This window comes from Camellia sinensis, chromosome 1 (assembly GCF_055761805.1).
Source record: "Camellia sinensis isolate YWXY chromosome 1, ASM5576180v1, whole genome shotgun sequence".
Taxonomy (NCBI): domain Eukaryota; kingdom Viridiplantae; phylum Streptophyta; class Magnoliopsida; order Ericales; family Theaceae; genus Camellia; species Camellia sinensis.
This window is the reverse complement of record NC_138961.1, coordinates 25,620,924-25,693,012: the sequence shown is the minus strand read 5'-3', so window position 1 is coordinate 25,693,012 and position 72,089 is coordinate 25,620,924. Positions and strand designations below refer to the sequence as shown.

Below are 72,089 nucleotides of genomic sequence, written 5' to 3'. Positions count from 1 at the left end.
ACAACTTTTGGTTTGAGCCTTCTTTCCATTTAGAGGACTTAAACTCATCATTGGACTTAATTGGTTAAACGATGGATGGTAATTTAAAATGGGGTAATTAAAATTTGAAACTAAAATAAGCAAGATAATAATTTGGTGTGTTCAATCGGACGTTAATTGAACACCTGAAACTTAGGCCATTACATATTTGGTAGTTAAGAAAATGACTCAAGTCTCCAAGGTCATCACTTCCCTTGATCATTAATGATAGGGAGGTGGTTTTGAGAGTCTCATTTTCATTGCATTTATTGAACTTGCACACTTGGTTTCATAAGCCATCATACAATGAAATTGCATCCATTGATGGTTTGTGAACCGAACTTGCTACTCCTTTAATTTGCTCATGAGAAGGAAGAGTGAGTTGTGCAAACAAACCCTTGAAATGCCCTGTATATACTCTATTTGTCCTCTGTTGCAGCAAGGAGAATTGGGCAGTAATGGCCGGTAGGTGGCCGGTAGACCACCTTTGATGGCTGGCCCGTCATCACTAGTGGCTGGCAACCTTCATCACTGGCCGGCCAGTCACTGATTCAAATTTCAGCAGCATGTTCCTTTGGCAAAGCAGAGTTATTCTGGAAATGGGCAGAAATGTAAGTGTTCTTTTCGCAACAGAGGCTCTTTGGAAGCAAAACGGTGGTCTTTTTCGAGTGAAAACCGAGCATGCGCATGAACATCCCATGCATCCCGAGGCGGAGTAGTTAGTTTAATATTCAGATTGTTTAGCTTACTTAATTCTTTTAATTGCACCCGTGTTATAATTATTTAATTAGTCAGTTAAACTAGTTATTCAATTTTGTTGTTAGTTAACTAATTAGTTGATTAGTTTGTTGTAATAATTAGTTAAGCTTAACTTAGTTAGTTAGTTTAGTTTATTCTTACTCTCCTTCATGAGAGCGCAACGTAATAACATGTATGTCTTTCAACTCCATGTTTTTCTCCCTTTTATTTACTATCTTATGATGGTTAGTTTAGGAACATCATGTTTCAATTAGCATATTCCATATTTGCATCCATTTGTCTTGCATGTACTGAGGCTCAGTTCATCGTTTTCTTTGAATACATGCTTAGACCGCATATTATTTACTTGATTCATATGCCATATTAATAGGCGAGCCTAGTAATTGCATATCGCATACGTTGCATTAGTTATATTGCATAATTAAGATCATGCATTTTTTTCTAACTCATCTTTCTTTCTTTGCTTGGAGTACTAGGTGAGCTTTTACTCACTTTAGCATATCTCATGCATGTGGTTATTGTCATGTCTAGCATACTTGCCATGAGGCTAAGTGCTAAATTGATAAACTGCTTGAATGCCTGTGGATGAAAGCTAATTGCTTGAATTGGAATAATTTAAGCAATGTTCATATGCGATCACTTTTTCAAGTGGTACATATTCGAAATAATTTTCAAAACAAACATGAATCAAGTATTCCAATTCTTGCAATTTTAGTCTATACTTGTGTGTGTGCGCATCACATAGTAATGCTAGCCTAATAAACTAGAATAAGAACATATAAGATTCATATCATGATTAGTAAAGGCCGATCTTTGATCGGACGAGCGGAGATGCTCAAATGCGTTCATGACCTTCCCCTCTCGTACCTAAGTTCCCGACCCTAGACAATCTTGGTGATGACGGACACATGGCCTTTGGCACGAGTCTTGCGTTTCTTAAATTTTTTCAAAATAAAATATTTAGGTAGCGACTTTGTATCTGACAAAGCAATATATTTTTGACAATTTGATTCAAAATTGATTTTTCAAAAGATTTGCCTGATTTGGACTCTTTGGTCATTCTTTATTTCACATTGCACTTGTGGAATTAGATTCAGAACCGCAAGAGTCCGAACTGTAGGGCTTATTTTAAATTTCCGAAAGGAAACGCGAAAAAGTCGAGCTACATAAGCTTATAATCTTTTTTAATAATCATAGATTGAGGTTTGGCTACATAATTAACTTTGTTCCCATTCTCTTGGTTCTTCCTTTATCTGAAAAAATAGAGTAGCCTTGCTAAAGACAATTCCTTACCCGAAACTGGGAACATAGTAATAAAGAACAAAAATTTGTCAAAAACAATGTTAGAGATCATCATCGGCAAGAATGGTGTCTCTCCTGCAGCAAAGCAGAGTTTGGCAACGATATTATTTGAATTTTTGAACAAGTACAATGATAATGCCACGGATAACAGTAAATTTAAAACTTAAAACGTGGTTAAAAATCTTTTATCTCTAAATGTTTCAACTTCACCATTTCACGATATCTATCACGATTGTATGAGAATCTCAAGATATAGATGTGCCTAATGATTATGTAGGCATATGGTTGGTGTTGGAGAGTGATAAGTTTCTTGTATTATTATTATTTAATTTTTTAAGTAATTTTATGAGAGTTAAGTTTGTTGAATAAGTGAGTGAGATGGGTGGAAAACTGTTGAGGTTGTTGAAGAAAATCAGGGGCGGTGGTTATTTAATTTTTTGATTTGATTTAATTTTTTCTTCCTTGAATTTGAAAACATATGTGTACGGGGAGGAAATAATTCTCCTCGTATAATCCTGTTGACCAAGTCCACGCTCCTCCGTACGACGTCGCTTTGTCACCTGAAAACACAAACGTGAGCTAGCCGGCGGGTGTGTGCCGGAAACCTCTCCGATGCCTAAGTCAGAAAACTTGACAAGTAGACAAAGCTCTAAGTTCTCAGAAAGATTGTGTTCAATTACCTCCTCCAAGGTGATGCTTGTGAGCTTTTATAAGTTTCCCGTGGCACAATCCTAGTAGGACTTGTATTTCTCCATGCAGAGTCCTCCTAGGATTCATTCTCCTAAGGATAATGCTTATCCTTTCACACCCTCCCCCACTGCTTAAACCAAGTGGGATGGTTCTCTTTATGGCCGAACTTCTATTTGACCGAAGTAAAAATGGCTATGCCGAGCCACCAAGTAGGCCGTACTAACAGTTGTTCGGTTCTTCTTCATGCTATCATATCTCGGTTCTCTCATACCTGAACCGTGGTATGTTCGGACCGAACCACTGACTCGACCGGCATAACTCTCAAACCGGTATGCCTCTAAGGCCGGTCTAACTCCAAGTTGCTCCCCAAACCGAAGTACTTTACAATCCTCTAGCCGAAGTAACTCTATTACTTCGTAAGCCGAAGTAATTCCACCTCCTTTGGGCCGGAGTAACTCTGTCTCTCCTAGGCCGGAGTAACCATTACGGCCTTTTTTACTTAGTCCTTCGCTTTTCTGGGCCTTAAAGCCCAACTCGCAGCTCGGCCCAGTTTTTCCCAAAAATTACCCTCTCAATTGCCCCTTAATTCCATCTGTGCAACATGATTGGGATTACCAGCCTTCTGGCCGAGCTAAAGTTTGTTACGCTTTTTCAGCCGAGCTAAAAAACCCTTTAGCCTTTCCAGCCGAGCTAAAAACCCTTTAGCCTTTCCAGCCGAGCTAAGTTTACCTCGGGTATCACTATGTCCGGTCAAAACGTCTCTTCAATCACAGCGACTGTAACGCTTCCAATTCCAGTGACACGTGGCAAGCTCTGATAAGCTGTGGCCAACTGTCACGCCGTCCTTCAGAATTTTTGTACTGTTCCCGCTTCTTTTTGCCGCCTTTTTCTCTCTCCCTTTTACACAAAACAGCCCTTTCGATTCTGGAATCATTTACTCTATTGTTTTCATCTTCTTTCTGTATCTCTACTTCTTCCACACTCGAGCTTGTGTTGAGCTTGTGTTCTTTTCTTGCTGCCACCGTTTCCGACTCCAGTCTTCTTTCTCTCTTCTCTGGTAAGAAAATCTAACCATCTTGCGATTTTTTGTTTGTTTTACCATTCGTTTCTGTTTTGTATGCTTTTTGCAAACATTTTTCTCCATTTGTCTGTTTTGCTTTCGTACTTTTACAGTCGCACCAGTAGAACTCCATGTAGGTATAAACTATTATGTAGAAAATCAGTCTTAGATCCAAAATCACATAGTAACCGAACTAGGATCCTGTTTGCCCCCACAGGTAGATCTCTGTAGGCAAGCACCGAACTAGAACTTAAATGCTTCAGTGGGTTACCAGAGCCTGACTCACTCTAGCCGAAATAAGACCACCAAATTTTGAATATAGGAAACTAGGAACTTCGGCTATCAACCGAACTAAGCTTTTGGGGCCAAGCCGGTCTTCTTGGTTCCTAAACCGAACTCAGAAAGCCGCCCCTAGAAGCTTAACCGAAGTAACTTTATTCATTCCACAACTGATTTAGGCCTTGGGGCTAGACCAGCTTTCTTTAGTTCTTTAGGCCGAACTCAGAAAGCTGCCCCTAGACGATAAACCGGTCTAGTCTGCTCAAGACCGAGCTAACAAACCTTTTGATAAACCGAGGTAGAACCAGCCCACTAAGCCGAAGTAGGATTTGCATATCTTGCTTATAATTTGTAGCGCGGTCCAACGATCTGTGCTTAACCCCTTTGTTTTCTACCTTGCAGACTTAGGTTGCCCAGGCATTCCTGCGTGTGCTCAACCGAGCTACTGAGACTAACTTTTGTACCGAAATAATTTATTCATAAATTACACAACAAATGGGTAAGTATAGATATTTAGTCGAAACCCCTGGTGGCATGGCCGAATTTAGGCAAGATTACCAGATTCCTGATGATGTCCAACTGGTGTTAGCCAAGAAAGATGCTACTCCCTGGGACAATGAAGGCTTCGTCCCATTTACCCTTCAGTCCATAATAGAAACCGGACTGCGGTTTCCCGTCCAACCACTGATTTGTGAGTTCCTTAGGCAGACTAGGTTATGCCCCACCCAGCTGTCCACCAATACATACTGTATTATCATGGGCATAGCCGCCCTAAACCACCAAACCGGTTTAAACCTTGGCCTTGCCGAAATATTCCATCAGTATTCCATCGGCTCGAAGAATGCTGGGTGGGTCTACTACCTTAGGATTCGCCGCCGCCGAGAGAAGATAATTAAGCACACACCGGATAAAGACCTTAATGATGATGACTTCTTCTGGGTCTCTGGGAATTTTGAGGATTTTCAAGCTCAAATTCCTGGCCGACCTATAAATTGGAAAATGGGAGAGCCTGGTAATTTTACTTCGGTCTTCTGTTTTGTGTGTTATCTCGGTTGTTTAGTATATTAGCCGAACTAACACTTCTTTTTTTTTTGCAGATTTCGCCCATCTCCATTCCTTGTATAGCTATCCCAACCTCGGAGTTTTGCGAGCCGCATTTCGGGTCAAAGAAAGAGGTTGGGCCAAGCTTCTAAATTTTGAGCCGACCTACCGGTATAGCGGTCGCCGCAAAGCAAAGGTAACCGATTTTCTTCTCGAGGAAGCACCGGAGCCGGACCCAACCTTGCCCGAGATAAGACTTGTCCCTCTAACAGCAGAAGAAGAGATGGCGAAAAGGAGCAGAGTTAGGGCCCTTTTCACCGAAACGACTAGGCCCGAAGTAACGCCTCCCAGTCAATCGCAGCCCGCCGTTGTCGCCCTCCCTTCCCAACAGCCATCCTCTTCCCGCCGAACCAAACGTGCCCGCACTGCCGAACCCGAACGAGTTTTGGTTGATGAAGAACCTGTCATTCAGCCGAGCTTACCATCAAGCCCTCGACCGGAGTCTTCCGACCGGACCATCAGTTGCTGGGCACCGAAGCTATCTTTCAACGACCGAGACATTCTGGAAACAGACTCGGTTGTTGCTGAGAAAGACCACCTGTTGGCCATCAACCTGGCCAAGAGTGTGTGTCTGCCTAAAGATATGGAGCATCACCACAAACAGTTAACCATCGAGCTGAAGTCTATTCGGTCAGCCACTAAATCAATGATTCTGGTAAGTAACTTCGGTCGCATTTCTGTTTTTCTACTCAACTTTTTCTTCGGCTAAATTGAGGTTGTTGCTTTGTCAGGCCATCCAGAAAAATCAAATCACCCATAGGAAGGTGCTGGAGCTGAGGAAAGTGACTAGGCAAGCAGCGGCAGAGGCAGAGGCGAAATCGGCCGAACTAGAGGAGGCCAGAAAGGAAATGGCCGAACTCCGAGGTGAGGTCGGTCGTTTGACCGGAATGGTTAGTTCGGCCGAGGCCGAAAAACAAAAGACTGCCATTGTGCTGAAGGACAAGTACTTGCGCGAGTTGTTAAAACTTGAAAGAAAGAAGGATGCCGAAATAAAGGAGAAGGTAAAAGAGGCTGACAAGCAGGGCTTCAAGAGGGCAGAGGATGCTTACGCCCAACAATGTAATGCTGCCAAGGATCTTTTCTTTAAGTGCGGCTGGAGGGGAGCCGTTGAGAAGCTCGGTCATGATCCTCAGACCGAGGTTTTCAACCCTCCAGCCTACTTCATACCTAACTCCTTGATGGAATATGCCACGGCCATGCAACAGCAGTTCCTTGAGGGCTCAGATGATGAAGATTCTGATGAAGACTCTGCCCCTGGGGATACTTCGGTTGTGAATGTGGATCAGATAGATCGGCCCGAGTCCAGAGTGGAAGATCTGACTATTGAACAGCCAAATGAAACTGTGGCTCCGGTCGATACCACTGTTGTGACTGAAGGAGTCCTGCCGCCAGAGACCGGTCTTCCAGCTGACACTGATGCTGCCTTTGATGCCGAGATAGATGAACTTTTCTCTTAAATTTGTACTCTTTTCTCTGTAACCGAACTAAGCCCCCTTGTAATGACTTCTTTTTGAATGAAAATTTTACTGCAACTCTTATTCTGGTTGTGATATGTATACTTGTAGTTTATAATGCCTTCACTTACTTTTATTTCGGTTTTAGGTGGTTTAAACTATACTTGCCAGCCCACCACTCCTTAGCCGAAATAATTACTTCGACTGAGGAGTACACAGTGTTGGTTCATTTCAGCCAACCACTCTTCAGCCATACACTTACTTCGGCTGAAGAGAAACAAGTGTTGGTTTATTCCAGCCAACCACTCTTCAGCCATACACTTACTTCGGCTGAAGAGTAACAAGTGTTGGTTTAATCCAGCCAACCACTCTTCAGCCATACACTTACTCCGGCTGAAGAGAAACAAGTGTTGGTTTATTCCAGCCAACCACTCTTCAGCCATACACTTACTTCGGCTGAAGAGTAACAAGTGTTGGTTTAATCCAGCCAACCACTCTTCAGCCATACACTTACTTCGGCTGAAGAGTAACAAGTGTTGGTTTAATCCAGCCAACCACTCTTCAGCCAACCACTTACTTCAGCTGAAGAGTAACAAGTGTTGGTTTATTCCAGCCAACCACTCTTCAGCCATACACTTACTTCGACTGAAGAGTAACAAGTGTTGGTTTAATCCAGCCAACCACTCTTCAGCCATACACTTACTTCGGCTGAAGAGTAACAAGTGTTGGTTTAATCCAGCCAACCACTCTTCAGCCATACACTTACTTCGGCTGAAGAGTAACAAGTGTTGGTTTAATCCAGCCAACCACTCTTCAGCCATACACTTACTTCGGCTGAAGAGTAACAAGTGTTGGTTTATTCCAGCCAACTATTGAAGTTAGTTTTTCCAGCTAACTTATAGTATTTGGTTATTCCGACCAAATGTCCTGCAGCCTGGATCCTTATCCTGGGCTTAGGAAGGATGTTGGTTTAATCCAGCCAACCTCTGAGTTAGTTTTTCCAGCTAACTTGGAATAGAATGCTTGCAATAAACTTAGTCTCTAAAGCTAACTTTTACAAAGAATAATTTGTGCTAAAAAGAATTGCTCATTTTATTGAAGGAAGAAAAAATTACATATGTTTGAAAAAGAAAAGCTAAAAGTAAAATAACTTGAGATTGGCCGTATTCCATGGCCTAGGGATTGCCTTGCCATCCTTGTCTTCTAGGTGGTATGCCCCTTTGCCTGCTAATCCAACCACCTTATAAGGACCTTCCCAATTTGGGCCTAACTTGCCGTCTCCTGGGATTAAGGTGTTTCTCATTACTTTGCGTAGTACCCAATCCCCAATCTTGAATTGTCTTAGATGAACCTTTTTGCTGTATTTTCTGATTAACTCTCGTTGGTATGAGGCGATGTGGACTAGCGCTCTTTCTCTTCTTTCTTCTGCAAGGTTGAGTTCTAAGGCTATGGCTTCTCCATTTAAGTCTGGATCAAAATTTTCGCTTCGAATTGTGGGGAGGCCAACTTCTAGTGGGATCACTGCTTCCATTCCATAAGCTAAGGAGAATGGTGTTTCTCCTGTTGATCGCCGAGGTGTGGTGCGGTAGGCCCATAAAACATGAGGGAGTTCATCTGCCCACTTGCCTTTTGCTTTTTCTAGCCTTTTCTTTAGTCCATCCAAGACGACTTTATTTGAAGCTTCAGCTTGCCCATTCGCTTGAGGATATGCCGGTGTGGAGTTGTAGAACTCTATCTTGTATTCTTCACAAAAGCTTCTGAAGATTCTGCCGTCGAACTGAGTGCCATTGTCTGAGATCAGGGCTTTTGGAATGCCAAACCGAGTGATAATATTCTGCCAAACAAACTTCTTCACATCTTTTTCTTTGATTGACGCCAATGCTTCTGCTTCCACCCACTTTGTGAAGTAGTCTGTTGCTGCGAGAAAGAATTTTCTGCCCCCGGGTGCTGTTGGAAGTGGTCCTACTATGTCCAAGCCCCACATTGCGAAAGGCCATGGGCTAGTTAAGGGTAGGAGTTCTCTTGCTGGTTGATGTATTTGGTGCGCGAATTTCTGGCATTTTTCACACTTCTTCACATATTTCTCTGAGTCTGCTTGCATATATGGCCACCAATATCCTTGCGAAATAGCCCTGTAAGCGAGCGACCTTCCCCCTTGATGACTTCCACATACCCCTTCGTGTATTTCGAACAAGAATGCTTCTACCTTGCTGGGATGAACGCACTTGAGGTAAGGCCCAGAGAATGACTTCTTGTACAATGCCAAAGATGGAGATAGCCAAAATCGCTGCGACTTTGCCCTTATTTTGTTGGCTTCTTTTTTCTCTTCTGGTAGGATGCCGTTTTTTAGGAACAGGATGATGGGATCCATCCATGAAGGGCCTAATTCAGTGCAATATACGTCTTCTGCTTCGGGATCTTCTATGCTTGGTCTTGGTAAGAAGTCGATGAGTAATGGATGAGGGATTGATGTATCTGCCATTGAGGCCAGGCCTGCTAGCTCGTCCGCTCGGCTGTTTTCCTCCCTGCCAATTTGTTCTATCCTTATTACATCAAACTTCTTGATCTCTGTTCTGACTAACTCTTGGTACTTGGCCATTCTGTCGTCCTTTGCTTCGTATTTGCCAGAAATTTGGTTTACCACCAGCAGAGAGTCACTGTATACCATTAGTTCGGCTGCTTTCATGAAGTGTGCTGACTTGAGTCCTGCGATAAGCGCCTCATACTCTGCTTCATTGTTGGATGCTGGGAAGCCAAGGTTGATTGCTTGCTCTATAACCAGACCGTCTGGAGAGATGAGGACTATGCCAAGCCCTGCGCCATGTCGGTTGGATGCTCCATCCACAAAGAGCTTCCACATCTCTCCAACGAATAATTTCCAGCAAGTGGAAGGATCAGATGATGCCGTGAGGTCTAGAATGGTGTTCTCTTCAAGGTCCATGTTGGCTATCTGTCCTTCGTCCTCTGTTTGAACTGCTGGTGAGCCTTGGTTTGTTTCTTCCTTACTATCCTTAGCATGGTCTGCCTTGGTGCTTGATTGACTATCTTCTACTAGGGGTTGCGCTATTCCGGCGTCAACTTCCGTCCCTAGTTCGGTTGATGGACTACCTTCCACTAGGGGTTGCGCTATTCCGGCGTCAACTTCCGTCCCTAGTTCGGTTGTGTCAGTCAGGTCGACTGGGCAGATATGATGACTTCCAGGAGTGAATTCTGCGACGAAGTCTGCCAAGGATTGGGCTTTTATTGCGGTTTTGGGTTGGAATTTGACGTCGAATTGTCCCAATTCTACTGCCCACTTCAGAATTCGCCCACTAAAGTTCGCCCTTTCAAACAGAGCTTTTAGTGGAAAGGCTGTGAGGACGACTATGGTGTGGGCGTGAAAGTAATGTGCTAATTTTCTGGATGCCATCATTAATGCTAATGCTAGTTTCTCTAAGGGCAAGTACCTTGTTTCGGCTCCCAACAATGTCTTGCTGACATAGAAGATGGGTAGGTGTTGTATTCCCTCTGCACGAACCAACACTGCGCTGACTGCATGCTGAGAGACTGCCAGGTATAAAAAGAGTTCTTCACCAGGTACTGGTGTAACAAGTAGTGGTGGGGAAGACATGTACTCCTTCAAGCTTTCCAGAGCTCGGTCGCATTCTTCATCCCACTCAAACTTGGTTTTTAAAGCTTGGAAGAATGGTCGTAGTCTGTCTGACGACCTGCTTATGAACCGGTTGAGTGCAGCCGCCATACCAGTGAGATGCTGCACTTCTTTGACTGAGTTTGGTCTCTCCAACTCCTGGATTGCTTTGATCTGAGAGGGGTCGGCTTCTATACCTCGGTTGGTCACCAGGAAGCCCAAGAATTTGCCAGATCCAACTCCGAATGCGCATTTGGACGCATTGAGACGCAGCTTGTGTTTCTTCAGGATCTGGAACATCTCGCCTAGATCTTTAAGATGGTCATTTTCATCCTTGCTTTTGACCACCATGTCGTCGATGTAAGCCTCCATTGTTCTGCCTAACAATGGTTCAAACATCTTGGTGACCATCCTTTGGAACGTCGCCCCTGCGTTCTTTAGGCCAAAGGGCATGACCTTGTAGCAATATAACCCCCTTGGTGTTGTGAAGGATGTGACCTCTTGGTCTGGTTTATGCATGGCGATCTGGTGGTAGCCTCTGTATGCATCCAGAAAGCTAAGTCGGTTATGTCCTGCCGTTAAGTCCACCAGTTGATCAATCCTTGGTAGAGGAAAGCTATCCTTTGGGCACGCCTTGTTGACCGTTTTGTAGTCGACGCAGACACGCCATTTACCATTCTTTTTTGGCACTACCACAGTGTTGGAGATCCATCTTGGGTAGTGCACCTCTCTTATTGCTCCTGCGTTCAGCAGGTTGCCTACCTCTTCTGCCACTATTTCGGCGTGGTGGAGTGCCGATCTGCGTGTGCGTTGAATGACTGGTCTGGCGGATGGGTGGACATTGAGTTGGTGACTGATAAAGTTTGGATCAATACCTGGCATATCGTAGGGCGTCCAGGCAAACACTTCGATGTTAGAAGTCAAAAATTCCAAGACCTCTGACCTCTCAGCGCTGGATAACGATGAGCCAAGCAAGAAGAACTTATCTGGGTTCTTCTCATCTATCTTTACCTCCACCAAATCCTCCACCGCTTTCTGATCAGCTTCTTTGCCGACGTCCGCGAATAGTTCATTACTTTCTGATTCTTCCACCGAATGAACATATCCTTTGGCAGCTCGGCTTCCATTCGCTGTGGCGAAGCATTGTTTTGACATGATCTGATCGCCATAAACTTCTTCAATTATACCGGCGTCATTGGGGAACCGCATTACCTGATGGTATGATGACGCTACCGACCGCATGGCATGCAGCCATGTTCTGCCCAGGATGATGTTGTAGGTGGAGGGGACCTTCAATACCCAGAACTCCACCTGTTTTGTTACGCTTCCTGCTCTGACTGGTAGGATTATTTTGCCGACAGGCCACTCTGGCATGGAGTTGAATCCAATCAGGGGAGAAACTGCAGGCGCCAAGTCTTTGTCTTGCAGCTTTAGTTGCTTGAATGTGTCGTAATACATGATCTCACATGAACTACCCTGGTCAATCAGAATCCGCTTGACGTCAAAATCCTTGACTCGGAGTGTGACAACCAGGGCGTCATTATGGGGGCAGTAAATTCGTTCCAAGTCCTTATCCGAAAAGGACATGACGTTTGTTGCCTCTGTCCTCCCCTTCTTGATGGTAGGCTGGGCACTTAATACTTCCCTAAAGTGTTCTGCCTTCTTGATTGATCCCCTGAGCTCGCATACACGCTCAGGTTCAAAGACTCCATGTATTACGTTGATGATACCTTGTGGAGGGGCGTCGATTGGCATTCTGTTGGGATGGTCGTTGTGATCTTGGGGGGCCGGTTGCGCTCCTCCTTCAATGTATTTGTCCAAGTGGCCTGCTGCCACCAATTCTTCCAAGTGCTGTCTTAGTGGCCTGCAATTCTCAGTTCGGTGCCCCTTTTCTTTGTGGAAGGTGCACCGTGATCTGTCGTCGTAGTTTTTCTGAGCTTCCCCTAGCTTGGCTGGCCACTTGACAAATGGTTCGTCTTTTATTTCGCTCAGAATCCGATATATTGGTTTTTTAAACACCGTTGTTATGGCAGTGCGGATTCTCAGCCATCTTTTGTCTGGATCTTCTCCGTTATCTCGTCTGCCACGCCCGTTTTTGTTACTTCGGTCCACCGTATTAACCTTTGCTGAGGTTTTCTTTTCTGGCACCGCAGTCATACTTGATTTTGCCTTGGCACGTGCGCCATCCTCTTCTACCCTGATGTGCTGATGCACTCTCTCCATCAGGGCCTCCATGGTGAGGGGTGGCGTCATTGTAATTGAATCCCTTAGTCGGTTCCCTACTGGTAGGCCTCTCTTATATTGCGCAATGGCCAGATTGGTGGGGCAGTCTCCAATCTGGTTGAATGTTTCCCAGTAGCGACTGTTGTAAGATCTGAGGGTCTCTTTTTCACCCATGTCGATGGAGAGTAACTGGTCTATCTCCACCGGTGTTTTTGTGTTTGTTCGAAACCTTGTTACGAACGCTTCTGCCAATTGGGCCCAGGAGGCTATGCTGCCCTCTGGGAGTTTTTCGAACCAAGTCAAGCCTAGGTCGCCAAGACTTGACGGGAAGAGTATGCACATTAAGGCCTCGTTTCGCCTGTACACAGCCATGACTTGGCGAAAGTGGCTCAAGTGTGAGTACGGGTCCGTCTTCCCTTCGTATGTGGTGAATTTCGGCTGAAGGAAGCCTGATGGTAGGGTCGCGTTTTCGATTGCTGGGACAAACGGCGAAGTCTGTAATCTTGCCAATGCCTTGTCCGTTGGTTCGTAGGCCGGTCGCGGTATTGGCATTCCAACCTCGACGCTTCCATGCGTCCGAGGAGCCAACCGTTGTAAGGCCGAAACTCGATGTGGATCTCTTGCCCTGGCATCCTCCTTGCATCGTGCTTTCTCTTCTAGCACGGTTCGTAAGTCGGACGACCTGGGCAGCTCTGTTTGTCTAGATCTGGTTTGGTGTGAATGTGAAGGCCAATACGTGCTTCCTTCAGTGTACGATCTTTCGGATCTCGTCCTCTCAGACCTGGAGTGACGAGTCCTTGAGGAAAAGGAGTGAGTGTTGTCTGTCCTGAGGCTTCTGCTCTCTCCTTGGGAGGGTGTAGTATTCCTACTACGGTTCTCTGAGTGGCGAAGGGGCGTTTTGTGCTTGCGCCCCTCTCCTGTCGCCACATCTTTGGTCTTCATCTGGCGTTTCAAGGCCTCCATGTCCGCCGCCATCCTTCGAATTAGTTCATCTTGTTCCTTCACGCGATCTTCCAGGGCTTGAGGATCAATCCTCCTTCTTTGTCTGTCAGGACTCTGAGAGTGACGAGGGCTGCTATTCCGCCTTCCCCTGCCACTCCTCCTGGAGTTATGTTGTTGGGGTTCCAACTCCGCCATGGGAGGGACGGAAGGTAATCCTTCTCGCCTTGCGCCCCCCTCTGGAGTTAGTCCGTCGACGGCGGACTGCGGCAAGTCTTCAATGTGCGCCATTGAATGAGAAAAGGAGAAGCTTAGTCAAGAGGTTTTTGTTCTTGTCTGTTCTTCCCACAGACGGCGCCAATTGTACGGGGAGGAAATAATTCTCCTCGTATAATCCTGTTGACCAAGTCCACGCTCCTCCGTACGACGTCGCTTTGTCACCTGAAAACACAAACGTGAGCTAGCCGGCGGGTGTGTGCCGGAAACCTCTCCGATGCCTAAGTCAGAAAACTTGACAAGTAGACAAAGCTCTAAGTTCTCAGAGAGATTGTGTTCAATTACCTCCTCCAAGGTGATGCTTGTGAGCTTTTATAAGTTTCCCGTGGCACAATCCTAGTAGGACTTGTATTTCTCCATGCAGAGTCCTCCTAGGATTCATTCTCCTAAGGATAATGCTTATCCTTTCACACCCTCCCCCACTGCTTAAACCAAGTGGGATGGTTCTCTTTATGGCCGAACTTCTATTTGACCGAAGTAAAAATGGCTATGCCGAGCCACCAAGTAGGCCGTACTAACAGTTGTTCGGTTCTTCTTCATGCTATCATATCTCGGTTCTCTCATACCTGAACCATGGTATGTTCGGACCGAACCACTGACTCGACCGGCATAACTCTCAAACCGGTATGCCTCTAAGGCCGGTCTAACTCCAAGTTGCTCCCCAAACCGAAGTACTTTACAATCCTCTAGCCGAAGTAACTCTATTACTTCGTAAGCCGAAGTAATTCCACCTCCTTTGGGCCGGAGTAACTCTGTATCTCCTAGGCCGGAGTAACCATTACGGCCTTTTTTACTTAGTCCTTCGCTTTTCTGGGCCTTAAAGCCCAACTCGCAGCTCGGCCCAGTTTTTCCCAAAAATTACCCTCTCAATATGTATGCCTCTAGTAGCTACGTGGTATGTACCTCCATATTGCTCTTTACATGTGTGTAGATTGTGATGTGTGCAATAAAAGCTTTCCTTTCCAATCTAAAAGAAATACTTACCACTATTTTTACACAATAACTTCATTGAAGGATTTTTTTACTTTGGGCTGAGATTTTTTTTATTCATTCAAATATTCCCAATAAATGAATAGAATGTGCCCTTCCAACGACAAGATTCAAACATCACACTCGGTAAAAGTAGTGTCTCGTCTATTTAAAAATAAAACAAAATTGAGAAATATAAAAAAATCAATTATATAATCGAATACAACCTTTTTACTTGAAATGAATCTCATCTTTTTTAAGGTTCAATAAATTTTATTATTTCTTTTATTTTTGGTGGGGATATATAAAGACCAACATTATGTCATCGTTTGGCATAATGGGTTGGGGTGGATTGGGACTGTAATAGTTACAAAATAATAAAATATATTTTTTAGTTTAATAAGATAAAATGTCATATTTAAATTATAATTATTTTATTTTTTCTCTCATAAAAGTCAAAAAAATAAAAAAAGTCAAATAATTTATTCCAAACGAAACTTTTTAACTCTAAACAACAGTCAAAAAATTAAAAAAAACAAAAAACTTACCCACTTTCCAAACCGATCCTATTCATCAAACTTGTGAATAAGTTATAATCATGTTTATTTGTGGGCCCACACTACAAAAAAAATTAAGATTTTAAAAACCAAAATTTAAGAATAAAATTATTTTTTAGGGACTAACTAATTTTGATACTAAAAGTGTCGTTATTATATTTTTAGCACATCAACAAAAATTGGACATTAATAATGAATTATTATCCTTTTATGACCAAATTTTTCTCTCAAAAAATAAATCATTTTGAGACCAAATTATTTTGTTCTTAAAAATCTATTTATTAGTGATAATTTTAAAATTTTGTCACTAAAAACCTTATTTTTAACTTTTTAAGAGGACTTTTTAACAACAATCCTTATGACAATAAAAATTAATTCCTAAATGCCTTTTATAATAAAATTTTTACTTCTAAAAATTAAAATATATCTTTAAAACTTGTAATGCCACAAAAAGTCCAAGACGGCAAGTTAGCCCATAATAGGTCCAGTTAAGGAGTTAAGATTTCCTCCTTAACTTTCTTTCTTGACTTTTTACTTGCGGGGTTATTTAGTCTATTTTTAGGCTCAATTTTTATAATTCGAACAGTTCATATTTTAAGATTTGTTGATTACATCATACTTGTAAAAAATCAAATTGATCAGATATCAAAAAGTATGTGTTCGGATTATCAAATTAAAAACTATTTTTTTAAAAATTTAATAAACAGTTTTTCGAACACATACTTTTTGATTAAAAATCAAGTTGATATCCGATCAACTTGATTAAAAATCAAATCTTAAAATGTGAACGGTTCGAATCTAAAGTAGGCCCAATTATCCAACAAGTAAAAAGTCAAAGAGGATAGACAAAGAGAGGATCCTGATTCCCAATGAAGGCCGATCTACCTAGTTTGAGTCCACAAAACACAAAATATCCCAAACACAGCCTAAAATGAAAAAGCTCAATTAAACAGAGTATTTTGGTCCTGCCACGTGTTGCAATTCGCTTGGTTTTGGAAACAGCCCACAGCAAACAATCTGTAGCTGATTTTCACTTCCACGCTTAATTTGCGGAGTCTGTTGACCTGTTGCTGATTTGGTTAGTTAATGAAAACCGCGTATTACGCATTTCCGACAACGACATTACTAAGACGCGTAGGTCATAGGTAAGGTCCCGTTTGTTTGAGTTTTATTGATGGGATTATAAGATTGATAGTGAGGTGGGACTCACTATCTTTGTGTTTGTTTTGGGACATGGTAAGGGAATTTGTAATCTCCTCTGGATTATGAATTCCCTTGAAGAGGGGATTTGGATAACGTCTCCAGCACTTGATATTAGAAATTAGTCTATCGGAGTATTTTTTAAATTTTTTTATTTTCTTTTACATATTGGGCATTTTTTTTTAATATTAATGTTTATTTTTTTATATTTTTTGTTAAGTAAAAATCCTTATTTTATTTTTTTTATTTTTTTTGAAAATTTTTTATTTTATTTTTTACATGTGTGTTTTTTTTTTAACAATAATGTTTAATGTTTTTGTATTTTTTATTTATTTTATTATTTAATATTTATTTTATATAAAAATAATTTAACAATCCCTACACCAATAACTATCATCAAAACAAACACAATTTTACTTAATCTTCCCATTATTAATCTCTCACAATAAATCTTCTTCATTCTACCTCTGAAAATAAACGGAGCCTAAATCTCATTATAACTTGTTTGGTAGTTTTCTTGTTGAGAGGGATTGCTATTCACCTGGAGTATTACTGCCACACCTCAACCGGATTAAGACATCGTTTGGGAATAAGTTATTTTAATAATTTCTTATCGTTTTACAAAAAAAAATGTTTAGAAAAGTAAAGAGTGATATGATAACTTATAGTGACACTTTAAATTTTTGACTAAAATAATTATTCCCAAAACAAGGCCTAAGTTCTCATATGAACTGAGATTGAAAAAATAATTTTCGAATTAGGTTGCACTTTTGACTTTTCTTTTCTTTTTTTAACCCAAGTGCAGCCTTTTATTTATTAAAAAAAAATTATATTTGCTTTAGAATAATTTTTTAATATATATTTTATATTTATTTTATATAAAAATAATTTAATAATTACATTACTAATCATCTCTCCCACTATTATCAAAATAAACACACTTTTACTTTAATCCCTACTAAGGGATTGTTTGGAGTGTCTTAAATAAGTGTATTTTTTGTCTTTTTAGACTTAAAAAGTTAAGGAAAAAAATATGAATATTTGGATTAATTTTTTGACTTTAAATAAAAAAATATATATTAAAAAATTGTATAAATTAGTATGTAGGGAAAAATTAGGTTTGGAAGTTGTGCAGCCGTAATTTTTTACTTTTAGTGAATAGTGATAACTTTTTAATTTTTTGAGTAACTTTTTGACTTTTTAATTTTTTTTTAACTTGCCAAACTTGGCCTAACAATTCTCACATTAATAAATTATTTACCAACCATCTCATCACTAATAACCTAATTTAACTTAATCTGCTAAACAAATGTAACCTTAGGCCAAGTTTGGGAAGACTAAATAATTGCACTTTTTGACTTTTTTTGTATTATGTGTAGAAAAAGTAGAGAGAAGATGTTGATTGATGTGACCCAAAAAAGATAAAAAGATGAAATAAGTGCACTTTTTTAGGTTAGTCAAACTTGACCTTAGTGTCTATTGTCAATTTATCTACATTAATAATTTTTCTACCGGATTTATTCAATTCAAATTTGCTGGAATGTGTCTTTTTTCGGAAAAAAACAACGAAAAACGCTTATCGGAAAAAGTTATTCAAGCCTCGTTTGGGAACAAGCTATTTTAGTAACTTTTTGGCTTTTTACGAAAATATGTGCAGAAAAATAAAGATGTGATGTGACTAGTTTTAGTTGGGTTTTTGACTTTTTGGTTAAAATAGTCAGTGAATGTATCTAATGCTACAATGTCAATCTATCTATTATTATTATATGCACTTTAAATTATGTAATTTTCTTCTTTAGTTGTGGTCAATTTTTTTTTTTAGTTAAAATTTTATTTTAATTATGACTCATAAGATTTTTGGTATGACTCATGTATTGTCTAATTATGACCCAAAAAATATAAAATTATATTATTTTATTGTTTAATTATAAAGTGCATACAGTACACCTCTTCCTCTGAATGGTGTATATCATAGTCTCTTCCATTATATATATATTATTAAAAATAGTGTTTTTCTCATGTTTAAATAACACATTATAAGGCTTTACTTTTTCTAAGATAGTCATATCACCTCTGAATGGTGTTTTTCTCATGGATGGTGTTTGGGAAGTGAGTTTTTATGTAGATTTTATTAGATGTAGGTTTTTATGAGATAAAAATTTTTTGGGGTTCGTTTGGTTTGTATTTCTGAAAAATTTTTGGGAAATTTTCTTTACAAATAAGTTTTTAAAAGTAATCAAACCAAATAAATTTTCTCAAAAAAATTTCTCAAAACTTGTAAACCAAACAAGTTTTCCAAACAAATCTCTCTCTCACACACATCAAATCAATCACTTTTTCCAAAACTCTCTCTCAAAATAATTTTTCAAAACATCTTTTGAAAAAAACCAAACCAAACAACTTTTCGTACTTTTTATCTCTAAAACACATCTCTCAAACACAAACCAAACATACCCTTGGTGTTTGGGAAGATAGTTGAGTTTTTATGTGGTTGGATGTGATGTTTGTGAGAGAAAAAATGAAATGATTATGGGATTGGATGTGATATTTTGTTTGGATGTGTTTTTTTGGTTTTGCAAAACTTTTGTCTTTTAGTGAAAAAAATGAGAAAAAAATTTGGGAACTTGCTTCCCAAACACCACCATGTCTTTTCGATTTGCATATAAAATTCTATACAAACTTAATTTCTTTCCATGCTTAGAGCATCTCCAATGGTTAACCTTTTTTTTTTATCAAATATGAGTAAAAAAATGATCATTTCTCAATCTGATATAGGCTGCTCCAATGGTTGTCATCAAAGGCAGGAGTCGACCAGTGAATCGATTGGCCGGTCGACCCGTAAGGCAAATATATATATATATTTTTACTTGTTTGAACTTAAATATTTGAACTGTTTGAATCTTTTACCGGTCGACCGGTTGGTCGACCGGCCGGACGTCCAACAGGTTGACTGTGGCCCCACTTGCAACGTTATAGCACAGTGAATTGGTGAAGGCTCACGCAGATTCTCAATTTGATGAAAAATTTGCTCCGTTCTCAGTTTGATATCGGTTTGGTGAAACCATTGGAGCAAAAAAAGTGACTTTTTTCATCAAATTCAAATTTTATACTGAATTTGGTTCACTGTTGGAGATGGTCTTAGGTGACACATTATAAGGACTTACTTTTTTTTTTAAGAGAGCCATATGAGAGTGTATTTTCTTAATTATATATAAAATTCTATACAAACTCAAACCTAATTTAAATATACTAACTTTATCTATTTTATATGGATTCTATTTGACAGATATTTATTTTCTACATATTTTTCATCTTAAATTGAGATAATCCACAAATCCAATAGCAATTTTGCATTTCACGTTTTTCTTTTTAATTTTTTCAAAGGTATTAGAAATTTGTTTTAATGTTAAATTGCCTTTTTTTTTCTTCTTATCTTTGCGTGTATTATTCTATTCTTAATACTAATTCTATATTATGATTTGTCATTTAAATTTTATAGTGATTCTACATATGAAATTATATTTACTTTCCTACATTATTTTATATAATCACAACTCACATGAGGAAAAACTTGCACAACAATGATACTGTCGAGGAACCTATAAAATGTAGATTTATTGCTTGAGTTACTTTTTCTGTTGTTGAATAGTAAATTCTTTTATATTTTGGCATCATATTATAGATGATTAATCACTTCACACACTGAGATGTATCTATCGTTTGGATGTTTTCATTAATTTTTTCTTTTTGGATTTAGATGTTATTATGTGATTATTTATTGGTTAGTTGTTATTGAATTTCTTTTATACAGTTGATAATTTAATTTAATTAAGAGTGTTTATTTTACAATCTTATAATTTAATACATATATATCATATAAAATTATTATATGATAATCCAACTAAAACATATCTATATTTAATTTTTAAAATAAATCTTATATAATTTATATTTTTACATATTTTTATTTTTCAAATAAATATAAAAGAAAATTGAATAGTTAGAATTACTTTTAATTTTCTGTTACTAATTATTATTCTAATTTAACTATTATTTTTAATCAAAATAAGTATTTATTTTACTATTTTATAATTTAATATATATTATACAAAATTATTATATGATAATTACAGTTTTATAATACGATAGAATCAAAATTATCAAAATGCACAAATAACTTATCTAAAATTAATATATATAAATATTCAAGTAACAATTTTATAGAACGATATTTTCAATATTATCAAAATAAATAATGAAAATTATTATTTTATAACACACATTATACCATCAAATATTTTATGAAAAAAAATAACACGTGCATTGCACGGGTCAACTGCTAGTTATTATATAAAATCAACAACTAAATTAGTGTAAGTATGTAACTTATTATTATTTTTTCTATAAATTATATTGATTGTTCTTGAGATTTGGAAAATATATAATAAGTCTTATAATTTTAATACAATTGCATTAAATTTTTTTTAGTAAGATTAAATAAATTGAACTAATGCAGATTGTGTGAAAATATAAAAATAAATAACGTAAAATATATATTTTCGTGTAAAATATATGACTATTTTTTTCATCTATATAATTTACAAATTATTATTGAAAAATATAGCTTGTTTGGCATGGTCTACCGTAGCACACTTTCTATCTTTTTATCTTTTTTGAATTATATCATCTTTCTATTTTTTTCCACATATTTTCATAAAAATTAAAGAATATACTTATTTAGATCCTCTCAAAAGTGTTATGTGAATTAAAATATAAAGGAAGCTCAATATAATTATCAGAGCTGCTAGGTAGCTTGAATTATCTCTGCCTTGAATGGCTCGAAGTGCCAAAACGACGTCGTTTTGGCACTTTATTTTTTTTTTTCTTCCCTCTCTCTTTTTCCTTCCTCTTCTCCTTCCGTTCTTTCTTGTTCTTTCTAAAACCAAATCAAAATCAAGTTTCTTAACATTCCAAGCATATCATCACAAACCCAGAAAAAAAAAATAAAGCAAAATAAAAATCTAAAACTTTTTTAATGGCTTTGTGAGTATGGTACATTCATTAAAGCAAAGGAAAGTGGAGGAACATGGGAGAGATCAAAGAGAAAGATGAAGGTTGGAAATGGTGTGAGTCCAAACATGCCCCATATATTTGAAAACATTGCTTTTTTTCATGCTGGTAGTTTCAATTTCAACACTTTAAATATCCAAACTTTCATAAACCCAGATCTAGAGAATTTCATAAACCCAAATCTGTACACATTCTTTGAAGAATTTCTGCCAAGTATACTAGAAGAAGAGAAGAAGAATCTCACTGTTGCCCATCCAAATCATGAACCAGATCTAGAGAAGGTGAGTAGGATGAAGGTTAACATCGGGGAGAAAGAGTCAATCATTGGTGGTGGTGGTTAGATCGCAGATGGTGGTGGTGTGGTAATCGTTGTTTGAGAGAGAGAGAGAGAAGAGAGGAGAGTTAGATCTGAGAGAATCAAAATCAAAACAAGCTTCCCCCTCTTCGAAGATCAAGCTTCACCCTCTCTTTTTTTGCTTCTCCTTTCTTCCTTCTCTCTTTCTCTCGCCTCTTTGTTTCTCTTTCTTTCTTTGAAATCAGTTTGGAGGAAGAAGGAAAAAGGAGATAGAAGGGGAAAAAAAATAGGCAAAACGACATCGTTTTGTAATTCGGGACAATCGAGCCGCGGTAATTTCGAGTTACCAAGCTTTATTCTATCAGCAATGCTAAGGGGTCACAAATTCTGTGACTCAAATGGTCCGAAACTGTCAAAACGACGTCGTTTTGGGTGCAAAACAAGCCAAAACGACGTCGTTTTGACATTTTCAAGCCATTTAAGCCACAAAATTTGTGTCCACCAAACATTTTCCTTATTCTATTCCATAATTATGCCATTTAATATTCAGAAGAGCAGTTAGAGATGTTAGTGAAATTTTCTTCAAATCTTAAGAAATGTTAATGAAATTTACCCCTTTTTTTTTTCTTTTGTTTTTTAATATTCAGAAGGGCAGTTAGAGAAAAGCAATAACAATTATGCCATGGATTCTTTTTTTATTTTATTTTTTATATTAAAAAAAACTCTCAATTGTGTGGTTTGTAAATTTCATAACACATATAGGTTTCGTTTGATTTAGTTTTTGAAAAATAAGTTATTAAAAGGGAGATTTATTAAAAAATTATTTTTTAAGTATTTGTATCACAATTAGTTCATAAGATATTTTTTGTATTTTAATAAATTCTATTATTTGAATATTTGATCTATCAAATTATAATTCTCATATTTAATGTATTTTATGGATATTTTTATCGTTACAAATATTTTTTAAACAATTAACAATTTGGTAATGTGAACAATCATATTGTACAATATCAATATTCACTTTAACGTGTGAATGTTCATATTGATAGTGTGAACATTCACATTAACGGTGCAAATATTCACATCACAGAACATTCACCCTGTAAATGTGAATATTATTAGGGATATTTTCGTAACTATGTCACCCATAGGACTTGTTGGAATATATGAAAATAATGTAGACTGAATGGAATATAAGTAGGTGAAAAATGATTTATGAAAAAATACCCCTTGTTAAAAAGAGTTTTAAAAATTAAAATTTTATTTAGTTATGAGTTTTAAAAATAATGTTGAAATAATTTGTAATTTTTTATTTTATTTTTTTGTAACTAAATAGATGAAAGTGAGAAAAAATTTAATTTATTGATGTGTAGAATGTGAGAGAATAAGAGAGGCAGAGAAAAATTGATCGATTGATTTATAAATAAATAAATAGAAATGAGAAGGGGATAGAAAAGAGAAAATAATTTTGAAAAGAGTTTTAAAAATTGGTTAACCAAACATATTTTTCAATTTTTTAATCAAAATGTTAATTTGAAAGGAATTGGATGGTCTCTAGTTTGTAATCAGACTGGATAGTCCAGTCTGGCCCAATGGGTCTACTTTTGGATCCCATTTCAATGATTTTAACTGTTCATATTTTAGGGTTCGTTGAGTATATTATCCCTACAAAATATCAAGTTGGTTAGATAACATAAATCACATATTCGAATTTATTTTGTATGAACCGTTTATTTTCTCATAATTCCCCCCCCCCCAAAAACCTAATTTAAACACATAGTTGCCATTATCCGATTGACTTAATTTTTTTGTAGGAATAATATACTCAACGAATCTTAACATATGAACGATTTGCATAATCAAAATACAGCCCAAAAATAGACCCAGAAGACCCAACAGCACCTCCCCAATTTAATAAAGAACTAGAGAGGAGTCATGGCAAATTTAAAAACTATCTTTTCAATTGCAGATGTTATTGTGTTTTTTCTTATCGTTTTATATGATGTGTACATCTAATTTAGTGTGAATAAAATTTATGTCATACATTTTTTTTTATTTTTCAAAATTATTATTCCTCAAAACAAGTTCACATTCCATATAATTATAATCCTCATCCATTATATAAAGTATTGGTGCAAAAATTATCACATTATTTTTAAAAAATACATTCAATAACTGTTGACTAATTTTTTTATTTATAAAACAATACAAAACTACTAAATAGGTTCCAAAAATAAGGTTTATTTGGAAAGAACTTTTTTTAGCTTGATTTTTTTGACAAATTTAGCCCGGCTAAATTAGCTTCGTTTAGAAGATTTTTTTAATTTTTTTAACTTTTATATTTTGTGATAGAAAAAGTAAAATGATTATGTTTTGATGTGATATCTTGTTTTATTTGGCATGTTGGATATTAGAACACTTTTTAATCTTTTAATCTTTTTTAGATCATATCACTTCTCTATTTTTTTTACACATTTTTTCATAAAAAATTGAAAAATATACTTAGGCTGCGTTTGAGAAGTTGGGTTTGGGCTAAATTAGCCACTAAATGACAAAAGTGGCTAATTTAGCCACAAACGGACAAAAGAAAGTTGGGAGCATGGCTGCAACAATTTGACAAGTAAATTTACCATACTACCCCACATGAAAGAGGGGCGGCAAAGTAAAAAAAAAAAAAAAAAAATCAAATTAGGCTTTTTACCAGGAAAGACAAAGAAAGTTGAAAAAAAAAAAGAAGGGATTTGGTCATAGCCCTCTCACTATCTAATTTCTCTTTCAAAAGGACATGAATTATATAAGTACTTTCAAAACCCCCTAATATTTTAAAACTTGTTTCTTTTACCATATTACCCTAATAAAATTTTACTTTGTATGAAAGTAAAATTTTACTCTGTATAAAAGTAAAATTTTACTCTGAAAAACGAGTAAACTGTGAGACTTTGAAACTAAAAGTAAAATTTTACTCTGTATAAAAGTAAAATTTTACTCTGTATAAAAGTAAATTTTACTCTGAAAAACTAGTAAAATGTTAGACTCTACACAAAAGTAAAATTTTACTCTGTATAAAAGTAAAATTTTACTCTGATTTTGTCAAATGAAAAAACAGAACAATAGAACCAGAGTAAAATTTTACTCTGGTTCTATCAAATGAAATTTGATAAAAAACAACAAAAATAAATCAAAAACAAAACAAACAAAAACAAAACAAATTAATCAACAAATCAACATATCTAATTGAGAAAAAAAACTTCTAAAACTCGATCAACAATCACAAATCTCAATGAAAACAATACATATGTTCAACAACACTCATACACACAAATATACATACATATATATATATATATATATATATTCTCAAAATCTTGAATGAGGAATGTAATCATGATGGTGATAAAACCTAGACAATATTTAATAGAATTAAAATTCAATATTCTGGATTAGTGATGCTCAACTTTTAGAGCTTACAAACAAAAAATTCCTAGAATTGAACACATGTTCAACAACCTCCAAACCTCTCACGAACAAAGCAAAACACTCCACAGTAACTTTGAGCTTTGAGCTTTGAATCAGGCCTATAATCCTTAAATCAATCGATGTTTACTTTGAAAAATATTGAATCATGCCTATAATCCTTGAATCAGGCCTATAATCTGAAAATTTTAGAGAAATCTCAATTTTTCATACCCCGGTTCTTCAGATTTTTCAGATTTTTTAGATTTTACAGATTTTTAAAATTTTGAGTTTTCAAAAATTTATATATTCGAATTCAAATTTCAAAACACACAAACACACACACACACACACACACATATATATATATATATATATGTATTTGCGCGATTTGCAAGTTCTCCACCGCTCCGGCCATGGAGGAAGTTAGGATTAGAAGAGAGAGACCGGATAGAAGATGAACAGTTGAAGGAGAGTTGCAGGAGGAGAGTTGAGAAGATGCAGAGAGAGATTGTCGGAGCTTAGGAATGACACAGCTCCGGCCATGGGGAAGCTAGGGTTAGAAGTGAGAGACGAGAGAGAAGATAAATTTTGTATCTGGATTGTGTATATGTGAGGTGAGGGTATAATAGTCTGATGAAATATTTAAATAATAAATTTTGTCCTTTATGCAAGATTTTATAATTATGAGGGGGTTTAGAAAGTATAATTTTTTTCTTAGTCCTTCTAACAATGAAAGGAAGGTAAATGGGATTTATAGCCAAATTTCCCAAAAAAAATAAAAACATTTTTTTTTTGTTTTTTGTTAAAATATTTTATGAAAATAAATTAAACTATATTTGATAAAAATATTTTTAAATAATTTTTTTTTTTTGTTATGTATTTGGTTATGCTTTGACTTTGAATGTAGAGTTGTGAAAGTAGTATGGAATTTCGAGTTATGTGTTTGGTTATGAGTTACCTCAATAATTTATTAATTGAGTTTCATTTTATGTGTTTGGTTACGACTTGACTTGAATGTAGAGTTGTTTTTAAATTTAAAATATTAACATTTTAAATTATTTAAATTTCGATTTATGTGTTTGGTTATGAGTTACCTCAATAAGGCAATAAATATAAAAATAAATAAGGCAAAAAATAAATAATTAATGTATAAAAAAATAAATAAAAATAAATATGGCAAAAAAATAAATAAATAAGGCAATGATATTATTGTTACGATTTAAATTTTAAAATATTACGATTTAAATTTTAAAATATTAAAATTTAAATTTAAAATATTACAATTTAAATTTTTTAAATTTTAAAATGTTTTATAAAAAAAAATTCAAACTCTATTTTATACAAATATTTTTAAATATTTTAATTTTTTTGTTATGTATTTGGTTATGATTTGAGTGTAGAGTTGTGAAAGTAGTATAGAATTTCGAATTATGTATTTGGTTATGAGTTTTAAAATAATTTCTTAATTAAGTTTTGTTTTATGTGTTTAGTTACGATTAGTGTAGAGTTGTTTTTAAATTAATATACTAACATTTTAAATTATTTAAATTTTTTGAATATTTAAATTATTTAAATTTTTACGATTTAAAATTTTAGATTATTTAAATAAAATTAAATATTATTTAAATATTTAAAATAAAAATAAATTAAATTAAAATTGAATTATTTAAAATACACCGGACAATAAAATAAAACCTCACTTTTTATCATTTTACAGAAAATGTAAACAAATTAAAATTAAAATTAGAATAAAAATAAAAACCACATAAAAAAACCATTTGTCAAAAAAAAAAAAAAAAACTTAGCCTGGGTTGGTGACGTCACAGTACAATGGACAACCACCGAAATAAAAACAAAATTTAATACCAGGGGCAGTTTAGTAATATTACATATGGACACCTCACCAAAAAGTTAAAAAAGTCAAAAAGTCTTTCCCAAACAGACTTTTTAGCCCAGGCTAAAATAGCCAAAAAAGTCAAAAAGCTAAAAAGCCAACCCACTTCCCAAACGAAGGCTTATTTAGATCGTTTCAAACAATTATTTTGTCTTTTTATGACTTTTTAGTTGCCGCCTAAACCCAACTTAGGCTTCGTTTGGGAAGTGGGTTGACTATTTAGCTTTTTAATTTTTTAGTTATTTTGACTTGGGGCTAAAAAGTCTTATTCGGGTTGGACTTTATGATTTTTTTTACTTTTGTGAGAAAAAAATAAAATTATTATAGTTTAAATGTGACATTTTGAATTGTTTTGAAAAGTTTGTTAAAAACTGACTTTTTGACTCTTTTTTTGAAAAAACGTATAAAAAAATAGAGAAGTGATGTGACTTAAAATAAGTTAAAAACTAAAATTTGACTTTTAACCAAGTTCCCAAACTAAGGCCTTTGTTTTATTGATTTTTTAACTTATTTTATTTTTATGTGACTATTTTAACCAAAAAATCAATCCAATTAATATGCCAAACGAGGCTCACTTGCCAAATGGAGACTAAGGCCTCGTTTGGGGAATAATTATTTTAGCAAAAAAGTCAAAAAATAGTATAAATTATTATATCCCTTTTTCTAATTTTCTTTACATCTTTTCATAAAATGTCAAAAAAATAGTTAAATAATTTATTTCCAAATGAAGTTAAATATATTTCCCATTCATAGTAGCTCAGTGCTTCATACAGGAAAAATGAAAACATAATTTGTTTGAATGCTCCCACATGTTCAATTTTTTTTTTTTTTTAGAGGCATACATGCATTGCTAATTTTTACTTATTGATAGTAATAGCTTAAAAAATTAATGGATATTATTATACAAGTTTAAAAAATTTAATTTTTAAGTTTAATGATTTAACAATCAATTAGGATATCTAAGATACCATCTCTCTTATCTTCTCAATCATTACTCAATTATGTCACATACACATCATTAGATTTATAAAATAAATTTAAAAAGTACACATATATATTATTTTTTAAAATTAATAAAAATGTTAAATTATTCTTAAACAACAACTTTACAATACAATCATTCAATTTTTACCACACATTTTCGGTCTTTGTTTGGAGAGAGCTAAAATAATATATTTTTTAACTTTTTAACTATTTTAGGTTGATTTTTTTAGCCTCAGTTAATTTTTATTTTTTATTTTGTTGACTTTTGTGAAAAAAATATAATAATTATAATTTAAATAAGATATTTTATTTTATTAATTTATGTAACTAATTTTATCTTTCATATCTTTTTAGCTAAAATACGAAAACCAAACATAGCTTAACTGTGAACACAAATCTAGGCCATAGTTCAACCCAACTGCTACGTTTGAAAACTATGTAAAAATAGAGCGGTATTGATGAGCATATACTCATAGGCTCATTAATCAAAAAATATATATGTATATATATTTGGTGGTCCAAAGGCGTCACCTGTCCAAACTTCTTACCAACTTCCGTACATTATAATTCTTTTAATGTTTTTTAATCATTAAATATAAAATTTAACTCTTACATTTTTACCAATCACAATCACGCTGGATCACAATGTCCTTGTAGCCAAAACCACCAAATAACTTCTCCTTTAATCATGTATTTGCTTATCATTGAACGTTTCTGGCGTCACAAACAGATGTAGCCGTAGCCAGTGGCTTGGGTGACGGGAGATTTGCTTTTATTTATTGGCCTAATTTAAGAATTTAGTTCAAAAGTTAAAAATTAAATTTTGATTTTAAATTTATTTTGGATAATATCGTCTTTTTATTTTTTTACATATTTTTTTAAAAAAAAAAATTAAAAAGTCTGTTTTTTACTAACTTCTCAAAACAATACATTGGGGTATAAATAAATGATCAAAATTTATTGTTTTAAATTAAATAATAATATAAAATTTATCTCAAATATATAGTGAAAATGATTTATAATCAATTAAATACATTTATAATTTAATTAAAAAAATTAAATAATAAATTACATAAGTTATATTATAAGTTATATTTATGATAAATTATAAATACATTTCGTTTTATAAGTTTTGTAATTTTAGTTTACCGTATGACAATAGTAAATTATATTTGTTAATATCCTAATGTTTTGGTATTTCATTATTAAAAAAATTAAAATTAAAAAAAATTAGTTGAGAGTTTGAACCTTAAGGCTTTGTTTGATTAAAAAAAAATTTAGTAAAAAGTGAAAGTGAAAGAAAATAAATAGAAAAGAAAATACATTTTCTTACAAACATTTGATTAAGATGAAAATTTTGTAAGAAAAATATATATAAAAAAAAAAAAGTTTATTTATAAATAACTCACATATTCAATTTTTCTTGTATTTTTTACAATAAATTAAAAATTAGTTACAATGCTAATATGAGTTGTACAAGAAAATTAGTTTCTTTTACTTTCCAACACTTTTAAGCTAAACAAACTCATAAAAATTAATTTTTTTTCCTCTTTCCCTCACTTTTCTACCTTTTTCATTCTAAACAAACTGAGCTTTATAGACATAGATTATTTAAAATTGAAAAATATAAAAATATAAATTACTCAATCATAGTATATGTAAATCTCTACACACACACACATATAAAAGTTTAGTGTGTATGAAAATAATGAGTTTTGATACATCCATTAAATAGTAATTGCCATGGTGAGAAAAAAAAAATATGTTGTGAAATTTTAATTATATAAATCATTTTATGCTTTATAGTGAAGAATTTAAAATATTTTAGGACGAAATATTGTTTGAGTTTGCAATTTATTAATTATTATTTTTCACTTTAAAAACTCCTTAAGTGTATGATTATTGATTATTATTTTTTAATTGAAAAACTCCTTGTTTGTTTGATTATAAGGAACAAATGATTTTAGGAATGAAAAATGCATTCTTTGTTTAAAAAAGAAAGTATTTGGGTGTGTCATTTATTAATTAATTTTTAAAATTAAAAAATCAATAAATTTAAATTGAACACTGGGAGCTCTCATATATTTTTCTCATTAAAAATCTTCCTTTTACTTATATAAATAGATAGATAGATTGGTTGGTAGATAGGATAACGGTTTGATGTGAGAAATGGATTTGTTTTTTCAATAATGATACAGGCCTCTACTATCTCCCACTCCCACTACCTCCCACACATGTGGAGGTTAGTGATTGTAGACAAAAAAAAAAAAAAAATTTAGCCAATAACCGCCCATTGGGAGTCAGGGGTCTCCCCAGTGAGGGTCCCAAGCATTTTGGTTTGTTGTTTTACTCCGTCTCTCTATTTGTTTTATATATAAAATTCAAATTTAATAATAATAAAATAACCTTTCAAAGTACAGGTCTGACGAAAGAAATGAAGGTTGAGTTTAGTAGAGTTTTAGAATTATGATTTGAGAATGAAATTATATTTTGTATTTGTGAGTTTTGAAATTATGATTTAAAAAGAGAAAATTTGTTTGGTTATGAGTTTTGAATTTTGATGTGACATATTAATTAAGAAATTTTTTTTGGTTATGAGTTTTGAGTTTTGAAAAGAGTTTTTATAATTTATAACCAAATGCATAACTTCAAACTCTATTGTAAATTCTATTCAAAATTTATAACCAAACTCTTTTTAACATTTAATTCAAAAAAATAGTTTGTCATTTTGGTAAAAAAAAAAAATCTATATTTAAAAAATATCAAAAATAAATATATATTTTTTTTTTCCAAACAACATGTGGCGATCGACAATTGCAAAAAAAAAAAAAAAAAATACACTGTTCCTGTTAGTGGTGAGTATCGAATATACCGATCTATCCAAATTGACCGAACCAAAGCAATCTGTTGCATTTTGGATGGATACATGATGACGAGCATACGGTTACTGATTTATTTTTTTCAATTTGCCTAGTTTTGGACAGATGATGGATTTGAGGTTTCTTTGGCAGCAACTGAACCGCCAAACCGTGAGCGCCCCTAGTAATTTGTAAGACTTTGTGTTTTCAATTTGTTTAGATATTTTGTTTGTATTTTCAATTGAAAAAAGTTTAAATATTCTGTTGAATATATTCTACTGAAAAAGAGTTTTGAACTTGAATATATTTTTTGAATTGAAAAAAAAAGGTATTATTTATCTATATTTTTTGATTTTTAGATCTAACTCTAAAAATAATAAATAAAAAAGATGATATATGCTGGTTGGTTTTTGTTTTTAAAAATAAATATAGATGTAACAATACAGAGACATACAATCTCAATTATTACTCTGTTCATGGTTTTAATGGTTTGAATTGTTTTTATATTTTAAGAATTACAGATTGTAATACTTTATGTGAATGAGGCACACTGTGATTGTAATATGTGGATGAAGCATGCTATGATTGTAATATTCTAAATTTCAAATTTTATTTCTTTGGATGAGGCATGCGGTGATTGTAATACTTTTTTAAGTCATTGACTGTAGTACTTTTTTTTTTGAAGTGCATAAGTTGAATTATGTTGAAAATTTCTAAAATTTTAAGTCGCTAAATTGATTCGCATCCATCTACCAATTTGCCAATCCCCTCAATTCACATCTGCCGGATTGACGAACGAATGTGGATTGATTTTCTCAAATCTGCCAATCTGACAGACTGATGATGAATTTGAGGTTCCGTAGGCGCAATCGACCCGCGTCCATTCATAGTTCCGGTCAACTGGTTGGACGACCAACCGAACGTCTAGAAGGATAACTGAGTAGATACAAAATTCAAAAACTACTTTGCTTTTTAGAATAGAGAATACGAAAGAGAGAAATATGCCAAACGTGAAAGAGAAATATGTTTTGAAGTACGTGGTGGAATCACATTTTCAAAACTCTATCTAAATGGAGGGTGCAAATGGATGAGTGAAATTATGATTACAAAACTTCACCAAACAAGGTTTTTTTTTAAAAAAAAAATTTAAATTTGAATTTGATTAAAAAAATGGTTGATTTTAAGAATATCTTCAAATTATATAACTTATCCTTCATTTTGCTAAATTTTAATACCATATTAATGTTATATGTACCGTTTAGTGTACTAATTAGTGTATAAATTGATGATGTAGTATAATTTAAGAAGTTTTTGATATTTGTAGTATGTATAATTTAAGAAGTTTTTGATATTTGTAATATAATTAATAAGTGAGATCAATAATAATGTCATAACTAATATTGATACACTAATTAGTATACTAATTAATACATATATTTAATTAAAATAAGGACAAATCAATAGTGTACAAATTTTTTAATTATAGAATGGAATCCTGCGTGATCATAGCTGTTTTCCTCAATCCCAATCTATCCATTATACTGATATTGACCATAGCATTCAACATTTTGGTTTTTAGAATTTTTTTTTGGTATTTTTTAATGATTTTTTTAATATTTTAAATAATGTTTTTAATTTTTAGACACACCTAATATAAATATACTTAAAAAATATAATATTTGTAAATTTTTTTTTAAAAAATTCACTAAATATAAAAAATATAAAAAATAAAAATAAAAATTCAATATATTTTTTTATATTTGTTAATTTTTAAAAATATTTTACTATTTAAATATATCTAAGTAAGGTATATCTAAAAAAGTTAAAAATTTATTTAAAATTTTAAAAAAATTCACTAAATATAAAAAATATATATATATAAAAAATAAAAAATTTCAATTCCTAAAAGCTTAAGGCTTATTTTGAGAAGATGGTAAAAAGTGACTTTTTGATTTTTAACCAAACTTTTGGCTTTTTTAGACAAATGATTTGGAAAGTTGGTAAAAAGTGACTTTTGACTTTTTTGATTAATGTTTGTTTATGATGTCAAATCATAATAAAATAACCAAACTACTCCAATTTATTTAAAATATTTACAACGTTACCTATGTAACACATTTTGACCCATGAAGATAAAATTGTAATTTCACCGTTAGCTAAAAACCAACTTCTCAAAAGAAAAAAAAGATAAAAAAACTAACTTTTAACTTTTACTACAAATCAAAAAAAAGTAACTAAAAACCAACTTCTTAAAATAGCCCTAAATCCAAAAAATTGGAAGCAAACACGGTTATTGCTTTCTAACTCCTCAATCACTCTTCTTTACTTTTTCTACCTCAAATTTGTCGCTTTGTGAAAGTAATATCAATTGTCAAATAAGGCACACCACTACTGAATAGTCAACAACTGAAAAAGAAAAAAGATAAAAGATTACAAAAATCTGAGCTGTTGTCATTGTCAATCATAAATCGTTAGCGTTGCAATAAGGGCAAAAACTTGTCTTGATTGATATGGGTTTCGTTGTTTGTTCCTTTTCCTTTCATCAACTTGTAGAAAGTACTCTTTGCAATATGAAATTCTCTGTATTTCTCTGTAATTTCCTCACTTGATGTTCAATTGATCTCAAAGGTGACTCTTTTCTAGTCTATACATGTGTTCTTGATTTGTCTCTTAATATAGATTGAATAGTTGTTTGTTTCACTTCAATCTAAAATTGCTTATCTGGGTATCATCCACCATGTGTTTGTTAATTGTTTCTTTGGGATTTGAAGCTAAATCTCTGTAATTTCCATTTGGGTCTTTGATAAAGAAATTCACTTGTCTTCCTCTTGATCCTCTATTGATGTCACAAGTGATTCTTTTATATTCCATACATGTGTTCTTGATTTGTCTCTTCATATAGTTCTTCAGATTGGATTGTTGTTTGTTTCACTTCAATCTTTGTTATGATGGGTATGGGTTTGATATTGCTTATCTGGGTATCAACCACCATGTGTTTGATAAATGTTTCCTTAGAATTTGATCCTGTAGATAACTACCTGATAGACTGTGGATCACACACAAAAACACCAGTGGGTGATCGAGTTTTCGTAGCCGATGGTTTGAATTCTAATGTTCTTTCAACTCCACAAAATACGTTTGTCAACACAAAATCAAAACCCATCTCATCCACCATTGATTTAGCCTTGTATCAAACTGCAAGAATTCTTTATGGAACATCTCATTACACATTTGCAATCAAGAAACACGGGCGCCACTGGATTCGATTGTATTTCTTCCCTTTTGTCGATGGGAACTACAATTTGAGCACTGCAAAGTTCTCTGTTTTGGCCCAAGATTTCACCCTACTTAGAGATTTCCAACCACAAAATGGTTCTGTGGTTAAAGAGTACTCTCTGAACATAACTTCAGATAATCTAGTTCTAACTTTCACCCCTTTTGCCAATTCATTTGCCTTTCTAAATGCTTTAGAAATTCTTTCGCTCCCCGATGAACTCATTCCCGATGGTGCTAAAACCATTGGTCCTCTGGTCAAGAACCAATCTGTTTTGACAAGAGCATTAGAGACAGTTGCGAGGGTGAATATGGGTAATCAAACAGTATCCCCTCAGAATGATACGTTGTGGCGATTTTGGGTTTCTGATGAGACTTATCTGAACCATGTTAATTTTGTCAATTTTGTATCAAAAATCGGAGCTGTAAATTACTCGATGAAGTGGCCTACTCGGAATGTTGCTCCCTCTTTTGTCTATGGCACTGCCACGACGCTTAACTCACAACTGGATCCCAGTACATTGGTCAATGTAACCTGGTTTTTTCCTGTTGATCCCGGTTTTGACTATCTGGTTCGGTTTCATTTCTGCGATATAGTGAGCAAAACCCCAGGACAGCTCTTCTTCAATGTTTATATAAACTCTTGGCTCGTTGCTATGAATCTTGATCTTAGTATTCTAACATCAAACATCTTGGGTACTCCATATGTTTTGGATGTTGTCACAAGTTCAAGCTATAGTGTTTTCTTGAATGTAAGTATCAGCCCTTCAAATGTGGGTAATACTTACCCAAATATCATTCTCAATGGACTAGAGATTATGAAGCTGAGCGATTCTAGGGGCAGTCTCGCTGTCAGGGACTCTAAAGGAAATTCCAAGAAGAAAATTTGGGTGATTTTAAGCATAGCCATTGGGGTGTTATTTATTGCTATGTTTTCGGCTTTGGTTTTGTTTGTTGTTTGCAGAAGAAGAAGAAGATCATCACCTGTGGACCATTCAACAGAGGACCATTTTGCAATCAATGGAGGTGGAATTTCTGAACCCATGGAAAATAAATATGCCAGTGGAACTGCAATTATTTCGAGTTCAAAAATTGGGTATCGCTTCCCTTTCGTGGCAATTCAAGAGGCCACTAATAATTTCAGTGAAAGTTTGGTTATTGGGGTTGGTGGTTTTGGGAAGGTCTACAAGGGAGTTTTGAGGGATGAAACAGTGGTGGCAGTGAAGAGAGGAATCTCTCAATGTCAACAAGGTCTTGCTGAGTTTCGGACTGAAATCGAAATGTTGTCTCAGTTCCGCCACCGCCACTTGGTATCATTAATAGGGTTTTGTCATGAACGAAATGAGTTGATCATAATTTACGAGTACATGGAAAACGGGACTCTCAAGGACCATCTTTATGGCTTGGATGTTCCTTGCTTGAGTTGGAGACAGAGACTTGAAATTTGTATTGGATCTGCCAGAGGACTTCACTATCTTCACACTGGTTCTACAAATGCAGTTATTCATCGTGACGTTAAGTCAGCAAACATTCTACTGGATGAGAATCTCATGGCTAAAGTTGCTGATTTTGGAATTTCAAAAGCCGGTCCTGAGATTGATGAGACACATGTTAGTACAGCCGTGAGGGGAAGTTTTGGGTATCTTGATCCTGAGTATCTGACAAGGCAACAGCTGACGGAGAAATCAGACATATATTCGTTTGGGGTTGTTATGTTGGAAGTTCTTTCTGGGAGGCCTGTTATTGATCCGTCACTTTCTAGGGAAATGGTGAATTTAGTTGAATGGGCAATGGAGTGGGAAAAGAAAGGGGAATTGGAGAAAATAACCGATCCTCGTCTCATGGGTAAGATAAATCCAGATTCTTTGTGCAAGTTTGGGGAAACCGCTGTGAAATGCTTGGCAGAACGTGGCATTGATCGACCCACAATGGGAGATGTGTTGTGGAATTTGGAATGTGCACTTAAACTTCAAGGAAATGATGAGAAGAGGCCTGATCTGAATGGTGATCTTGCTCTTGAGACTGGTGTTTCTACAACGCAATTCAATGTGGGAAGTGTAAGCAATCTTGAAGGTGTTTCGATGAGTAGAGTTTTCTCCCAAATGGTGAAGGCTGAAAACAGGTGGACAGAGACAGGTTGACATAAAAAAGATGGTAAACACAAAATACCATCCATTTTCTATACTTGTTTTTTTTTTTTGGTTATTTTTTGGTCTCAAACTGGTAAAAGTTGTAATGGTTTTTTGATACTTGCAAAGCATGAAAAATATAGTTTGTATGCAGGCTTGGTTGTGGACTTCCATGATTAATAAGCTTGAGTTTGTAAACTCATCAAAAGAGTGTATACGCATATTTGTTTTTGTATGAGGTTAGTGATTGCTTGTATCACTTTTTTCTTTTGCCTCTTTGGTGATTTCTCTTTATCATTATGAATTCCAAACACTATGATTTGTTATGAGTAATTGAGTTTGAACTTTGAGGATACCATGGTCTCCCATTTCACTTTGACTACATATGAGTTGGCTTAATTTTTTGTTTTATTTTGGGTGCTTATTTTTGGGATTAGTGTGAAGAAATGCACAAAATGATCAAGATATTATTGCATTGTTGCTGAATTACTGAGGTAGGGAAGCTTTATATACATTTATGCCTCGTTTGACATGCAACAGTTTTAGCCTAAAAGTTAAAAAAATATTAAAAAAGTCAAAAAATTTATAACTTATATCAAAAATCAAAAATTTTATTTTTTCTCTATTTTTTACACATTTTTTTTTGTAAAAAATCAAAAAATCATTCTAGATATACTAATTTTTCTTATCTTATATTTTAGTTAAAAAATTAAAAAATTATTAAAATAATTTATTCCCAAACGAGACGTAGCCATAACACGTTACTAGAGTTGTAATTGATTCTAACACACACAAGCTAACCGTAGGTCCATAGTTAAGCCTAACTACAAACTAAACCAGTTGGAGGGCTGAGAGTGCTCCTTCACCTCTTTGTCTGTTGCTAAACAGCTGAGAATCCTCAGGTATCTTATCATAGCGAACTTCTTTCAATTTTGAGTCAAAATCTTTTACTTTTTTGGATCCATATTATAAGAGACGAGTCGTGTTGCTACCTTAATTTAGAGCGAACAACTCGTGTGGTTCGTGCCTATACATTGAATATGTTAATTTTCTTAATAAATGCTTCAAACTTGTAGTTGCGAGGTATTTTTTAGTTTGAACCGTAACATAATTGAGTCTCAAATTGAAACCTTATTTATGTAACTAGTGGTGAATTCATTACTCCAGGTTTTTTTCAAAAATCAACAATTCCAATTTTATTTATAAGTGTTAGTTTAATCTCTTAGTTTAATTTAGTTATTACTAGTTTATGATTCCTCAATCTTTTTATCAGAATTAATTTAGGAATTAACATTTAAATTAGTTTAATTTCACCATTGTCCTTATGAGAACTTGATATTCTAAAAAATTTGATATAATTTTGTATTTATTTTTTGTGTGCGAAACCACTCATAAAAAATATAGTTAGCTCTGGTAATTTTGTCATCCCCACCGATGATCAGTTTAAATGGCTCACCGATCCAGCTCTGATTTTTATTGTGTTTTTAAAAAATTTATCATATATTCTAACGGTTTGCGTTTTTGAATAGACTAGTCTACGGATCAACCGATTGAAACTTTCAAAAATAGTCGGCCAAGGCCCAATAAGGAGAAATAGAAAACCCTAAAGCTAAACCCAACAATCCATAAGGGCGGAGGCCCATCCAAAACACTACTAGATCAAAATAGCCCAACCCAACCTTGTGGCTCTTGACTCAATTTATACAATTACATTTAAAATTTAGACAAAATTACTTAAATTACTTGAAATTTTACCCAAATTAAGAAATGTCTAAACATTTACTTAAAATTTTAAAATTATTTTGTAACTTTCAAATTTATATTTAAATTTGAATTTGTCTATGGTTTATATTAAATAGAATTTACATTCAAATTTAAATAAAATTTTGAGAAATGACTGACCAAATTTAAAAGAAGGGAAAAAAAAGGAGAAGAAAAAGCAAAATATGAGTTTGTTTAGTTTGTCTTTTGAGAGATAATTTATGAGAATTTTTTTTTTAAATTTTGCTTGGTTGAAAATTTGTAGACAAAAAAAAAAAAAAATTATTTTTCTTTCTATTACATATCAATCAATAGCTTTTTCTCCCTTTTCTTTTATTATCTTATATCTTACATATCAATCATCAACTTTTTCTCTTACATCTATCTATTCAACTAAAGATAATAATTAAATCATTATAAACTCTAAAACTATTTTCAAAATATACAACCAAATAAATTTTAAATTTTTATAAACTTCTTTTGCAAATACAAACCAAACAAGTTGATGGAGAAATCCTAATATACACCCTTTTAAAAAGGATGTACCATATGCAGTGACGGAGCCAAGAAAATAAATCAGAGGGGGCATTTCTTAATTACAACATTAAAAATATTTACAAAAATATTTCATATGAATTTTTACGATTGACTTCAAGAAATATAAAAATAAAATAAAATAAAAAATCAATGTATTTGGTTTGAGTTTTTTGAAAATTAAGTTTTTTATTTTTTATTTTTTTTGTTTTTAGTCAATATTTTTAAAATTTTAAACATTTTTTTTTACTTTTTTAGGTACATGATGTATCTAAAAAAAATAAAATATTTGTGAAAAAATATTTTAAAAAATTAATAAATACATAAAAATACAAAAAATGTATTAATTTTTTGTATTTTTTTTTTGTATTTTTGGTATTTAGTGAATTTTATAAAGATTTTTTCAAAAATTATACTTTTTAAGTATATTTATGTTAGGTGCGTCTAAAACTTAAAAAAATTGTTTAAAATATTAAAAAAATTCAATAAAAACAAAAAAAAAATGAAAAACAAAAACGAAGAATTTTTTAAAAAGTGTTTTAAGAAAACTCAAACCAAACAAAGTGAATATGTTATTTGTAATTAGTGTATCATGGACAACATTAAAAAAAGTCATGGATATAACGTTTTAAAATAAATTATATAATGATAAAGTAATTTTTTTATACAAAATATGCGTAAAAATTCAATATAATAGTCATACCACGCAATCATTGGCATGTGATATTACCAATCAATAATAAAGAAACACATGGAGTGTGAACCTTGCATATTAAATATAACTAACAATTCAATAAATTCTATATTTTTATTGAAATTAATTATATTTGCATATCAATAATGATAGAGATCACCATTATATTGAAAATTCTCATAGATAATAATATCGTAGTCTTTTAATTTTTAATCAAAATAATCATTATTGTTTTTATAATTTTAAAAATATCATTGACATTTTACTCTAAATAATATTTTTATATAAAATATTTTCTTTATGCTTAATAAATAAAAAAAAAAACACACTCCAAAACTCAGGGGGCACATGACCCCCCTGAGCCCTCCTTCCCTCCGCCCCTGACCATATGCACTCATAATTATGTTATTTTTTTTAGTTATAATTAATTTTCTTCTTTATTTATGACGCTATTTTAGTTATGACTCATAATTTTTTTAATTATGTCTTGTATTGTATTTAGTTATGATATTTTTTTTAGTTATTATTCAAAAAATTAAAATTATACTATTTTTTTAATTATCTTTCTGTACTATTATATATGTGAATACCGAACTTGGTGTCTAAATAAGAAGAAAATTTGAAAATTTAGACACCAAATCTAATATTCACCTATATAATACTCATATAATAGATAGATAGATAGATAGATAGATAGTCTATGTACACCATAAAGTGTGTTTAGTTGGAAAATTTTAAAAAATATTTAAAAAATAAAAAAATAAGTAAAATATAATTAAAATATACATATATTTTACGTAATTTCATATAACTTCTTCATTCCAAATCCCCAAATCAAACCCAGCTAGGAATGACAATGGGCGGGGCTGGGGTTGGGGCTGGGGCCGGGGATCACACTCCCCGTCCCCGATCCCCGATCGTGAAAATTCTCCCGGCCCCGATCCCCGACGGGGAACCTATTACCACTCCTGGCCTTGCCCCTTAACGGGAATCGGGTTTCCCCGACCTCAACAATTCCCCGGCAAAAAAAAAAAAAATTCCAGAAAATACAGAATTCATCAACATCAACAGCAACAGCATTTTCAACAGATCTAATAGATCTGAGCTCAAAAAAATCTAACAAATTAAACACATTTTGAGCTCTAACAAATCAAAATAATCATCATTTTCATCAATAGGAGATCTTCATCAACAACATCTTCATTTTCATCATTTTCCAGATCTGAAGAAAAAAAGCAAAAACAAATATATATATATATAGAGAGAGAGAGAGAAAAAAAAAACTATAGAGAATGAGATACCATGAGAGAGAGACGAAGAGATACCGTGAGAGGGAGAGGAAGAGCCGCTGCCAGTGTGAGAGAGAAGGAGGAGTTGACAGCGTAACGCCGTGAGGGAGAAGGCCGGTGAGAAAGAGAAGAGGAGCCACTGCCGACCAAACCGTGAGGGGGAGAGAGAGAGAGAGAGAGAGAGAGAGAGAGAGAGAGAGAGGATCCTTTGAAAATCGGCGGTGAGGGAGGCGTCGGTGAAGGAGGAGCGGCTGTAAGGGAGGTGGTCAACGGTCGTGCATGAGAAAAAGAGAGAAAGAGAAAGAGGGGGGCTTGGGTCTTGTGTTTGTGTGAGTGAGAGAGAGAGGGGTAGGCCATATGTTGTTAATCAACCAAACACTAAACACTGAGCACACAGATATATCATATATATATATATATATATATAGGATTAGGGGCAAAACGGGATGGGGTCGAGGTCGGGCCCGAGCCGGGATTGGAAAATATATCCCCGTTCTCGGTCCAAATATCATCAGGAATTTATTTTTAAATACCATTCCCAACCCGTCAGAAATATTTTTTGAAAAAAAATTACTCAATTTGAGATCGAGGGATCGAATCCCCGCCGGACCGAGTTCAAATTGCCATTTCTAAACTCACCTAGCGTTTCCCCGAGCGGATGATGTTCTCGGTTTTTCTCCTTAAACCGTCCGGTTGAACCGTTTGATTCTGTAATATTTCAGAGTATAAAATCGTAAAACCTAATCGAACCCAATCCTTCTCCATCCTTCGCTTGTTTTTCCAGAACCATCAAGCAGAGAGAGAGAGAGAGAGTAGAACCCTAGAAAATGGATAGCAAATCGAGCCGAAAAGCCAGAGATGAACGCGAGAGAGATAGAGATTCAATCGATGAATACAGAGATTCAAGCAAAAGCCACAGAGATCGAGACCACAAGCAGCGAAGCAGCAAACTAAAATCCAGAGATGCCGATGACGATCACCACCACCACCACTCCCACTCCGCCGAGAAGCACCGCTCCAAGCACGAAAAACATCGAGACCGAGGCGGCGATGATCATCACAGATCGAGAAACGAGAAGGACGATAGCCGGAGATCCAGAGAGTACTCTCAAGACCGCGAGAGATCGCACGAGCCAAGGAATGAGAGGGAAAGTAGCAGAGAGAGGGCTCATGATCATCGCGACAGGCGTGAGAAATCGTATGAGCCGAGGAGTGAGCGAGAGCGAAGCAGAGACAGGGAGAGTTCGCATGAGAGAGAGGGAAGTAGAGATAGGGCTTTGAGAGAGGAGTCAGTGGAGAGGCGGCATTCGTCGACATCGCAGAAGAGGAAGGAGAGAGGAGACAGCGAAGATCGTGTTGATGGAAGCGAGAAGAAAGCTAGGGTTTCGGAGGAGAGGAAAGAGAAGAAGGAGAGGAGGCGGTTTGGAGATAAGGCTGAGGACGTTGCTAAGGAATTGAACGGAGGAGAGAGGGGAGAGAGGGAAGAGAGGAGAGAGAGGAGGAGATTTGACGATGGAGTCAAGGATGATGAGGCAAGAGACAGCAATGCGATTTCTAGGGGAGAGAAGAGAGATAGGAGGAAGTTTGAGGATCGAGTGAAGAAAGAAGATGCAGATGTTAATGTTGATGAGGATTTTGATGAGAAAATAGTGAAGAAACAACCAAAGTATGAGTCGTTTGATAATGATCAGAATCATCAGATTGCTGCTGCCCCAAACCGGAGTGATGCAATAGACAATGTGAGTTTCTGTACCAGTTCAGTGTATTTACTTATATTTAGTATTGTAGGAGTAGAAGACTACACTATGTTGACTTTTATGATAAAAAAACTAGAAGATACAAACTGGTAATGCACTAATGAAGTGCATGAGGATGGGATCATGGTTTTTAGAATTTTATGATTCACGACTCAATTCACTCGATTTGACACGAGTTTCAAGTAAAACGATTCTATTCATGCACTTGAATTTTATATTGCCCCATTTGTGAATTGACTATTTTAGTTGTTTTTTTTACTTAAAAATAATAATGAAAAGCAGAATGTAGATATAATGTCGCGACAATTTATAGTGACTTTTTGGCTATACACCCAACTTCCCAAACATAGCCTGAGTGAATCTTATGATTCAATTGTGGTTCACTATGAGTCATTGCAATTCATTACAATTTGATGAAAGGATTTGGTTCTCCCTTGATTTGATTCAAAGGATTGAAGCTCATTTTTCATTCCTTCTCATCAAATTCAAAAGGATTGGAGATGCTCTTAGTATTTAGAAAGTCCATAAAGCCATCTACAGAGGGATTCACCCATGATATTTGTTTTGGTTATGATATTTGTGAATTAGCTATCGCCCCTCTACAGTTTCTTTGTAAATTTTCTTTGAAGATAATTTTGAAGTTCAGTTGATAATTGTATAGGACCTTGAAATGATATTTGAGGGACTGCTAATATAGCAGTGGTGGCTTAGATTGGTTGTCTAAAATGCGGAATTACATTAGTAGTGTTGTCTTACTAAAAATGTAATGAGATCTTCATTTCTGTCAGTTTATTATCCCACATTAATTAGTGTAGATATTATGAATTCTGTAAAATTTCTGTTACAATCTTATGGACCTTGTTGATGATATAGCGGGTAAAGCTTACGTGGTGTTTAGCCTTTTTCAAATAGAACAGTATAGGTATGAGATCTTCTTTAATAATCAATATATTCAGCTTCTGGCTATCTTTGTTGATTGTAAATGGTTAGCTAGAACTAGACTTGTCAAACTTATGTGGACTATTCGCGAATGATTTGATTGGAATGCAATTTTGTGGCATGAGAACAGGACGAAGTTCTAGATATATATTTATATATTTTGGTAAGTAGTTCCAGTTTTCTAGATATTTGTTGCTTCTGATTATCTTTATGTTTAAATTTGCTTTTCTAGATATTTGTTGCTTTTGATTATCTTTATGTTTAATTCTTCGTAGTGATTTGGTACTGTGTATGTGTGACATGGAAAATGGATTGGTGGGTTCTGATTTGTACATTGATTTGTGCATTTCACTTTTCTTACTTGCAGGTTATGGCATCTAGGACTCTAGCGGAGGCATCTTTGGCCCCTAGCCATTCCCCTCCTACCAAGGTATCTTTGATTTCTACCCCAAATGAAAATAAGGGAGTTAGTATTCCCGGGTCTCATGAGGTTCATGGAAAATCTAGTACAGATGGGACAGCTCCAGCTAGCAAAAGTGGAAATCTCTCTCTTGATGTTTTAGCAAAAGCCAAGAGAGTTTTACAAATGCAAAAGGAGCTAAAAGAGAATATGAAGAAACTTCCACTGGTAGGTTATTAATCAGGAAATCAATCAACCCCTTTATATTTTTCTTTTTTAATTGTTTATTAATTATTTTCAAATCATTGTTGCACATTGCCTGTTTAAATTTTCCTCTGTTATGCAATTGATGACATGACCTCATTTTTCTCATTTAGTCAAATAAGGTTGCAAATTCAGAAGGTATGCTGAATGTAGCGTCAAAGGAGGGTCTTAAAGTCCCATCCTCTAGTTCTGGATTACTTCCTACACCTGTGAGTGCATCCACTTTACCTTCTGCTGCTGCAGCTTCTTTGCAGCCTTCTGCAAGTGGGACGGTTCCTCAAGCTGGGCTTACAGCACCCAATTTTGAAGCTGTGAAACGTGCACAAGAGCTTGCTGCCAAGATGGGATTTCGGCAAGATCCACAGTTTGCTCCTCTTATAAACATGTTTCCAGGACAGATGCCACCAGAGGTTACCTTCCAATCAAAGCCTGCCAAGGCCCCTGTTCTTCGTTTGGATGCGCTAGGTAGGGAAATAGATGAGCATGGAAATGTGGTGAGCACAACTAAAGTAACCAACCTGAGCACCCTTAAGGTCTGTTCCTTATTTCTATGCTCACTCTCATCTGTTTTGTTTTGATGCTATTTTTGGTTCTTGCTTCTGATCTTGAAACAAATTCTCCAGGTGAACATTAACAAGCAAAAGAAAGATGCATTTCAAATTCTTAAACCTGAATTGGATGTAGACCCAGAAAAAAATCCCCATTTTGATGCAAGAATGGGTATTGATTCAAAAAAGCTTTTGAGGCCTAAGAGGATGAGTTTTCAGTTTGTAGAGGAAGGCAAATGGTCAAAAGATGCGGAGATTATTAAACTGAAGGTATTTAGTGTTGCCTTTTGTTCTCTTTATTTTTGTCTTTGAATTTTATGGCTTTGATTGTTGTTGTTGTTGCCAATAAATGCCAGAGTCAATTTGGAGAAGCACAAGCCAAAGAGCTGAAGGCAAAGCAGGCTCAACTGGCGAAGGCAAAAGCAGAGCCTGATATAAATCCAAACCTGATAGAGGTATCAGAGAGAGTAATAATCAAAGAAAAACCGAAGGAACTGATTCCTGAAATCGAGTGGTGGTAAGCTCTCTCTCTCTCTCTTTTTTCCCCCTTCTTGTGGTGTGTGGATGGCGTTAACTCGGCACAAACTTCTCTATTGGTAGATTATGGTTGAAATTGCAAAGTTGGATCTAGGGATGAAGCTATATATATATTTTCTCCTCCTGGTTAATAAGGCCAGAAGCAGCAGTCCAAAAGATTTATTTAATGGCTTTAAACACTTTCTGTAATTTGGATTGAAGATGCATGTGGTTTTACTTCGAAGTTTTAATGTACTTTTATTTAGGTACTGGAAATAAGGGAAATTTTGCTTCAGGATCAAGGAGATTTTGTTTTTAAACTAATGTTACGGAAGGGGAATTGGCATTTCCATTTTTTTGATTTTTCCTTGTTTCACATCTTTTGTTAATGTTAGTTGCTGCAATATATGTAAATGATGCTTTGCTATTTTGCTTGCTTAATTTGTTAGGGATCAACCTCTTTTGCATTCTGGTACTTATGGCGACATCACTGATGGTAACATAGCTGAAGATAAACTGAGGATGGAGAACATAACTATCTATGTGCAACACCCTCGTCCTATTGAGCCCCCTGCCGAACCAGCGGCACCACCACCTCAACCCCTGAAACTAACCAAGAAGGAGCAGAAGAAACTCCGAAAACAGCGGCGTCTGGCTAGGGAAATGGATAGGCAGGAGATGATTCGGCAAGGCTTGTTAGAACCCCCAAAACCGAAAGTTAAAATGAGCAATCTCATGAAGGTTCTTGGCTCCGAAGCAACTCAAGATCCCACCAGGCTTGAAATGGAAATCCGGAGTGCAGCTGCCGAGCGCGAACAAGCTCACATCGATAGGAACATTGCACGCAAGCTCACTCCTGATGAACGTCGTGAAAAGAAAGAGAGGAAGCTTTTTGATGACCCGAGCACTCTTGAGACTATAGTTTCAGTATACAAGATCAATGACCTTTCACACCCACAGACCCGCTTCAAGGTTGATGTTAATGCCCAGGAGAACCGGTTGATGGGTTGTGCTGTAATTTCTGACAGCATAAGCGTTGTGGTTGTTGAAGGTGGGAACAAATCCATTAAAAGGTATGGAAAGCTTATGCTGAAGCGTATAGACTGGGCTTCTGCTGTGAAAATCGAGGATGAAGATGGTGATGAAGATGAGGAAAAACCCGTCAACAAGTGCATGTTAGTCTGGCAAGGGAGCGTTGCTAAGCCCAGCTTCAATAGGTTTTCTGTTCACGAGTGCAGGACTGAAGCAGCTGCCCGTAAAATCTTTTCTGATGCTGGGGTTGGTCACTATTGGGATCTTTCTGTTAACTTCACTGAGGACCAAATGTAATTTGAGGAGCTAAGTAATTCCCAACTAGTTGTTGGATCGTGGTGTTGTCAATTCGGCTTCTTTGCTTCGTATTTCGGTTAGGTTCAACGATGTGGTAAGTTCTTGAGCTATACTGTTAATCACTTGATGCAAGGCTCATAATTCTACGAGGTGAGAACGGGTGCTGCTGATTTTTAGCGAAATGAATGATACACTTGTAACTGTATTTCTGCATGCACATTTTTCTGGAACAGATCCAAAATTCGTATCAATTGCACGAACTTCTGCACGATATTATTGTTGTCTATTGTGGTTTGACTTTTGAGTATGCAGTGGTTGCATGACTTTGTTATGCATTTGGAAAAACCCTTTTTTTTTTGTTATGGTTCTGTGTTTCTAATTTTTCATTATTTCTACATCGACACGGCCTACTCATATGTTGTCTGATTTTCTCTCTCTCTCTCTCTCTCTCTCTCTCATCTTTTGGTACACCGGAATTTGGAATACAATTACCAAAAGTGGGAGAGAAAATCCTAGGTTGTGATTGATAGAGTTTTGTAAATATGATTTGAGAGTATGAGTTGTATTTTGAGTTTGTGAGTTGTGAAATTATGATTTGAGCGTAGAAAATTTGTTTAGTTATGGTTTTTGAATAGAGTGTTGAATTGAGTTTTGAATTGTATGTGGAATTGAGTTTTGAAAGTTTTATGTGACATGTGACGTAGGAAAATTTGTTTGGTGATAGTTTTCAAAACTTAATTCAACCTATAGGTGATAATCAAACATACAATTCATATATCGATATTCGAATTTTTGATCAGTAGTTATAATCAAATTATTTTTAAAATATTCAAATAAAAAAAAATATTTTTTTCAATTAATTGTTTTTAAGCAATTTTTTTTTTCAAATATTTTTTTTTTAAAAATAACTTTTATGTCAATTATTTTGTGTCAATTAATTTTTCTATCATTTCATTTTTACGACCTGTACAAATATTTTGTACAATATGTTTTTAATATGTTTCAAAAATTTTGTTGAAGCCAACAACTTTGGAGATTACATAGTGATAAAAATTAACAAAAATAAGTGTGGTCAATATTTTTAAATACAAATCAAAACGTAAACGTTATCAAACATTATCAATATTTTTTCATTTATTAAATTTTATTAATCTAATAAAAAAATCGTTTTTTTTCGTTGGTGCATTATTGTCGTCTGATTCTCACCCACTTGCGAATGTCGTATAATTGGGGGCAAGAGTGATATTTGTGTACAAAATGACCAATTCGCCCATCTTGACTTCAATAGCAGGTTGTTATGTAAGAACAAAACAAAAAAGGGTAATACTATAATTTCGTTCATCAATAGACCTACAGCATGTCAATTCATTCAGTTCATCACTCAGTGCGATAAAGGAAAAGAAAGAAGAAGCCAAAATTCTGCGCACATATATACGACAGAAATTAAAGGAAAATGAAGAAGAAGCCAAAAACCTGCACACATATATACGGCAGAAATTAAATTCAAGTAAGGAAAACAAAAAAAAATATTCAGTAAGAAATGAAAAGTAAATAAAAAAAAAAAAAAAATCTTCTGGACCTTCTGAACCTGAGCCTTTATATAAGTCATTACCTATGCATTCATTTAACCACACCATCTTCAACATCTTATTCCAACAACTTCAGCAACTCCTTTACCCCACAATATTAACTACATTCAGTGTAGATATCCATGTGAAGTGTGAAGGAAGAGAGAAGAGGTTAGTTTGAAGCACAATTCATATTCTTGATAGTTTCAGAGCTGAGTTATATTTCATATTCTTGATAGTTTCAGAGCTGAGTTGCAGGAAGCGAAGAATCACCATACGGGACAACCGGCCGGTCATCTGGTTTCAGCCACAGTTCGCATTCTGCGTTCAGTTTCGCTATCTGTTGGTTAAGAGGCTCAGTTTGCCTATCTGTTCCTTTTTTTTTCACACCAACATTATACATTTTACTATACATTTTTCATATATTTCTCTTAACTTTTGTAGTCATCATGCCGAGAACAAAAAGAACGAGACCCGAACGTGGCGAAACCTCTAACCCTGTACAACGTCAACCACAGCAACAACATCATCGCTATCCAACTGTTGATTTTCTCACATATCATCACGAAAAAGCTTATTCAAATTTTGCTAATCGACCAATTGTTACGGGGAGAAAGGTAAAGTTACCTTTTCAATATGATCCACTGTTGCTTGGAAGACCGAATACGATGGAATGGTTACCTTTAACTAATTTACCACATAAGGTATATCCCCGTCTTGTATATTTATTTTACCTTCACTTGACATTTGCTGAGGAACAAGTGGAACCGTTCAGTCTGACCTCTTATGTCAAGGGGGAAGTAATCACCCTCAACCCTCGCACTTTCGCACAAATTATTGGAGTTGAAACGAAAGATTTGCAATGTTATTTTCAAACTGAGACTCAGTTAGCTAACATTGTTGGTGATCTAACTGAGATTTATACCACAATTTGTGAGAGCCGATTCACCGGCACTAATTTACAAGCAAGACATTGAAAACCCCACCTTCGTATTCTTCATCGATGGATAGTTGAAAATGTCACTCCCAAAAAAGGACATTTTGATATTGTTCCATGTTTTAATGTTTATTTGTTATATTGTTTTGAAATTGGATAAAAATTAGATTTATGTTACATATTACTGAGAGAAATGATGGTTGCAAAACTTAGTACTCTCAGTGGCCGGTTACTACCTTTTGGAGCTTTGTTAATCAAAATTTTAAAAGCGCATAATGTTAACCTTGAAGGTGAAGTAGATGTGAGAATCACTTTACCAATTTCTGAGTACACACTGACCCGAGTTGGTGGTGCTGAAAACTTACTGGGCTCTATTAATTTTGAAAATGAACCAATACCTGATGAGGAAGAACCCAATGACAATGCCATGCCATCAAATGAACAACCCCAATATTGGACTGATTATTTAGCATTGGAACAAGAATAGTACAATTAGCGCCTACAATGGAAACAACAAATGGATAATCAGGTCAATACATTGAGTACTCGGTTCGATGAATTTGTCGCCGCTCAGAACTTACTAATTCAACAATTTGGTGAGTTTCGTGTAGACTTGGGGAGACATGATGAAGTGACAAGGAACCGCATTGATCAGATTGACCATCGAGTCACACAGGTGTACCATCACTACTTCCCTCCACCTCTACCACCACCTGATAATGATGCTTAACTTGTTTCGATGAGCGTTTAAATGGTTCACACATGTTGCGGTTACATTTTGTTTTCTTATTTTGTTTTCTCATTTTGTTGTGGTTATTTTATTTTGTTGTAATCTTTTGTATTGACGTAATGAATAGTCAATTTTTTTTCTGCACTGTAAAATTAACCAGTGACAATGTTATAACAATTTGTGAGTTATATTATGAAATTAAAAAAGAAATTCGTGCAAAAATTAATAAAAAGAAATTAATAAATGTGTAACAAAGCTTTCATTTTAATAAAATGAAAAAAGTCTACGAATTAATAAAAAAATTTAAATTAATAACAAAACCATTATTTTAATGAAATGAAAAAAATAAATTAAAAAAAATAATCTGCTCAAATGAAATAAAACAAGTTAAAAATTAATAATTATACTTTTTTTTAATAAAAAGGAAATAAAAATTAATAAAAACTTATTTGGTATAATATTTGAAAATAACAAAACCATTATGTTAACATGAACAAAACAAAAAAAACAATTAATAAAAAGAAATTAAATTTAATAACAAAACCTTCAAATTGTTTGGAAATGAGAAAAGTAAATTAATAAAAATATCTCGTCAACAAATTAATTATAAAAAATTTAAATTAATAACAAAACCATTATTTTAATAAAATGAAAAAAATAATTTTTTTAATAAAAAAAATCCGCTAAAATGAAATAAAAAAGTTAAAAATTAATAATTATACATTTTCTTTAATGAAAAGGAAAAAAGAATTAGGCCTGGTTTGGGCTCTCAAAAAAAAGCAAAAAAGTTAAAAAAATTACTCAAAAAGTTATAAAGTAATCACTATTCACCAAAAAAAAAAAATATGAAAAAAATAATTTTACACAAAACAAATTTTCAAACAACTCTGATGTGGGACAGGCAGAGCTCACTTTTTTGAAACGAGCTTCTATTTAGGTGCACTAATAACTTAGTGTTGTTCGGCCCATGGGGACCCATCATGGATCTCGTTTTAATAATCTGAACCGTTCAATGTGTAGAAATTGTCGAGTACTATATGCCAGTGAAAATCACGTTGATCAGATATCGATAACTATATGATCAAATCAGTTAAAATTTATAAAATGGATGGTGTTATAATTAACGGTTGAAAACAAACTAATCCGATCAGATAGCAATCGATATTCGATCAACGTGATTTTTTACAAGAACATAGTACTTGACGAGTTCTACAGCTTGACGATTTTGATTAGCAAAACGGGACTCGTGGTGGGTCCCCACGATCGTATAGCACCTCCAATTCAATGTTCGAAAAGCAGGGAAACATCTCCCAACCTCTACTCTACCAACGCTGTCCCTGCATTCAGCCTACCGTACCACCTATTCCATCCAATCTTCTCCTATACACTAATTTATACAATTTTTTAATACACATTTTTTCGTAAAAAGTCAAAAAGTTATCCCAAATAACCATATTTTTTCCCTTAACTTTTTAGTCCAAAAAATCAAAAAGTGGACTTATTTAGGACACCCTAAAAAAGAATTAATAAAAACTTGTTTGGTATAATATCTGAAAATAACAAAACCATTATGTTAACATGAACAAAAAAATAATTAATAAAAAGAAATTAAAATTAATAACATAGCCTTCAAATTGTTTTAAAATGAGAAAGTAAATTAATAAAAATATGTCGTCTACAAATTAAGTTCAAAAAATTTAAATTAATAACAAAATCATTATTTTAATGAAATGAAAAAAACAAATTAAGAAATTTTTTTTGGCTAAAATGAAATAAAAAAAGTTAAAAAGTAGTAAATATATGTTTTCTTTAATAAAAAGGAAAAAAAATTAATAAAAACTTGTTTGGTATAAAAATTACTAACAAAACCATTATGTTAATATGATGAACAAAAAAAAAAAAACAATTAATAAAAAAACATTTAAATTACTAAGAAAGCCAAAATTTCAATACAATGAAAAAAAATAAAGTAATAAAAAAATGTCGTATACAAATTAATAAAAAAATTAAAATTAATAACAAATCTATCCATGGCCAACAAATTTTTTTTAATAAAAAGTTAATGAACATCATAAACTGAATGAATATCATAAACTACAATTTTTGTATGCATCATTCGACCATCAAATTCAATAAAGTGTTTGACCATGCATATTATACATTGCATTAACAACATATTTAAGTGTCTTCATTGACGTAATAACATTTTGTTGATTGACCATGTGATGATCTTTGTGTTCACTTTCCTTTAATTGCCATTTTGCCCAATCGTCGTCCTCATTGTTAGTTATCCTACAAAAAGAGAAAATAAGTCATTAAATTTATAGTTACGTAAAGTGGACGAAGTTATGTAATAAATGTGTCATAATGATTGAAACTAGTAAAATAATTATACATTTAAAACCATTAGTCACTACGATATTCACTTGCCTTATTCACATCACAAATTTATCCATGGCCAACATGATTTTGCTACATAGCAGTAGCAATTGCATCCCTAAAGTTAGATTGGTACGTTAACCCATGTTGTGACATGTCAACATAGTCAGTTTTGTTTCCAACAAGCCCGTCTGCTTTTGCTTCTGCGGCCATTTCATTATTAGCTTCCATGAAGAATGGGTCCATATCTGCATGCAAACGGATCCAATTGTGCAGTACACAACATGCAATCACGAGAGGGCCTTGTTTTGTAGACTTGTAATTTGGCATGGACTGCAATATTGGGAATCGCTTCTTCAGAACACAAAATGTTCTTTCTATGACATTGCGTAACGATGAATGTCGATGGTTAAACAATTCCTTAGGTCCTGAATAATGATGAACATGAAACTCTTGCAAGTGATAGTGTTGGGAACAAAATGGGGCAAGAAATCCAGGCATATTCGTGAAACTATCATCCACTAAATAATACTTGCATATATGTAAATAATGAATGTACTGTTCTGTCAAACAGATGTACAAAAAAATAATTTCGAAATGTGCACCGTATGTTATTTTGGGACACTCACCATTGGATGGGTATGGGAGTTGTAGATCAGCTCTTGTAATAGAGTTAACTAAAATAACGTTGTCGTGAGCGCTACCTTCCCATCCATAATTAATAAATGTGAACAACATGTCAAAGTCGCAAGCTGCGAGTACATTTTGCGATACCGTAGATTTGCGATTGTGGAATGTATTTTGTCTTGAAGCAGGGACCCATGCATCCACCAATGTGCCATCGATAGCACCGATACAATCCTAATTGAAAGATATTTGTTTGACATCAAAAGCGAAACAAACTTGGATATTACTTTTATAACAGGAGAAAAAAAAAAAATATCGTCCCTTATTGTTATGTAAAACTTATAGGACAATCATTAAATTCATACCTTGAACTAGGGAAAAAACCTCCTGTCATTTAAATTTTTTACCGGTATCTCGTCTTGATTATGTGGTTTGATAACCATTGATGCAAGCTTGCACAATGCCTATATAATAATTTTTATGTGCCGACAAATTGTTTCCGTGGAGTGTTGAAATCTATCTGCCAGTAGTCGATAGCGACCATTTTGTGCAAAAGTGTATAAAAAAATTCCAAGCTATTCCTCCACATTGATATGCATATGTTCAGTATCGATAAAGCCATTTTGGAGTAAAGTGTCTTTCAATAAAATGAATATTTGTGCATCCATTTGCATAATGTTCATCATTGTTTCTGGATGACCATTTAATAAACTGAAGATGTAATCATCACCTTTGAATGGACAAGTTCACTGCGATCGGCGACTGCTTGATGCGTTGATATGGTCATGCATGAAAGCAATCATCAAAAAATTCATAAAATCTTCAATAACCTCATCCTTCTCTGATGAGATCGCCATTGCATTGTTTTCTGTGTCAGATGACATATTGTTTCGTCTACATCACAGTAAAAACATAATTATAAAATAATGTTTGACGATATGATAACGCTTACTATTATTGGTGAAACTGAATTAAAAAGTGGCTACATGAATAGTCGGCCTTAGTCATTTACTAGCATCCACTAAAATATATACGAGAAGAGAATTTGTTTAATATGTAGTCATCTTGTAATAACACAGCATATTGATGTAAAACATAAACTACTTAAAAGTTCAATAAAATTAAACATACGAAGATGGAAAAGAAAGAGCATCTCATGGAATAAAAAAAATGATAAAAAAACAAATCAGGAATCATGAAATCATCTTGCAGAACAACAAGGAGATTCGCTAATACAATCAAAACATAACTTCTCACTTCACTGCAAAGCGAGGATTATAGCTAGGCGCATATGGGTAGGAGTACGCATAAAAACCTTCGTCGTTCCTTGTCTTTAAACAGTGTCAGTGCCCTAACATACTGCACCGGTGGTATGTCCCCAAGCTCTAGCAATACATCTTGACATGCATCAAGGGAATACTCATCACCACCTACACTTACAGCCTCTGTCTCGTTTGATAGTGCGTGTGAATGTTCTATTTTTGCCTGTACGTAGGATGTGAAAGCTGCGCACACATCATCGAACCCACTTGACCGTGACTTTTTCGAATGACCATTGTCAGTTTGGTTGCTTGTAGGACCTCTCTTGTGACTTTTGCCCTTCGCTAGATCCATGTACTCATCGTCGAATAAGTCAACAGGAATGATTTCAGCAGCATTACTCCCATCAACTTCAGGGTTCCAAAATTTATTTAGCATTACATTTTCTTCATCTGAGTCAAGGGCTCCTTGTGTAGATGCACGAGACAAGACCCTTGTAGCACAACAATTTTCGCCATTTCTTGGAAATACTCAAACCCTTTTGTCCTAAACTTCTTTACATTTCTGGTAGCCTACAACAATTGAAAATATTGAATTAAGCATACTGTATGTGTGATAAAATGTTAAAAAAAAAAAAATTGAAAATGGTACAGGTTAATGAAAAACCTTATCCCAAAATTCATCGGGTGCAACAATAGTGCCTACAATAGGATCCCATCCCAGACCAGTCTGTGCCTGCAGTCGCTTAAACGTTTGGTAATCAGCTTTCAATCGCTGATTGATATTTTTGTCGCACCTGTCAGTTTGGTTGCTTGTAGGGCCCCTCTTGTGACTTTTGCCTTTCGCTGGATCCATGTATTCATCGCTGAATAAGTCAACAGGAATGGCTTCAGCAGCATTACTCCCACCAACTTTAGGGTTCCAAAATTTATTTAGCATTACATCTTCTTCATCTGAGTCAAGGGCTCTTTGTGTGGATGCACGAGACAAGACCCCTGTGGCACAACAATTTTCAACAATTTTCGCCATTTCTTGAAAATACTCAAATCCTTTTATCCTAAACTTCTTTATATTTCTGGTAGCCTACAACAATTGAAAATATTGAATTAAGCATACTGTATGTGTGATAAAATGTTAAAAAAAAAAAATTGAAAATGGTATAGGTTAATGAAAAATCTTATCCTAAAATTCATCTGGTGCAACAACAGTGCCTACAATGGGATCCCATCCCAGACCAGTCTGTGCCTGCAGTCGCTTAAACGTTTGGTAATTAGCTTTCAATCGCTGATATTTTGGTCGCACCTGCTTTGCTATATACCGAAATCCATACAGATTGTGCAACTCGATTCCAATGCCTAATTGTCCACATAGTAGTACAGCCCGTTGTTTGATTTTTTTTAACCTCTTCTCTCAACATGTTAATTAATTTCATTTCAAATTTGGGAGTTCACATTTTTGTATTTTGATTGTCATCGGAATTGTTTACATCCATCTATAAACATACAATTTATATTTAAACTACTCTGGAGTGGATATAAAAGAATAACAGAGCAAACTACTCTGGAGTGGATATAAAAAAATAACAGAGCAAAAACCAATTACAATTATTTATGTAGGAGCCAAAAGTAATATTTATTTCAACTTCGTAAATAATGTTAGGAAAAGCAGATGGTTTGAAGGGCAACCCAGATAAAAAAATAAAACCACATAACATTAATGTTTATTTCAACTTATTAAATAATGTTAGGAGAAGCAGATGATTTGAAGGACAACAGAGAGAAAATAAAAACAGATAACATCAATGCTTATTTGAACTGTAGGAAAAACAGATGATTTGAAGGCCAAAACAGAGACAAACGAAAAATCACGTAACATTGTCTGTAAAAAGTTTGTGAAGCAAGTTTACGTAGTAAAAAAATAACCACAAATAAGCAGAAGAAGAAGGCCACAAGAAGAAATAAACAGAAGAAGAGAAGAAGAAATAAGCAGAAGAAGAAGAAGAAGAAAAAGAGCAGGAGCAGCAGGGAGGTCGACCGGCCGGATGACTCGGGGGACGATCGGCTCAGCTATAAAGGTGTGAAAAGAAGTCAAAGAGTTCAGACAGATCAGAAACTATCTCTATACTCGTTTGGACTTCTCAGAAATCATTTCAGAACTCATTTGCACATAACAGATGATTGAAGGATATACTTACCAAATTAGTGAGAGTTGAATAGTTATTACTGGTGATGGAGTAGGTACAGTGACTGAATGTGCGACTCTTTGGTAGTCGTCTGATTTGACAATAGGTTTGATAAATTTGACTTGAGACAAAAAAAAACAATTGGGAATAAAATCAGGGATGATTTTTTCAAATCAATGACCTATAAGAAGATATGTGAAATAAATTTGTGATTTATTTAACCTCGGTGTCGTCGTTGTTTGGTTTCCCGTAGAATGAATATTCTACAACGCACAAATTGTAAGTCACTTGATTTGTGGGAGTGGTATGAGTAGGGAGCGGGTTCACAGGATTCATGATTTATAAAATGGTCTGTGAACACTACCCGTGACGAATCTTCAATCTTCACTACAACAAAAAGCACATTTGGCGACCCAAAAATTGGTCGCCAAAAGTACAAATTTCGTCGCCAAAAGAATCGGTGACAAGTTTACAATTGGTCGCCAAAGGCCTGTCACTAAAAGTATTGGCGACGAAATCAGAAATTGTCACCGTATGTAGACATTTAGCAACAAGCAAAATTAGTTGCCAAAAATCATATATTTTGTCGCTATAAAATTACAATTTGTTGCTAAAAGGTTAAAATTTGGATAGGCTATATAGATTTAGTGACAAATAAATGCGCCGCCAAAAGTACTCTTTAACGACAAAATTAATTTGGTCGCTAAAAATCACGTTTTTAGCGACGAGTAAGTTTTGGTTGCTAAAAGTTCTTGGAATAACCACTAACTTTTAGCGACAAAAACAATATGTTGTCGCCAAATATATTAACAGCGACCAAAATACCACCTGTCACTAAAAATTCACTACACAAATTTTGATTTTAATAATTTTCCTGTTCAAAATAATCCAAAACACCTGTTTTCCTGTGCACAATATATACACAAATGTAATGTAAATAATAATACACCTGTGCAAGACATTCATACTAATTCAAAATTAATATATATAAAAAATCTCAATAAACATAATTACAATTCTCTGACAATCTAAAACATGCATACCAAAGTACTTACAAACTACTAGCATCAAACCCATAAATACATTACCAAATCCTATGTCAAAATATTTTCAAAAACACAAAACCAAATATTTTGATGCTAAACATTTAATCCATAAATCATTTACCAAAATCCTATGTCAAAATATTTTCAAAAACACAAAATCAAATCTTGTGATGCAGCCCGAATTGTTTTCCACCATTGCCAATCTGTCACATGAAAAAAGAAAAAACATTATTAGATTGACAAAAAAAAAAAAAGCCTCGATATGAATTTCACAATTTTGATTTTAATTTTGTAACGAGAAGTCCAATCGGTGCTGTTTGCTCATACAAGTCTATTTAGGCTTGAACAAGCTGCCCGTGCTAAGTTTCGGTGGTTTCAGTGGTCATTTTGCAATTTCGGCCCACGAACGGGCCTTTTAAGTCTTGTGCTTTACATTTTTTCTTGTAATTTTCCAACCGGAAATCCAATCAAGGTTCCATTTGTTCCTACAAGTCTATTTAGGTTTCAATAAGCTGTCCGTGCCAAGTTTTGGTGGTTTCGGTGGTCATTTCGCAATTTTGGCCCCCGAGCAGGCCTTTTAAGTCTTGTGTTTTACAATTTTACTTCTAATTTTCTAACCGGAGATCCAATAGAAGTCCCGTTTGTTCCTACAAGTCTATTTAGGCTTGAAAAGGCTATCCGTGCCAAGTTTTGGTGGTTTCGGTGGTCATTTCGAAATTTCGGCCTCCGAACGGGCCTTTTAAGTCTTGTGTTTTACATTTTTTCTTGTAATTTTTTAACCAGAAATCCAATTGAGGTCCCGTTTATTCCTACAAGTCTATCTAGGTTTGAACAAGCTGTCCGTGCCAAGTTTAGGTAGTTTCGGTGGTCATTTCGCAATTTCGGCCCCCGAACGGGCCTTTTAAGTCTTGTGTTTTACAATTTTCTTTCTAATTTTCTAACCAAATATCCAATAGAGGTCCCGTTTGTTCTTACAAGTCTATTTAGGTTTGAAAAGGCTGTCCGTACCAAGTTTCGGTGGTTTTGGTGGTCATTTCAAAATTTCGACCCCCGAACGGGCCTTTTAAGTCTTGTGTTTTACATTTTTCCTTCTAATTTTTTAACCAGAGATCCAATCGAGGTCTTGTTTGTTAATACAAGTCTATTTAGGCTTGAACAAGCTGTCCGTGCCAAGTTTCGGGAGTTTCGGTGGTCATTTCGCAATTTTGGCTCCTGAACGGGCCTTTTAAGTCTTGTGTTTTACAATTTTTCTTCTAATTTTCTAACTGGAGATCCAATCGAGGTCCCGTTTGTTCCTAAAAGTCTATTTAGGCCTGAACAAGCTGTCTGTGCCAAGTTTCGATGGTTTCGGTGGTATATTAATATATTAAGCACTAATAAAAAGGACAGCCATCACATACCCTTCAATCAACTCCTCGAGTTGTGGCTGAAGCTCATTGTCTCTTAGCTCCTCAATTTTCTTTGATATTGAGTTAATTCTGTGAATTGTAACTCTAATTCTTGAGTGCAGGTCCTTCACAACAGCTCGAGTTTTATCAACCTTCATGGAACTTTCTCCCTTCGATTCTAGTTGTCTAAAGAGTCTACATTTAAAGCCATACTCTTTTCTGACAAGCTCACTAGCCTGAAATTTCAAAATTATTTCAGGATATGTCAAAAATTAGGGGTCTCACAAATAATAGAACATTTTCAAGCTACTTGAATTGATAACTGGAAAACTGAAGATAAAGCTCAAGTAACAGCTGTCATTCAATATAATCGCATCTACAGATATTGATTACATTGCTGGTGCATAATTGAACAAAAACATAAAACCGTAAATACAACTTCTTCTTTTTTTTTATCAGCACAAATACAACTTATGTATACAGAAGATACATACAAAATGTTTCATTTTCTAGTCATGGAAAAGCATTAAAGAAGTTAACATATAATATCAATGGAATTTCAAAGTATTGAAACTTAAAAATAAAATTTAAAATAAAAAATATTTCATTAGTAGATTAAGATTTGACAGAATAAAATTAATCTTCTGGCACACCATATTTTCATTTGATGGGACACCCTCCTAGCTGAAGGACAACAGTTTCTTCTAAACCCACACTTTGCTGAAAAATTAGCCTTTCCAGCAGTTTACTACTTTACCCAATACCCAATAAACAGGTTCCTGTACAAGTGAAATTTCTTAAAACATTATAATGGTAATGGAAATTTCAACACACTACAAAGAGACAAACAGACATGAGCAAATGCTTCAAACATTGATGCATTATAATGTGTCAGAATGTATGCTGAATTGCTGACATTTAGGCTATTTTGGGTACCTGGAATTGAGTCTCACAGTGGGACCAACTCAGAATGAAATTCAGAATTGGTTCATTTATACTTTATAGCAATAGAAAATGACAGTCATTGAACACCAAGACCAATTATGAACGAAACTCAATGCCACTAGTGTGGCAATACTAAATCTAGGGTTGGGTTATCGGAAGTGTTATTTTGGGAGCTTCAATTTCCACACACAACTTTCTCTAAGTTCACACACCATTTTTCATTCAGAGGTTGATTTCCAAACAAAATTACATGGTTCAGAAATAAACTTTAGAACGAAAACCAATAGTTCAAAAATCACCCTCTAAACCAAAAATAAAAAATAAAAAAAAATATAGCAATTTTATTTACTTTATCCGCTTTTTATATTATGTGAACCTCAAGAATCGTTGGTTTTACAGGTGACACATATTGATATCTGCCAATAACAGTGGGTTCTTCATACACCACACATGAGCATGCTGATCAAGCCTCAAAACACAAATCTGTAAAATTTGAAGGATGATTGCATCTTCATGTTCATAATGTAAAGTCATACTGCTTGAAACATAAAAGGGTTCCACTAAATGTTTGAAAGCATGCTGACTCAAATGTTCAGTTAACTCAATTCAGTTTGACTTGAACAATGAGCAAAGTGGACAGGTGAAATTATAGAATTTATGAAAAACAAATAATTCCATGTCTTTAGCTCCAACCTAGTTGAACAAATTAAGATCTAGAAATTTTGAAGCGAAGTAGGAAAAACAGGACCCAATATTTTTTTTTCCTCTTAAAATGAGCACATTTATAAGACGAGTAAAAGACAATTTTTAACAGAAGTATGTCCCGATAAAGCATCATGAAGATTCCTTATAAAGTAATCATGGTAATCTGATGGCAATGACATGAAAGTACCTCCCATCAAGATGAATTCAACCTGCAAAATGAACAGTCATTTACAACTAGTGAACAAGGATTTTTAAATATATATCATCTCATTTTGTACAATTGAAGTAAACATTGAAAAACGTGGAAGATGACAAACCTTATCGACACTGTGGCCCAACCTTTTGAGTTGATTTATCCTGCTTCTAGCTTGAACATACGGGTTATATCTAAAACCAATATTACAGAGAGTGATTAACTCATGAAATATTAACTACAAGATATAGACACTCGTAAACATTTTCACATAATGATAAACGAACTCTAATAAATCCAAATTAATGAAAAATGGGGATAAGGTGGAAAACGAATAGGTTATTAGCATTTTCTCATAACGCTGATTATAACAGATTCACATTATAACAAAATGTGTGGCATTATTGGAGTAAGTACTTCTGTTTCTCCCTGATATATCAACAAATAGCAGCCACAATACTGAAACCTCCCCTCTGTTGAATCCCTCACAGGGCATTTATATAAGGCTCCAAAAACATACATTCAAACTCCTTGTCATTGTCAAGAGTCCAAGACCGATTCATTATCACGACTCACGAGTACAATTTGAAAACTTCAAATTTAGGCTAGACAAATTAAGGCCACTGCAAATCTTCACTCTCATCCATAATAAAAAGATGCAGTGCTCAAATCTACAAAATACTTGCACTTAAGTGCAAAGAAAATGCAAATGCTTTTTTATTTTTACTTCCCCCCCCCCCCTCCCCTAAAAAAAAATTGCATTTTCATGCAAGTATTACTAAATCCTAATCATCAATTAAAAAGGAAGGTTTTAGTCCAATCTAATGAAAACTGAATGAAAAACTGCGTAGAATTAGAAGAGTATCATGCACAAAATATATCCACAAAAGGAACGGGAGTACTGAAAACCAGCATCAATACCTTAACAAAGGGGACGTGATGACTAAATCACTCCCCTTAAAAAGCCCACTTGATTGGACATGTTTACACAAATTATCAACCTGTTACAGTAGTACAAAATTTTCTACAACATTAGCCTCAAAATTTTGCTAAGGACTATATATGTAAGCAGTAAGATACATACTATAAGTTTATCTTTATCCAAATGAGTTTGTGTAATAACATAACATTGATTGTTTTCCCACTTGCTGCCAGCCAAGTGGAGTAAGTTGTGCATCAAAATATTCAGGAGACACGTACGCTTCATAGTTCTTATCTACTTCTACATTGTGAATTCCTTGTGCATGCCTCACCTGGATGTATGGTTTTATAAGACAACAATGACTTGGAAAGCATGAACAATGACTTGTCTAGCCTAAGTTCCTTGTCTTTGCAGCATTAAAATAAAATTCATAACTAAGCATGTACATTCAACACTCAAATACACAGTTTTAGCTTCCAAATAAAATTCGGGTCTTTAAATGTTAAATTTAACAAATATCAATTTTGCAACTTTCGAATAACAAATTCAGCTTCTAATTGATGATTCCAGCAACTCATAAAATTACTTCAGCACATAAATCTAATTTCCAATAACCATAGGCATTGTGTTAACTTCTAAATAAGACAATAAATACAATTTCAGCAGTTATATGATCGGGACTTGAGAGAAAACGAGTAGGACTATGACCAAATGGAAGGTATATAACAATTCTAAGTCAGAGAGAAAAATGCATAAGGCAAACAAGCAAACAGTAGATGAAAAAAAAATTAAAGACAAAGATTGCAGTCCCAAAATTAGTCCCAAAAATCAGTCCCCAAATGCATAAGGCAAGCAGGCAAACAACAAATGAAAAAAAAAAAATTTTGAAGAGAAAGATTGCAGCCCCAAAATCAGCCCCAAAATCTGTCTTCTATATGGATCGCAGTCCCAAAATTAGAATTTCAGAGAGAGAAGAGAAGAGGGTAGCGACCAAAGAGGTGGTCGCTATCAATGCTGTGAGAAAAGGAGATAAAAGGGAAGCACCGTTTGAGGAAATACCATCGGTGGCGCTCAGTCAGCGGTGCGAGAGAGCGAGAGGAAGAGAGAAGAAGAAGAAAAAGCGGCAAGCTCTGTGCTGTGCTGTGCCATGCCAAACAAGAGAATGAAATTGAAGACAAAGAAGAAAAAGAGGAGGCGGAGGCAGTGTGAGAGAGTGAGAGGGAGAGGGAGAGAGAGAGAGAGAGAGAGAGAAGAAAAAGAAGAAGAAGAAGAAGAAGAAGAGAAGACATACCTCTGTGTCTCTGTGTGTTCTGCCGTGCCGCTTGAGGTTGTGAAGGGAGAGAAAGAGATGAACAATTTAGGTCAATTCTTTGTTTACTCACCTAAAAGGATCAGTCTACGGTTAAAATATTTTTTTTTAAAAAAAGGACAAAATCAAAACGATGTGGTTTTGACCTATTAATTTATTGGCGACGAAAATCATCACGTTGCCATAAGTATTATTCACCTTTCCGCGACTAATTTATTTCTGTCGCCAAAAAGTTTCAATTGGCGACCAAAATTTTCGTCGCCAAATATTAATTTGGTCGCGAAAACATTTTTAGCGCTCCCGCGTAGAAATTTATGTTGGCGCCAAATGTTTTGGCGACCAATAATCTCAACTTGTCGCCAATAGTTTATTTTTTGGCGACCAACTAGTATATTGTCGCCGATTATATACAATTGGTGACTAATTTCAATTTAGTTGCTAAAAAATGTCGCCAAAAATGCTTTTTGTTGTAGTGCCTGATCTTTGAAACAGAGAAAGATGAGTAGATAAGTTCATGTGAACTTTTTTAGAGACGATGGACATTGAAGCTTTTTAGAAAGGAAGAGGAAGAAGGCTGAAGATGTTGAAAGTGGAGAAATGAATCACAAAGCTGCCAAACGAGTTTTCAAATTGTAGTTTGAATTATATGGTACAATTCTATTTTGAAAGTGGTATCCAAACGTGAAGTGGGAGTGGTAGGGTAGAAATATAATTTCAAAACACATCCAAACAGAGCTCTAGACTTTCACAAGAGATTTGGCCAACTGGATTACTCGGTTGGTTCATCATCACTAAGGGGGTGCTTGTAATAGTTGGTTAGTTATTGTTATTCAAATGACATTGACGATTCTGCATTTCTACTTCCAAGTCTCATGAGGTTAATAAAACCAAACATTTTTAACAAACCGTGTGCAATTTCTATGCATAATATAGGTGAACAACTCGAAATTATGTGGGTGGGTCATCAGTGTGCATTATCGTTTAGTATGTACCTCATATGACTTTTGAGGTTAGTGTGAACATGAGCAGTGAAGACCAACTGAAAGAGCATGTTCTGGAGAGAGCAGGATACCCCCTCTCTCTTTCATGATGGTGGTTGGTGTTATCCATGGTCTCAAAATCCATGCAGAGATCAAATGAGAGTGTGGGGTGAGCTGATGTAGGAAATTAGGCACGTGAGTTTTTTTCAATTTCCCATCATGCACGTGCTTGTCTGCTCTTTGTTTGACTTGTGATGGATTACCTTTGCCTCGTGTGTTGTAGGTGAGTTAGCTCATAATTCGGTAAGAATTGTATATCTGTTTTCTTCTTCCTCTCTCTGTGTCATAGTGCGACTTTATGTAGCCTATAATATGGTAGGATAAATAGGTGGGAAAGAAAAGTAGTCAAAGCAGGAAAGAACATGAATCAGAAGAAGCAGTCAGTAGAGTCTTATTATTCTTATGCTGTGTTTGGTTAGGAGATTTGGGGAGAGATTTAAAAAGAAAAATAGAAAAAGTAGGTGAAATGTGAATAAAATATGTCTATATTTTACCTAGTTTCACACACCTTTTCTCTTTCCCTTTTTAAATCCCTCCCCAAACCCCCAACCAATCATTAAGGATGGGAAAAGCTGAAAATGATAGTAATAACCATAGCTGCTACGAAAACTCTCCGATCGGGCATTGCTTTTTCATGTTATTGCGGTCGACCTTGTTGTCTGGGGTGGGCTTTCTCAGACATTGATAAAGCTGAGGGAAATTTTGTTGTCAATGAGGGGGGATGATGGTGTTTCTGTATTGATCAGCTGCTAAGGTTGGAAGGGTGAAAATGTGTAATTGTTGTGGCAACCATCAAAATGTTGTGTCACCCTTCTCTAAAAGTTGAGTTGTTCAACAATTTGTAGTATTTAAAATACTAGTTGCCTTGATCAAATATCTCAAATTTGATTTGTTTCTTCAAGTTTGAGTTTTGTTTTTCAAATACCGTTTCCAAAATACAAAATTTGAAAATTAAGTTCAAAACTTTTCAAGCTATAATAAAATCTGAAAGTGTACATTAGTTGGATTAGTCTGGTTATAGAATAAATTAGGAATTGAATTGTAGGAATTGGTTCTAGAAAAATTAGAATAATAACCAAACTGTTAAATTGTGAAATCGGATCAGAATTGAATCATAGAAATCGATTTGATTCGATTCAGCTCGGTTTTACAGCTTTAAGAATTTTATATAACAATAAATATGATATATATTTTATGTTAATAAACAAATTAATTTGGTTAAGTTGGTCAATTTCAAAATGAAGTTTAGTGTTCAAATTTTATAAGAGACTATATATTTTAATTATTACATATAAAAATATATCACGGACTGGTTTAGTTTGGAACCGTAATCAAAGTCTTGGAATCAGACTGATTTTAATTGTTTTACAATTTTCAAAATCAGAACCAAAACTAATAAGAATTAGACCAAACTGGCGATTTTGACTATATTGAATCAACTTACTAATTTTACCCATTTTTTTTACACCGCTAATAAAACCACTTGAATTTGGAGTCAAAAAAAAAAAAAAAGAAAGAAAAAAACTCATATAATTCGAGGGTTGGTCCAAATTTGGTTAGTTGACCTTGTTTTCATGTGCTTCATTCTCTTTTTTTTGATTCATACATTTATTTAACCTAACCTAAATGTTTGCATTGAAGTATAAAGATCTTCCTAAGTTCAGTAGTTTGGGTACTACTCACAATAATAATACGGTGGTGTTATATGTATTAATTAATATACTAATTAATATATCAATAAATACTATGCCATTATCATTCCAAAATTATAAGTCCACCTATTATACAAGTTATAAAGACTCAAAATCTCTAAAATTATACGACATCATCCGTTAGTATACTAATTGATATACCAATTGATACATGTAACATTATTTATAATAATAACAGCTTTGGGCTATATGCCCTTTAATGACGTGTAAATTATTATTTTTTTGTTCTTACAACTATGTGAGGAATACTGAAAATTTTCATAGAATAGAATATAGATTTGAAAATATATATTTTACCTTACATATATATTCTATTATGTTAAAACATCCGTATTGTTGAATTTAGTTTTTTTTTTTTTCTGGCATTATTTGAGGTTAATAATAAAAGGTTGCTAAATGTCCCTACCTTTCCTTTTAAGACTCCCCATCACCAAAAGAGAAATGTTAGGGATCATGAAATTTTTTTCATGAAAATGATCATGAAAGATTTATGACTTTTAGATTATCTTGATTAGTGTGTGGTGTTTTATTCTAAGTGTAATCTAAAGGTCACAAATCTTTCATGATCATTTTCATGAAAAACTTTTCATGATACCTAGTATTGCTGCCACCAAAATTGCTCATTTCCTTATTTTTCTTTGGACCCAAACCATAATCCCAAATATACCCTCACCTCAACATTTTGTCTCTCTTCTCTCATTTCACTGGTCCCCCAAATATAACCCATTTTGGCCGACGACCTCCCCGGCCATCATAGCCTCTGCCGGTAGCTTCCTTCTCGTCGTCCGCTCATCCCCAAACTAGACCCACCACCATCTTACACCAACCCCCCATCGCCGTCGCTCTCCCTCTCAGTTATTTATCAACGGCGCCACCCTATAAAACAACCCTAGAGCCTTCTTTACCATGCTCGTGTTTGATTTTTCTTCATTTGAAATTGTCCCGCCTAGTTCGGAAAACCAATACCGAACAAATGGTGGAGGTTCCAGTGCAGACTACCGAGCAAATGGTGGTAGTTCGGTTGAAGACTGTCGAACAAATAGTGGTGGTTCAGGCCTTAAATACCGAATCGAATGAGAGGAGAATTTGGTGCAAACGCAAAGGAGTTTAGCTCAGTTTCGAGGACCGTCTTCGAGCATGAAGAAAATGTTGAGAACAACATCCTCAAAGAGTTTTGAAAACACTGTATCCGTCATTTTCGTTACAAACAAAGAAGTGTGTATTGATACAAATTTTTGATACTTCCGTTTTTCTAATCATCTTCCTCCTCATATTTCTTTCCCCAAAACCCTAATCCTAGATCTAGAATTTTTGATCTAAAAGCAACAATATTTGCCGGAGGTGGAGAAGTGGTGACTGCCTCTTCTCTCTTTCAGTGGTGGTGTGGTGGTGAGGGGGCTACGAAGGTGGTGGTAGTTCGATGGTGAGACATTGGAGGGAGTGGTGATTGCAGAGACTAGGGGTTACTGGATGGTGGTCGGAGATGGTAGTGACTATCGGAGGTAGTGGGGGATGGGATTAGGGTTAGAGTTAGGGTTAAGGTTAGGGTTTGAATTTGAAAAATTACGATTAGAAGATTAGGAGTGAGAATAAAAATGAAATTTTATATTTGGACAAAATTAGAATTAAAAAAAATGAAGAAGGTGGAGATTCAAAGTAGAAAGGTAAGGGTATTTAGTAGCCCTCTAATATTACACTTAAGTTGGGAATAATATGTAGAGTAGGGATAACATTTTATATAATTTTTGGCCTTTTAGGATTGTTTACCCAAAAAAAAATCATTCTTTTAAATAACAGAAAATGAGCATAAGACTTTCGATCTGATAGTTGTTTATTATTTTGTTTAATATAATATTCTTAACTTTTACCATTAAAAGATATAAGTTTGAGAAAATTAAAATTATTTATAAAACTATTATTCATATTAAAAAAGATAAAATTGAAATAAAATATGCTATTGTGGAGAATTGTATTATTTGGGAACAATTAATAAAAAAAGTAGAACTTAGTATAGGACTCAATACTAATACTAAGAGTAAAATAATACTTATTGAAATTTTTTTCAATATTCTATTGAATTAAAGGTTTTCAAATCCATTTATTTCAGTTTTATAAATCCACATTAGATGTTAGATAAATAAATTGCAAGTATGAACAAAATAGATATACCTATGTTACTCTTGAACTTATTCAAACAATTCTAGAATTCGTTAACTCCATACACAAGAAAGACAAATTTTAAACTTTTCTTCTTGTTAATTTAAAAAGGTACATTTTAAACTTTTTGTCTATTCTCAAAGTCTTGACTTTACAATATAATATATATTTTTCATACTAATATCAAACCTAAGGTAAACAAATTATTGTTCTGTACTTAAAGCCTAAATACATCATCAAACAAGCCCCATTTAGGAGAAAATTGGTAATGGTTACCAAACAAAAAGCCCTATTTAGTAGATTTGGTAGATGAACCATACTATAATTAGGTTTAATTGAAAGGGTCTTAAGAAATGATACAAATTACATTGTGCTTTTTTCTCATAATGCAAAAAAATTGAAAAGGAAAAAAAAATAGAGAAAAAATGTAGTTTATATTTTATTCATGTTGTCTTTACTTATTCATTTTTTTTTAAAAAAATTCCTGCTTAAATTCATAATCCAAATGCTAAGCTATCTTTTATTTTCAAACTATCTAGCAAAGGTGAACCATCATTTCTTACCCGTAAGATTTTCCACTACTTCATTGGTTTGGACCATTATGTAGGAAATGAAAAGAAGAAAAAATATATTTATTGTCCAATCTATCAATCTGTTTTAAATCATTGATGATTCCATTCCAAAAGAAGTACTAATTTCATCCCAAAATATTAGTCATTTTTGAAAAAAATTAATTTTTTTTGAGAGTACAATTATTACACTTTAAAAATATTAATTTCTCAAAATTACTCTTTAATAGTATATTTTTGGGTAAATTACCAATAGGTCTTACTTTTGAGACTTATTACCCATTATTAAGTTCTATTGATAAATTTATCAGTCTCTTGTTTTTATAGTGATAAATTTATCAGTTAGGACTTATAGGTAAATAAGTCTAGTTAATAAGACTGATTGGTAAGTGCCCCTATATTTTTTTGGAAATATCAATTGCTATAATTGTATTTTTTATGTTATTAATGAATTTAAAAGTAAGACAAAATAGAAAATTTATATTATTTTAGTCTTAATTTTTAAAAATAAATTAATATTTTAAAATAATAAAAAATGAAATAAAGAATTAATATTCTAAAATGGAGAGAGTATAAACTTATCTTAAAAAACATCAAATATGGTTCTTACTATAAAACTTTATTCAAATCGCTTCTACTAAGAATTGAGGATTGTGTTGATTGTAAGAGATGTAGATGTACCTGCCCAACATATTTCTTCACGGGAATATCTAATGATTACATGTTTATTGTGTGAATGCACTTAAACTGATAGCATTCATTGTGCCTGTTTGGTGCAGTTTAAAAGTTATTTATTTCAGCTTTCAATTTATTTTAAGTTATTTTGATGTGTTTGGTTTACCTTAATAATGCAGCTTATAGCTTTTTGTAAGTCGGAAATCAACTTATTCTTTGAGTGGGGCAGGAGATGCTTAATTTATAAGTCAGAAATCAACTTATTTTCATAGTTATAAGCTATAAACTGTTAAGGCAAAAGTTATAAGTACTTTCCCACAGCTCTACCAAACAAGGCCATTGAGTGATAACAACTCACAGTAGAAAATTATTAAGTGCATATAGATTACGATGTGTCAATATATAATATGATACTTTTTATTAATCACAAAAAATTATACCTATGTTATCTCTTAAATACTAATATAAATAAAGAAAATGATATATCTCACAATTTAAACTAATTAAAGACATTATATGATAAGGATTAAAAACTTCTTTCATATTTACATCTTAACGTCACAAGTTTCATTTCGATTATCCAAATCGTTTACTTTTTAGAACTCATTGAGTAGAATATTCATGTGAAAATTAAGATTATCTGATATCAATACCTATATGTTTGAATCAAATTTGTATTATAAAAAATAAATAGGTATTCTTCAAAATTATATTTGTTGTTCATTATTTAAAACATATATGATTTAAACATATACTTACCGATATTCAATTATCTTGATTTTTTACATGAATATTCTATTCAATGAGTCCAAAAAAATGAACGATTCGGATCACTGAAATCGGTTAAAAAAAGGTCTACTATGCCTAAATGCTCACTCAAATTGATATGATAATTTGAGAAAAGCTAAATTCATATGAGAATATTCTTTCCTTAACTAGAAATTAATAGTGGTAAGTTTAAATATCTAGAAGATTTTAATTAAGTTTTATAAGATTCTTCAAAGTGTATTTTAGACAAATTTTAAATTTCAACCCCAAACCATCAAATCTCCTTGAGTGTCTCTATTAGCAAAGTGTGGCATTAAAATTTTTCATTGTGTTCCAAATGCGTTCTCTTGTTTGGTTGGATTGACAAACTGTGGCATTAAAAATTTTTATTTTTATTCTTATTTCTTACAATAAATTTTGAAAATGCCAACTAGCTACTTAAAGTTTTGGAAAAATGCTATTTATAAAATGATTTTTTTTTTGATTTTTTATTACTAAAAATAAATTATACACCATTGTGTAGGCTATCATCAGATTCAAAAAAGGATTGTATTATTAAACTATTAATTAACAAATGAATTTAAATAAAAAAATACATTCACCAGCCCAATTAAAAATGAATTTATAATACTTCATTATTTTCCAAGTGCATACCAACCTTTTAATTTAGAAACAGAATTGACAACAAAGAAACATCAGTTTGGCTCTTTTTGGTAATGTTTTTATTTATTTATTTATTGTTTTATGTTTTTTTCTAAAAAGTAATAAAAATTTAAAAACACTAATTGTTTTATTTTTGTGTGAGAATAATTCTGAAATATTTTTGAATCACATTTATTGTACAAAATTAAATAATAAATATAATTTTGAGAATAAATCGTTCTTTTTTCTCTCTCTTTTTATTTTTATTTTTATTTTTTTAAAAATTTTGCGTTAAATTTGATCCAAACTTTAGGGTTGGCCCATTGACCCAAATTTTTGAAGACCTCAAAATTTTATCGTTGATGTTTTTCAAAAGCTTTTGTAGAAAAATTATTAGGAAAATTCTAAACATATATAAAATTAGAAGTGCTCACGGTTCGATTTTAGACAGTTCGGTTTATAGTTTGGACCTGTTGTGTGTGATTTGAGAAAAATTGAACCCACAACTGCTTATAGTGTGAGTTGCGATTTGTGCATATAGGGTTTGCCGATATGCGAGAGGTTGCGGGCAGTTTACAGATTGCATTTTTTTCTTTAAAAATTTATTTTTGGACATTTTTTTCCATTTCGTAAATATTTATTTAGGGGCCTTTCCACCATTTTCTAAAATGCTCAACATTAATAATTAATGAATTAAAACTTCTAAAATTAAAAACACAACAAAATCAATTCCTAACACAAGCAAATCATTCAAAATTCTAAACTTTTAAATAAAATCATAAACTAACACATGCACATCTTTTTAAATTCTAAATTAAATCATCAAAATCATTTACTATCCAACAATACAATTAAAGTAAAATCATTCAAAATCTTAAACTTACCTAAAAGTAATTCTTTATTAACTTTTATATTCATCCAAAATGTTATAATAAAATAATAATAAATTGTTATCAAACTTCATCCAATTCAAACCCATTAAATAAAATAAAAACATATGTAAACTTGCAAACTCCATTATGAATCATATCCATGATTAGGGTTTGGATTGTTGGGCAAAAATATCTAGGATATGATGAATAAAATCAACGGTCTAGGTTTAGAAAAAAAAAAAAAAATCTAAGTGCGGATGGATTCTTGCGTGTGCGGGTAAAACCCACAACTCATAATAATGTCATATTTCAAACCGTATTTGCACACATTATGTTTGCGAAACCGGCTATTTATATGCGGATCAGATCGGTTCGGGTTGGGCGGGTTGGGTGGTTCGGATAACCCTATGCCCATCTCTACATAGAATTCATACAAAAAAAATTTGACAAAATGATGTGATATTGTCATTATTGTAAATAAATTCATTTTCTGTGATGTTTTATTTTGAAGTGAAAGATTTACAATAAATCACATTATAAATTTTTTGTTTATATAACATTACTTAAATTATTATTATCTCAAAGGCCTATTAAATAATTGAATGTTAAATAAAAAAAATACAATGTAAAAACTAATATTTAAATATAAACAAACGTCTTTGGGTGTTATTTGCTCTTAGCTGCGGGTGTAAATTTGGTTCGGCTCATTCGAGTCTGGATTTGGGGCAGTCCATGTCGGCCAGTGTGGGTTTTTGCCAAAATTTGGATTGGGCCTGTCTATGGGTCAAAAAATTAGACCTAGGTCTAGGTCTAGGGGATATTCGGACGTTGGACGAGTTGGGCTTGAACAAATTATTTTTATTTTTATTTTTTATTTTTTTCACCAAAATTTTATTCTTTTTCACCAAAAATGACATTGGGCCTCTAGCGGACCGGGTTTTGAGTAGGCCTGGAGTGGACTGATAGGTCAAGCCAGACAAGCTAGGTTCATGATCCGACTTTCAAAATGACAACT

General features: G+C 33.9%; 2 protein-coding genes across 3 annotated transcripts; both read left to right on the top strand.

Annotated features, from left to right (window-relative positions):
• Positions 1-33,413: 33,413 nt before the first annotated feature.
• On the top strand, positions 33,414-36,743 carry LOC114323275 (putative receptor-like protein kinase At5g59700). Its single transcript, XM_028270842.2, has one exon. It carries the CDS (start codon positions 33,961-33,963, stop codon positions 36,427-36,429), a length of 2,469 nt encoding a protein of 822 aa, XP_028126643.2. The 5' UTR covers positions 33,414-33,960; the 3' UTR covers positions 36,430-36,743.
• Positions 36,744-41,361: 4,618 nt separating this feature from the next.
• Positions 41,362-46,793, top strand: LOC114323274 (Pre-mRNA-splicing factor 3). Of its 2 annotated transcripts, XM_028270840.2 has the most exons (7): positions 41,362-42,434; positions 43,759-44,019; positions 44,169-44,193; positions 44,299-44,588; positions 44,679-44,873; positions 44,960-45,120; positions 45,569-46,793. In XM_028270840.2, exons 1-7 carry the CDS (start codon positions 41,523-41,525, stop codon positions 46,446-46,448), a joined length of 2,724 nt encoding a protein of 907 aa, XP_028126641.2. In that variant the 5' UTR covers positions 41,362-41,522; the 3' UTR covers positions 46,449-46,793. The 2 variants fall into 2 exon arrangements, with proteins under 2 accessions (XP_028126641.2, XP_028126640.2); XM_028270839.2 differs by having other exon boundaries at positions 44,169-44,588.
• The last annotated feature ends 25,296 nt before the right edge of the window (positions 46,794-72,089 follow it).

Excerpts from the sequence above, each read along its gene's own strand:
- LOC114323274 (XM_028270839.2), top strand. The coding sequence starts at position 41,523 with ATGGATAGCAAATCGAGCCGAAAAGCCAGAGATGAACGCGAGAGAGAT. Across the intron at positions 44,020-44,168 it reads ATATGAAGAAACTTCCACTG|TCAAATAAGGTTGCAAATTC; the intron begins GTAGGTTATTAA and ends TTTCTCATTTAG. Across the intron at positions 44,589-44,678 it reads CCAACCTGAGCACCCTTAAG|GTGAACATTAACAAGCAAAA; the intron begins GTCTGTTCCTTA and ends CAAATTCTCCAG.
- LOC114323275 (XM_028270842.2), top strand. The coding sequence starts at position 33,961 with ATGATGGGTATGGGTTTGATATTGCTTATCTGGGTATCAACCACCATG.